This window comes from Mercenaria mercenaria, chromosome 11, assembly GCF_021730395.1.
Source record: "Mercenaria mercenaria strain notata chromosome 11, MADL_Memer_1, whole genome shotgun sequence".
Classification (NCBI taxonomy): Eukaryota; Metazoa; Mollusca; class Bivalvia; order Venerida; family Veneridae; genus Mercenaria; species Mercenaria mercenaria.
This window is the reverse complement of record NC_069371.1, coordinates 50,702,794-50,774,882: the sequence shown is the minus strand read 5'-3', so window position 1 is coordinate 50,774,882 and position 72,089 is coordinate 50,702,794. Positions and strand designations below refer to the sequence as shown.

Here is a 72,089-nt window from a genome sequence, read left to right as displayed (position 1 = left end):
AATGATTGTACGACACAAAAGGGGAAAACATTCAATCCTAGGGCACTGGCCCTTTTTGTACGCAAGAAATGCTTTTTCAAACCCTTTGCGTTGTGGAGTAAAACGTGGACGTTTGATTTTTTTAAAAGCCGCTGAATTTAAAGACTTTTTTCTTGGTTCAAAAATATTAAATATTGCATCCTTTAAAATTGTGTAGGGACTAAACGGAAAAAAACTGGGGGTGCTATTTAATTTTTGGGGAAAAAAACCCAGCAAAATCCTTTTAAAAAGTTGGAGTAAAAACAAAAGCCAAATTTTGTTTCATTTTTATATTGCAAAAGTAAGTTTTTCTTGGTTTAAAAAAGTTGTTTTTTTGGGGGTTAACTGGATTCCTAAAAAAAGCCTAAAATTTTTAAAGAAAATTTTTCCATTACTAACGTTACTTTTGGACAGTGTGTTTGTTTTTTGGCTTCACAAGGGCCCCAAAAACGGTAATTTAAAAATTTTTACTTCGATACTTACTATAAATGTAATTTAAAAGGGGTTAATTTTTATGACGAGATATGTATGCTTATCAGATTAAAAATGCAAAAGTCCTTTTTGGTAAGAAATTCTGATTTTTTTAAATTTTAGTTACTGAATATTCGTTAAAACTGGAACTAAAAAACTTTCCCTAAAATTTTTAACCCTGTTTGCAGGGGTGAATTTGCCTTTGCGATGTGCGGGCCAAGAAAAACCTGACATCTGCACATCCGTGAGGTATCATGGTCTGCACTGTTCGCTTTTCAGTCAGTGATTTTCTGTAAACACCCTTTGAAAAATTTTATAAGGGTTCCCCAAATTTTTTTTGATGGCCCGTTTTTTTGGAAAATTTTTGCGGGTTAACGGTAATTAAAAAGATTTTAAAATTTTTTTTGTAGTGTGGGGCGGGTTTCTGTAAAATAATGAATTTTTTTGTTTGTATGGTTTTCGGGGGAAAGTAAAAATTAAAGCTAGAACAAAAAAATTAGTCGAAAATCAAAATGGTGGCCCCGGTGGTTGTGGTAACCTTTTTGGGTGCAAATCCAAAGATCCGGGTTCGAACCCTGGTCCAGACACTGGCAATTTCTGAGTTATTCTTGGTGTCTCCCACCTAATTAAAATGCCTGTAGTGGTTTTTCCCGGGGAAAGCGGTTTCCGTGTATCGGTGCTATACACCGGGCATTTTTTAAAGAACCGGTCTTTCGAAAAAAGCTAGGCTGTTAGCCGGACAAGCTTATCTAAAAAGGTTTCTCTCTTTTCCTTCTGGGGGCTTTATTCACTCTGTCCTCTGATAAAAACCCCGGTTGTCTAATAGGGGATAAATTTTCGGCCTGTGTGGCGGGTTTTGCTTTTGTAAAATAGGAAAAGTGGAAATTCAAAGGCCCCTTTGAGTTTTTATCATGAAAAGGGCGTTATATAAATCTGGTAAAAATAATAAAAATTAATATTAAAAATTATTATAATAAAATAACAAAAGAATAAACGTCATTTCACTTAACAATTGTTTATCAAAAAAAAAACAATAAAAGTTTACATATTGATACGAAATTCCTTTTATAAAATGTTTGCTGTGTAAGTATATTGGGGAATTTAATCTGGGCGATTCTCTTATCTTTCCTTAATTATGGAAAATCGCTTTGTTTCAACTTTGGCTAAAAATATCTTACAAAAAAACCCAAAAAGGCAATTCTCCTGATAAAAAAAATAATATTGATTCCCCTTTGAAAACCCAAATTTTTTGTTTTTTTTTTAGTAAGCCTGTTCATTTTAGACAACCCCGTGTTTTTATTCTGTTAAAAGTGCATTTGAATTTGGGGAAAGCCCAAGATCGTCCGCTGCAAGGTTTGTAATTTCTGTTGTTTTGATTGATAACAATTTTGTTTCGGCCGTCAGACAATACACTGTCGTGTGAAGTGCTTTTAAAAAGTTAAAAACCCGTTTAGGAACGCGTTGGGGACAAAAAAAAGGTTTTTGAATGGAAATATTTAAAGTGGGCATTTTTTTTTAGAAATGATGGGGCAAAATCCAGAAAATTTTATATCATGCAAATCCCCCCCAAAAGTACCCCCGACATGTTTTTATAAAAATTTTTATAGAATTTTCCCCATAAAAAACTTTAAATTCTTTTAATTTTTTTTCATTGTTTCCCGGTAAATGCTCATTTAGATAAAAAAAAATAGAAAAACGACAAATCCAAAAATCGTAGTAAGGTTTGGGTGTGAAAAAAATTAGATAAAAATAGTCCCAAAAATGACATGGCTTTAAATTTGTTTTGTTTGTGAAATAAATAATTTGCTCGATAGAATAATTTTTGGAATGTTACAAAAATACACATTTTGTCAATAAAATCATTTTTCTTTTTTTTATAAAAGTTTAATGTTTCAAACGTTTTAAAGGGTTTTTAAAGTCTCTAAATTTTCGGAAATATGTTGTATTGTTGATTTAAAAATTTATTTTGACAAAATTCTGTTTCTAAACAATGTATCAAAAAAAATTATTAAAATGGTAACGTAAATGAGAGTTTGTTTAAAATGATTCCTAATTTGTTTAAAATTTTAATGTTAACTTTTTTTTTTTGTTCAATAAATATTTTAAAACAAATTACATTTTGTTTGCTATCTGAAAAAGCTGTTTAAAAAGCATGCAAGCTTATTTGTGGGCTTGTTTCTTGCAATTCTAGTGGGCGGTTACTATTAAATGTTAAGTACAAAACCAGAAGTGCATTTAAAAATTTTTCCATTATTAATCGCTCCTTTTCTTTAAATATAAATTCTACTTTTCCTTTTACCCCTTTAATATAACAGCTGTCAAACGCGAATTCTACCAAAAATCTTTTTGCTGTTTTAAAAGAATAAAATTGTAAAAAAACTTGGGATTGGGGTAACTTCTAATGGCTTTGCACTACCTCTTTTGTCCCTTGTTAAGCTAATTAATCATTAATTCTTGAAAAAAAACTTCGGATTTATTTTGATTTTCCCGTGGGGGTAATAATCAAAGGGAAGCTAATACACTATTGGAAGCCATTATTTTATACAAGATTAATTTTAAACATGGGATATTGAAAAAATACTATTTTATCCTTTTGGCAGAAAAAAATCTCTGAAACCTTATTTATGTTAAAGGGTTAAGTAAACAAGAAAATTTTGAAATTTTCAATTTTTCCTTTTGGGTTATTTTTTTGTAATTTTTGCTTTTTATGCTTTTACATTCTGTGTGTCGCGTCGGTTGGTCGCCAGGGGGTTTTCCTGAACCGGAACCAGCAAGAGTGGTTTCCCTTGGCGGGGAGCACGAAAAAGCGTTGCTGGGGTTGTGAAATATTTTTGGCAGTCCCAAAACAGCATAAAGTACAGATGATTACCTGGTAAATTTTCCCCCGTTACAAAAAATTCTAGAAATCGATATTAAAAAAAACCCCTCATTGCTAAAGGCAATAATTTTAATGCCTTTTGGGGTTTTTAAATTTGTCAAAAACACAAAAATTTAAATAAAATCTTTGTGCTCTGCAGAACCTTGTAACAAATTTTTTCAGTATAACTTTGTAACATGTACATGTGTTTTTTGTGCTGTTTATTTTTTTGTAGGGGGAAACAAACAAAGATTTATTTTGTGGCGAAAAAAATTCAGTATAAAAAGGGTTTTAAATTTTAATATACCAAATTCGCATACCTATAAATGCTCGAGTTTAAATATACCAAAATTCCGTTACGGTAAATACTAACGTAAGTACAAAGTTAGTAAATTATCTTTGATTATTTGAGGGAGGGGGTTTTGGGATGGAAGTTCATTTTTACTCAACCCATTCTAGGTCATATGGCGCTTTTAGCTTTTGTGGCGGAAAAAAGGCCAAGGGGCCCCCCGGTGGGTTTCTGTTTAGAAAACCGTGACATTGCCATTTTTTTAAGAATGTTTGGATATTCCCTTTACTTGGATAGATATTTAATAGCGTTCCATTGCAATTTTTCTGGAAAAGTTTCAATTTGCCTTTGGTTTTGGGGATGACTTGTATTTTTTTCGAAATGTTTTTTATTTTGTCCGATTTGAGATGGTATTTTATAGGTGACAAAAAATTTTTCTGGAAAAGCTTCGATATGCCTTGTTTTAAAATAAATAAATTCTTTTCGCAACTTTTCCCTTTTCCCACGAAAAGTTTGGATTGCTCTTGTTCCCGTAAAAATTTTATTTGGTGAATATGTCATGGATTTGAGATGTATCTTTATAGCGTGACATTGCCATTTTCTAAGAAATTTTAGGGTTTTTCCTTGTTTGAGATAATTGCCATCGCAATCTCTTAAGTGAGTCTCACTAAGCAGAATGCTTAATTTTAAACTGTAGGATTTGATACGTTATCTACCCGCTAAATAAGTCAGACCGTTTAAATAAAAAAAAAGTATATTTTTTTTTCCTTTCAAAAAAAAGACGATTTTAGTCCAGTTTACATTTCAAGAGAAAGAATTATCACAAAACCTACTTTTTTAAAGTAAGAAATAAAAAAAACTAAAATATTCAAAAACTCAATAGTTATCGCCAAATTCAGAAATCAGAAATTTTGAAATTTGGATTTCTCAAATGTTTCTTTGATTTTTTTTTACAAAGAAAAACAGTTTTTATAATAGTTTGGAATGAAATGCAAAAATTTTAAAAAGCAATGCAGAAATCTGTTGGTACTTTTTTTTTGGGAAACTTTTTTTTAAAAAAAGAAAATTTTGTGTTTCAGTAGCGGGCGCAGAAAGGGGAATCGAAAGTAAGAAAATAAAAAACAAATTTAAATTTAAAATAAATTTTTAAAATTTTAAAGTAAAACTATTCGATTTTAAAACAGTTATAAAATGTTTTGCTCGTGTGTTACCAGGTAATCAGGTTTGGGGTAATCTCGGTTATTTCTTGACATATCTGTTTCGGCCTACCGGGCCCCGCGATATGTGCGAGAAAAAAAAATACCCCCGTGTACCCCAGCTTGATTTATCCCGGTACACACTCTACAATACTATCTATTTCATATTCAAAAATTTATTTAGTCAGTTCCCAAATTGCAAAAATTTATTACAAATAATTTCACCCTTTATGTTTCAACATTAGTATTTGTTCTTTGATTTTGGCGGAACAGCAAAATGAAAAAAATTTTTTTTGCTGGCTTAAATTTGTATGAATCTGATGTAAAGATTTATTTAAAATATAAAAAACAATTTTTAACATTAGGTAGCTTAATCTTCGTTTAAAAAAATTGGATTTTTACTAGAGCACTTTAAAAAACTTTGAATTACCACATTGTTTATAAAAAAGGTTGATTTTTTTGTGATGTATAGCAAACATTATAAAACTGAAATAATTTCCAAAAAAAAGTTACCCTTTTAATAGGTTATCACTTTTTTTTGGGTTTAAAATCATTAAGTTTTTTAAATTTTCAATGGGTTTGTATTATTTTTTTTTTCTAAGCACTTTGCGTTTTAAAACTATTGCAAAGGAAATTTAGTCTGTCCTTTCGGCTTTACTTAATAAAAGTGTGTGTTTTGATTTAGTGGTGGTGTCTTCTTTCATCATTGTTATTTTAAAAAGGCTTGGGTCAAAAAATTAGTGGCAGAAAAAGGAATACAGGTAAATTTTACGTTCAAGTTATTTTCCCTAATGATATAAGAATTAAAAATAGGGAAAAATTGAAAAGTCCTCAATTATAAAATTTTTACCGAACGTATAACAATTTTTCAGGTTTAATTTTATACCAGGGGTACATTTTTGATTTACACCTACAGGCATATTTTGTACAGAAGTGGAATTTTTTTTATTTTATACTCTTGGTGTTTTTTTACGTTTAACCCCAAAGGGGACGCCAAAAGTTAAAAGTTCAAAAAGATTCTTTCCTAAAAGTCTTTTGAAAAAATTCCATTAAACGAGGTGTTTGTTTTTTAATTTCATGAATTTATTTTTATCTTTAAGCGATTTTAAATAACCAAAGGTAAATGTTTTTTTTAAAAAACCGATGTATGCTTTGGCCCCCCTATTGTCCGCCAAAAAATTGATTTAAAAAAATTTGAATTGCACCATTAAATACAATCACTCACTCGATAAATAAAATTTTGCAAACACTTCCAAAACCAAAAGGGAAACGATTTAATAAGAAGAAGAATTTTAACAAAGCATAATGAATACGTTTTCTTTCGCATAAATATTTCTATTTATTTTTTTGCTAAAGTGCAATACTGAAATATCGGGGAAAAATTTTCCCTTTTTATTTACTGTGCCGGGGTTCTTTTGTTCAGAAAAGTATCTCCTTTTTTCCCTTTAAAAAAAAAGTTCTTTTTAAAAACCCCCTTTGAAAACCGTTAAAAGTATATAAAGCGGGATAAACTTTCCGAGTAAAAAGGAAAAAATATTTACAAAATTGAGGATTTTTTTCCCAGAAGTTATTTTTCAGAAAACAGCGGCATGAACATGGTAACAGATGGCTTCTTAAAATTTGGAGACATGAGTCAACTACAGCCAGGCAAAATTGTGTAGAAGGTATAAAAGTTTTGTCTAGAAAGGTTCCTTGACGTTTGAAAGTTTACATGTGTGAACGGAATCAAATTGTTTTACAATATTCAGTTGTTGGTTTTGCTTTTAATTTGGGGAAAGGGGGGGTCTGTGGCGGTGGTATAACTTGCCCCCCACCGATGTGTGTTCAAACCTCGTCGGGGCGTTGAATTTTCATTTGAGGAAGCAATCGCTGGCTTATGGAAAGGGCGGTGTTTACCCCGGAGCCCCCCCCGTGAGACTTAAAGCAAGGAGGGGGACCTGGGGTCTTCGCCCCAAATTTTAAAACTGGAAAATTACCATATGACCCATAATTGTGTGGTGGTTAATCCCAACAAAAAAAAACTTAATGTCGAAAGCACATTTAGTTGAAGCCCTCTTGTTCATATTCCAAGACAACGACCCAAAAATTGTGTACTTTTCCCGGGTTGGTCTGTTGTCCATTTTTTTAAACAGGGTTTTTTTCCCAGTTTTTTTTTCCGTTGTTTCTATCCCGTTTTTGCGACTTTTGTGTTTGGTTTTGTTCTATTCTCTAAGTATTTAAAGGGGCGTCTTTGCCTAAACTTCGCCATATGAACACTATTATGTGGTTTGATTTGGAAGGCTATGTTCTTGGAAAAGCTTTCTATACCTTTTGGTTTCTTGGCTTTTTGTTTCTTCGGAAAAAAGGTATTTTTTTTATTTCAACGTCAAACCAACAAAAATAATGGTTGTGGCGCTTTCCAGTTTTTGTGGCGGGGAAGATCTCTTTTTCCCCTCCAAGCATTGTTTCAGGGTGGGGGCCCTTTGGAATGGGTACAACCACCGAACTCCCCGGTTGTTTTTTTTCAGTGAAAGAATTTTTTCACCCCAAGTGAAAAAATTGCAGCCCGCGACCTTAAAATTGACCCGGAGGCCCTTCGTTAAATAAAATATTGGTTTTTTTATCGAAAGCATACAATATATCTAGAAACATTTATATAATTGTTTAATTTTGATTATTTCATTATTTCCTTAAAAACATACGTTGCATGGTTCTAAAGTATGCTGAATACAATGTTGACCTTTTTATTATTCCTAACCAGATGAAAAGCTCCACAATTAAGAACAGTGTCCATTCGGTCGAAGGTGCTGATGGAATATCTGGCTTGAGGGTAACTGTTGAGGTGGTAACGAGTCTCGGCACAGTTATCCGAGAACCAGATATTTTCATCTGCATCTTCAGCTAATGCTATATTCGTTTTCTTGTATAATAGGAAAAATATATCTTTTAAGCACTTTATTATTATGGTAGTGTATGAGCTTACGCATTCATTAATAAACTACAGTACGTGAGTCATCTTAATCCCGGGGTGTTACAAGAAGAATTATACCATAACTGGCAAAAACGCGGGAAATTCTTGTCTGGCATGCAGCAACATACGAAATTAATTTCATAAAACGGATTTTCTCAAGGTATTGAAACACATACTTCTTAGAATAATATACCGTTTAGAGCTAACTTGTAGTTTTATGAAGAATCAACAACTTAAAATTATTTCGTATCCATATTTTTAATCGACCTTTGATTCTATTTATTATATAATTATCACGTCGGAAACTAATGTCTGCTTATTCTTTACATATAAATGTACATAATGTTGAGAACCATCTTGCTACTTGATTTTTACGAAATGTAATGTTTACAGTAATATGAGAAAAACATGTAAGACTATGGGTAATCGTTTCGTTGACTTATAAATTGTAAAAAAAAAAAAAAATTAAATTAAGTTGCATCTTACTGTTATTCTTTTTTATTTTGAAATACGCTTTCTCAAACACGTCTGCACACTTATGCCGACACGCAAACACAGGTATGGTGTAGTACATCTTTAGGTAAGGGTACCCTTTAATTATCTAATTTATTAGCAAACAGATACCTTAATAATAAATTATATATAAAAGAAAGAGATATCTATGCAGTGCATTTCCTAACTTATACTAGACCTTAAAGTTTATGTGAAGGAAAAAGCAAATATTTTATCTTAAAAGGTAACCGAAACTCTTTATTTTTTTACTCTGCATCAAACCATAAAAAGATTTTACTTACGATGCTGAAAATACAATGCCGGAGTACCAGCTTAAAATTTGGTTTGTTGTAAAACAGAAGTTCCTTAAAGTCTGTAAATGGACCCAGCCAGTGTTTCTGGCTTAAGCAAAAAGACATTTTACGGCAAGTACGCAACTTCGCAGCATGAATAAGCTGAGGATAGGTGGCGGTGGTGCGGCGGATGATGATATCATTACTGTGCATCATCTTGAAGCATTTATGATAAATATTCTTTATATACGTTCATGGAAACAAGACTATAACTTACTTTCTGTATTGTTATCTTATTATCCACTTTAAAATATGTTTATTAATGTTAGAATGTTATATGAATATACATCTAAAGGAACACAAACAAAATCTGCTTATCTAATGACATGACGTATTTTGGCGGGAAAATAGAGCGTGTGTTCCAAGTGGTGGTAAAATACCATTTTCAAAGAAAACAAACCGTTTACGACAACCGGTCAGACTAAAATTTATAAAAGACACCATCTTTATATTTGCAAAATGCTATAGAAATATTGAGTTGCGAAAAATTCGACAATAATTTTGTGTCTTCAATATACAAGATTTCCAGTTTTTTAGTGTAAGGTCACGTATGAAAAATATAAACTATTATTTATGAATCTAATGTTAACATACTTGATCAATTGATCCCGATGAGTTTCTTTTCTATGTGAAAACTCAACATTCTATTATGTGAATTTTTCCTATGATACTATAGTGAGCTACGAGAAAGATCATTTCTCATATTTTGCGACATCCCAAAATCACTATTTTTTTTCTTTTTTCAAACGTGATCATGGTTTGACATCTGAGTTGGCATAAAGTCCAGTACTCTCGCTGACAATTTCTTAGAAAACTTGATAAGAAAATCCGTCCCGCCACCCCATGCCCCAATCCCTCGGACACAAATCGAACAAACTCGATTATCCACAGGAAAATGTAATATGACTGTCTAAAATTATTTACTTGACATTATTCGGTCAGTCTGGGGTGAAATGATGACGGTTGTGATAACGCTGATAAAACTTTCTGTGTTTTAAACTTTTATCGCTGAATTTACTCAAAACTAAACAACAGCTACCATCTATGAATCACATGTTTAGTAATGATGTCACGGTAAAACAGTTCCTCATCCGGGGATCAAACCTGTGACCTGTAATTTGAATGTGTTGTGCTTTATCAAGAGAGCTAACGTGGACGATCTCAACACTTCTGCAGAAATATTGATCGAAATGCAAGTAAACTTGGGCATTTCACACTTAAAAGTCTGCTTGTTAATTCGTAACACTATTAAAACGTATTAAAATATTTTTTAACTTAGAGGAAAGACTGTAAGTTATCCACTAGATGGCAAAACTTCAAAGCACTGAAGTTTGTTAGCAGTTTTCCTTAAAAATAGTTCTTTCAAATAAGTTATATTTTTATAAGCAACCAAAACACTGCTTCCGCATCTGATATTCTTCGGTCGCATACTTACTTACTTGAATAACGTTTCACGTAACGTCAAAATGATGCATAAAGGTATATTTTCGTTTGGATAGTCGGGTTAAATATCGGCGTTTAAAAGGAGCAATTTTTAAGATTTTGTAATATTTTTTAAGATTTATCATTTAAAGTCCCATTATTTCTCAAAATCAGAGATTTTTTAGTGCATAAAATTAATGTCCGGTCGTGTGTACATGATGGTTTTAGAAGTCCTGTTCAACTACGCAACAATATGTTGACTACCTACTATCTAAACATTCTGGTAGTTTCATACAGACTTGTGTTTATTTTTATTTTCGCAGAGCCGATCTCGTCAAGTACCGATTGCCTCCGTGACGCGGACGTTAATTCATGCAAATGAAAACTGCGTACCCAATATTGATGACGTAGTAAACACTCGTAAACAGAAGAAAATGTCTTCAGTAAGTTTATTGCGAATTTGTTGTGTTTTTACGAAAAACTAATGGTATTTAAGATATATTTACTGTTCAATGGCTATTTACCATTCTTGCATCATGAGTGTTAACAACATGCCGCATAAGGGTTTGACTTATCGGACAGAGCAAACATTTGGTGCTCGATCCAATCTTTTAAACAAATATGCAGACGATATCATCAGTGGTTATAATAAAAATACTCACTCTAAAAGTCAACTGCCGCGGTGGCCGCTAGTTCAGAAAACTCTGTTTTGCTCTTTCAGGGCTGCGGGTTCGCTCCCAGCTGTAGACAATTTTTTTTTTAATTTTTGAATTATTTTCATATTCTTTTAAAAATATAATATCTGTAATACAAAATCATTAAAAAAAAAAAAAAAAAAAAAAAAAAATAAGTAAAGAAAAGAAAAAGATTGTCCACAGCGCGGCCCTGAAAAAAACAGAGATTTCTGAACCTGCGCCTTAGCTGCGGCAGTTGTCTTTTAGAGTGAGTATCTTTATTATAAACACTGATGATATCGTCTGTGTCCCGGCTCTGTTGGTAAATTTCTGTGCGCAACATCAAGCTCGGATCTATTCTCGTATTCCTTGGACAAGCAATTTGTGTTGAAACGCTCGGAGTAAGTTGTTTTTCGTTTTTTTTTAGTGTGTGCAGAGCTTCCATCTTGAATTTTTGTGCGAATGACGTCATTCAATTTTGCGTCCTTCGGAGTTATTACGAACTGTCAACGGAAAGACCCGCTGATTAAATATGTAAACACTGGCAGTATTTTGTCATCCATACAAAATACTAAACTACGGTGCCCCTAAAGTGACATGTTACACACTTTTTTCCACTTAGGTAATATGAGACTTTTTTTATTTCATTTAAACGAAATGATTTCGTTTTAACGAAATAGTTATTTCGTTCAAACGAAATGATTTCATTTAAACTTATTTCGTTAAAACGAAATGATTTCGTTTTAACGAAATAGTTATTTCGTTTTAACGAAATGATTTCGTTTAAACGCAATAGTTATTTCGTTAAAATGAAATGATTTCGTTTAAACGAAATGATTTCGTTTAAACGAAATAAAAAAAAGTCTCACATTACCTAAGTGGAAAAAAAGTGTGTAACATGTCACTTTAGGGGCACCGTAATAAACGGCGTTTTGCGGCGATTATTTTTCGAAGGATAAAGTGTCAACATAGACTAAATATATGCTGTTTCTTACCATTTAGGGAGCTCTACAATCTGACAATGTTTCTTGGTCTTCTTTCTAAGGAAAATAATGATATTTCAGAGAAATAATGGGACTTTGATACTTTTGCCATTTTGATTTAAGCAATTTGCACGAAAGGCCATTTTTCAATTTTATAAACCGTACTGAGCCCTTTCTTCCTTTGTTGAATTTAAAAAAATGATATTCAGTCTGTAGTTATTGGTAATCAACTTAATTTCATTTTCTTCCCTTTTTAACTAGTTTGCAAATTGCAGACAGTTTCTGTTTATTTTTGTGACTTGTCAAAAGTTGATCGAAATCGTTAAATGAATGAATTCATCTGACAACGTTCTTTGATTTTGTTGAAAAATCGAACATTTTATTTCGCGTTGGCGTGCGCGCCATGAACAGAGATTTCGTTTTGGCATGTTTGCGCGCGCACCAAGGCGGAATATACTGCTTCATCATGTCGCGTTGGCGTGCGCGCGGCATATTTTGTGGTGTCGTCCTGGCATGCGCGCAAATATTTCATCTCATCATGGCGCGTGGACCAACAAGCAAAACCAAATCTAAGTTAATGTCGCGCACGCTATCACGAAACAACGGTACATTTCATTTCGTCAACACGAAACTTTTGTTGATAGCGCCCACGCCAGCACAAAATAAACATTTCGGTATATTGCTTTTATGTGTGCGACAGGGCGACAAAACGAAATGTGCTACATAAACCGCGCGCCCGCAAACGCGACATAACGAAATGTCCTAAATCAGCCACAATACAGGACAAATAAATTTAATAAAGGAAGGTAATTCAAAAAGTAAGCATGATGGAGTTCTTGTACACAACACTTTCTGTCCACTTACCTTGTCATTATGTTTGAAAGTTTAACAAATCCCTTTGATAGTTTTGGAGTTATTCAAGGACAAAAATATCATATATACATGATTGTATTAAATAAACGCAGGTAATTAAAAAGAAAACAATCTTAAGATATGGTTCTTGTACACAACAATCTCTCTTAGTGTCCTCTAATTTTATACGCAATTCGAATAAATACCCTTCAACACTCTTAGAGTTATAGCCAGCAAAACTCAATTAAATAAAGGGAGATGATTCGAAAAGTGTGCAAGGTAGTGGTACGGTTCTTGTACACAGCAATTTCCCTTTATGTCGCTTATCTTTGTCTTTATACTACAGCACTTTTACACAGAATGCCACTAAGGAGAGAATCACAAATGAAAATAAACGTTTTAGAAATAATGAATCGTATTGATTCATATTGGTTCAGTACAGTTTAAATTGTGAAAAGTATGGCACTATTTTGTAAAACAAACACTAAAAAATATCATACTTTACTGACTATTTAACTGAATAACATTGATAATTATATCTACTAGTTTTCTCTAATGTGCATAAAGTCTTAATTCATGTATTAGCGTATTCATTAAATAAACAACATCAGACACAATCAGCAGGAATATGCAATTTCTTCTCCTTAAAAATAAATGAAATGGCGATTATGTTACAGTTTTTGTCTGTACCTTTTATGACAAGAAAGTTGGAAAACATATGTCCAGAAATACAAATAACACTTTGCAGCTATTTCATGTTTATTATACGACAAAAAATATTTGATATGTGTGATTTTTACAGCAACAACCACGTTACATAATCACTAAAATATATATCTGCATGGTAACATATGTTTTTAAATGAACGTCGGGGAATATTTCAACACTTCTATCATAAGCAAATATAGGTCTATTAGGTTTTCTATGAGAGCCGTTGTCGGCTGTATGTATTGTAGACTCTAAAAGCATGTACATGTACTATTTCACTCATGATTACATGCAATACAGTTGTAAATTATTTTTGAATCAAAATAATTTATTCATTTTCGAGAAATCAATGTAATTGGTTGCTAAACAAAACGACAATTGTTAAAATAAACCGGTCCCCAAGCTTTTCGTTAACATCAAGGTACCGGCGTCGTTTTAAACCGGGTTCAAGCTAATCCGCATGCTCAGGTAGTTCTTAATCCGTGTTGTTCGCTCACTTAAAGAGAAAACATACCCGCCTGTCATACCCCATTGCTTGAAATCTTATTTGTCAGTTTAATACTGTGATCAACCATAATTCAATTACTTTCTTTGACTATGCGTACACGGCACAATATGTTTACCTTGATACTGTAATAACTTAGACAAATTGACTGTTTTTCTGTAATAGTTATGTTTACAGGAAGCTTCTTAGAAACTTTGGCAAAACAGCCTTATAGAAGAAAGCACAGCTTACAAATACAAGACAGTATACACAGAAACATCATATCAGAACAATAGTTTCGGGCGAGAATGGATAACCTGCTATATTCTAGGACATTCATATAAGTGGAAATTGTGCGATAAACATTGGACCCGCTAGGAGATCACTTTTTCAGTATGTGTATTACAGTTTTCTGGATATTCTTGTTTTAATTATAATTGAGCCGTGCCATGGGAAAACCAACATAGTGGGTGTGCGACCAGCATGGATCCAGACCAGCCTGCGCATCCGCGGAGTCTGGTCAGGATCCATGCTGTTCGCTAATGGTTTCTCTAATTGTAATAGGCTTTGAAAGCGAACAGCATGGATCCTGACCAGACTGCGCGGATGCGCAGGCTGGTCTGGATCCTTGCTGGTCGCATACCCACTATGTTGGTTTTCTCATGGCACGGCTCATATATTTTGTGCATTCATATTTGAAATGCGATGTGTTATTAAGATGTGAAACAGACAGTCACTGATTGTCTAATACAAGTGGATCAATGTGACTGTAAATATTTATACCGAGAAATATTTGGAGGACAGTTTATGTTAACATGTATTTGAACTATATTCTTTTCTTGTGTCGGCTTACACCAGTTTACAATAAACTGATACTTCTATTGAAAATAAACATTATTGCATAAACAATACATCTATTATCCGGCGAGCAATTACAAAGCACTGTATTTTCGGCGTGTGTTACTCTTGTGTGGTTATGTGGCTGGGGTTGAATAGGTTTTGCCCATAGTACCTGGCGAAATCTAGTTTTGTATTACGTATTGCTTTGTATTGCGTTATCAACCCTCAACCCTCCCTCTAGCATGTAACTTACTGCTTTCCTTCACGCAGTGGTTTTTGTATGTTGTGACACGTCATTCCCGGATACCTGGTTCATGTATGCTGACTATCATACTGAGTTATTGGCTCCGAAGTTGCCGTGCATTGCCACGTTATGTTTAAGTAAGTCAGTATTGCTACCACGTTAGGAGAGTGTAAACTGTATGTGACAGTGCAGAGTTACACAGTGTAAATAGTTTGCAGATATTAGCAAGACATCCCTGGTCTCCTTTCAGTTACTTTATTCGTGTACTTGGCGCGATACCTCGTCAAGTGTATTTCTTTTGAGCGGCCAATGCGATTCCCAACATTTTAGCCCTTAAATGTTTTATTTGTTTGATTAGTAACATCTTTAATATCAACATTTTAATGTGAAAATAATTAATAGGTATAAAGCGCGGTTTAGTTGTAAGCTTTTCGAGTATTAAAATAATCAGCATTGTCAAATAATTCATATAATAATTTCGGAAGTACGTATTAACTGCATTCCTATATAAAACTCATCTAGATTATATAACGTAACAATTGCTTGAAATTGCGTCGTATTCTAATTATTAAGTATCTTATGTTCCAGTTAGATGCATCTAGGAAAAGGATACATTTTACAACAGTTTTTATAAAGAATTATTTCAACGTCATTAACGTTAGAAAGGCTTGTTAACTAGGCACTGAAAATTTACGATCATTGTATAAATATAAATGTTTTTGTCAATCTTAAGTGCTATAATGTAACGTGGGTATTGGTGAAGTAAATGATAAACTTAACAAAGCATGGTATACTCAATGGTAGACATTTCAGCAGCATTTCTGTTCTCTTTTTTGTGGACTGTTTATCCTTTGAATACCATTACTATAACTTATTGGGCAATATTAAGTTCTTGACTTTTGCATGACTTCGTTGCTTAAGAAAATAAAGTTTACGTCACATTGACGTTTTCTACATATTTTGTATCTGACTTGCAAATAGAGTACAGATCGGTCATGCATGGTGAATTGTTTTTTTCTTCTCCCTAATGGGTAGCTGTATCGAATCATGGCGGATGGCGATCGGTTTATTCTATGACGGCACACAGGGTATTAAGAAGATGTATATTTTCCATAGTTATCCGCTCACATGTTTGTGTAGGAAGATTATATTATTTCTACTACATGTACTATTTTTTATTACTACTCTCAAGTGTTAATAACGTCTGCTTTTCTACTGTTGTTGTCACTTGCGTAGCAAATAATATCTTTGATTCCTATAGTACGGTAATTGCATCAAATCTCGATGTTTTATTTTTTAATCTGGAGACATTATACATTTTTGAGTTAATACTATTGTTAAGCGGAGATATTGAGAAAAATCCAGGTCCAAGCGATACAGATGAAATCTGTTTATCTATTTATAGTCAAAATATTAGAAGTATAAGATTAATTATATAAAATATAACTGGACTATCTCTCCGAAAGAAAACAGTCTGTGTTTGTAGGTTCTCAATTATCTGAAATACTTGAAATCTCTGCCGTGTTCCCCAAGGCTCCGCCCTTGGACCTCTTCTATTTCTCGTCTATGTAAATGACATTGTCGAAATCTTCTAAGTGTAACGCGCCTCTTTGCTGACGACAGTTCTTTGGCTATTTCATCTAGCGACACACATTATATCGAAATGACTTTAAACCGTGATCTTAAAGTCATTGATGAATGATCTAAACAATGGCTAGTAAATCTAAATCCTAGCAAAACTGAAGTCATGTTTTTCTCAACAAATATAAATAATAAGTCAATACTTCTATTTAATGATACCCATCTTGATTTTGTAGATCATCATAAGCATTTAGGCTGAACATTATCTACAGATTTAAAATGGCACGAGCACATTGAAAATATAACCTTATCAGTCTGAAAAGTGCCAAGTACAATGCGTGCATTAAAATTTAAACTAAAACGATGAACTCTAAATAATATCTACATTTCATACATGCGTCCCATTTTAGAGTACGCTTCGGTTGTGTGGGACGGGTGCACATTATATGAAAAACAATCTTTAGCACAACTACAGTACGAAGCCGCCCGCGTAGTGACAGGTTTAACGAGATCGGTTTCAATCAACTCTCTGATCAAAGAAGTATGTTGGGTTTCTCTTTCAAACAGGCGAAAAATTCAGAAGTTGGTTACGGTCTACAAAGCAAAAAATGGTCTGCTTCCACAATACGTAGAAAATATTTTCCCTTCGTTTGTATCAGAAACGACAAATTATTCACTAAGAAATAGCAACAATTATACAACAGTAAATCGACGTACAGAGACATACAATAAATCATTTTTTACCTTCTTCTACCGAATTATGGAATACACTTGATATTACTGTTCGCGATTAAAATTCATTAAATATATTTAAATAAAAAATGAAAGAGATGTTTAAAGCGCCACAAGTACCTAAGTGCTTTTTGTTCGGAAACACACTTTTTTTCGGTTCTACATGCGCGCATAAGAAATAATTGTAGTAATTTGCATGGCGATCTGTTCAGGAACTATTTAATGGAAACTTCGACATGTAATTGTGGATACTTATTTGAAGATGCTGAATATTTTTTTACCTATTTCACTGTCCCATATTTAAACCTCAAAGAATAATACTCTTTGAAGAAACTAGTATCCTTCATCCGCTTAATGTTAATCTATTACTTTTCGGTAGAGATTTGTTAGACATTGAAAATAATCAAAAAGTATTTACAGCTGTTCAAAAATTTATTAAAACTACGAAACGTTTTCACAACACTTGACATTATTTACTATGTGTATACGCTCTGCTGCCACTACTTCGCAAATGTATATGTGGACAGAAACCAGTCCATTGATCATGGGATGGGGACACTTCCTGGCTGGTTCCTAAAGCCTTATTAATAGTTATTTTTATATTTATATAAGAACTTTGGCCCAACCCTTTTGCTTTTCAATGTTTCGTAAAGGTTTTTGTTTCTGTTTATACATACATGTATATAATAAGCAATAAAGTATGATTAAACTAAGAGTAGAGATGGAACCTAAAAGTTTAAATCATGAAAAAACTTTAATTTCCATGTAGCCGCTCTTGCAGATAGTCCTACCTATCAAGTCATTGATCAATAATTAAACCACAATTATACCTGGATTGCGGGAAGAATTTATCTCAATGCAAGAAAATTGTCAAATACATGATAATTGTATGACATGCGAAATGTTTTAAGTCTAATAAAATAATTCAGATCCACTATTTAAGCTGAAATTTGTGTATGATGCTATTTGTACCATGATATTACACATCATATATAAAAACAAGAAATAAACTCTTCAGTAATTACCATAAAAATTAACATTACTATGAAATGTAAGTGTTTTTACAATACACTTACTTCATTGTTCCTATTAGCTTGTGTCAAACAAGTTTGCAGGTAAATGCAGGGTAGGATTAATATTTGTGTCATTGATTGATCTCTAGTACTGTGTCTAAACAGAGTCTGTCTCATTATTATAAATTTTCTGTTCGTATTTCTCTATATGTCAGATGTATATTTAATTTTATTTTATTTTAGGAGTGTCAGGATTCTAGAACTTTAAATGCTTTTAAGGACACAACGGTGCTAAATTTTACATTGGCAAATTAGATAAAATGGGTTAATTTGATTTAAAAAAATATCGGGAGTTATTATTTTCTTTTCTACTGTGTTCATAATATTCCATTATGCAATCAACGTTTAGTAAATTGTTGTTTGCATTTTGTTCATCAAAATTGTGTGGAGTAAAAATGACCTGTAATAATAACTGACTAATATGTAAAGAAATTGAATTACACCTGTGCCATGTAGTACATTTTTCTTGTCAATTATAAAAGCAGCTAACGTAAGTATCGGTACCTACATTACCGAGGAAGCATGCTGAAACAAAAAAAAAAAAAAAAGGAACCCAATTCCTATGTATATGTATACCAATGCGCTTAAAATTTCTGTGTTACAATATCTACAAAGTATGCAGACAAAAGGAATATGAAATTATCAAAAGTCATTTGTTATATTGGACATGACATATATTGATGATAACGTTTGTGTCAAGGAAATGAGGTCAAACGTTTGATGTGTGCTTAAATAAGTAAATAACACAGTCATTATTAAGCCGTCTGTTTGTTTCTCTTCTGATCATCTGCTTAAATGTTTTCTAATTAATTTAACAATCCCTTAAGCAAGTAGATTTCCCGACACAGGCTTTATCAACAGGTGACAGTAACGTAAGTAGTATTTAGACGACGACTGAATAAAAAGTAATAGCCAAGATAAAATGTTTTAGGAGTATGTCCCTTGCCAGTTTAGTCCCTTTCTACTCTTGTTTAAATGGAACGGATATTTTGCTCATATGCAAAAAAGGTGAACCAAATAACCCCCGTTTGTGCCTCATTAGTGACATACAGTGATTAACATTATGACTCAGACATCTCAGTTTTATAAAGGGAGACACTTTGAAAAAATAAACAAGGGAGACTCTTTGTTTTTAAACAGTGTGCTTTCTTTTGAAATCCTTTGCCATTTTATTAAATTTCAACAGAATCGATGGAATTTTTGGAGTTTTCCTTTTGAAAATAAATGTTATATGTAAGTTTAATAAAGGGAGATTATTAAAACAAGTAAGCTTGGTAAAGTAATTTTATTTGTACAAAGCTCTTTTTCCTTAATGTCTTTTACCTTTGTATGAAATATGAATACATTTAATGTATTACTTTTAAATGCGTATCAATAGTATTTAATAGATCGACATTATCTCAACGTAGATAAGTACATGACCTTTGATCCTAATTTCAGACATTTATTCATTCGTAAGTTCTATTTTACTTTAGCTTAATTCTAAATGATTAAAATATTTTCAGAATACATTCGGGGAACAATTTTGATGAAAAGGCGTGAGTACATTGAAATAAAAGCTACAGAGAAAGCTCTATAAAACAACAGAATTTCATAGCACGGCCTTTTGACCCTTCTAATTTACATAAAACATTGTCATAATTTTTGATATAGCTACATGTATCAAAGTAACCGTGAAGGTTCAATCTTCAACATACATATCCTCTCCGGTAATTAACATGCCGGTCCTCATTTGTGTCATTATAGACTATTAAGACCACCTGACAAAAATCCAAAACTACGTGATTGATCTTAAGAAATGTTTTTATAATATCATGTAATTTCATCACCCAGTGAAAGTCTGTTTTTGTATTCAAAAGATTAAATTACCAAGGCTATAGTGACATTTAATGACACGCCAAACGAACACTGATTAAAGTTGTTTTGCATTGATTTCAAGAAAAGCTGTCCTTCGACGAATTAAACTTTCATCTTGTTTTGCTTTTACAAAATTATTGTAAATGTCCTTGATTTAGAATGGTGCAAATGATATGATCTCGCTAACTAACAATTTTCTTTCAGTTTCGTGCTTAACTAGTCGTATCCAGTGCATAAAGTTGATCGACTGGATTTGTCTGAAATAAAAGATTGCTATTTTGAAGGGAAAGGCTTCAATTATTTGCATGAAATACCATTTCAATTTATAGACGGAAATATTTTATGAAATATCTTTGTAACACATACTAATATCATATTTTGACGAATGAATTTCGCACCCTAGAACAGATACTGTGTCGCAACAGGATCTCAAAATGTTAATAACGTAACTTTTTTTCATCGATAAAAAGGTCTTTAAATACATCAATCCAAAAAGAAGGGCGATTATATTGTTTTTGGTTATTCTGCGTCCCCAACTGTAATTTAGTGTAATAGGAGAGGCTGGGAAACAAAATGCAAACAAGGAGGAAAATATTAGGACTCCATCGATTGGTCAACGCTACCTGTTTTGGTCTAATAGACGCTTTGCTTTGAACAAGACAATTTATAAGGACATCCCTATTATACGGCTTTGCGGTCAATCTGCGGTCAAAACTGTGGGGCATTTATGATAAGAGGAAATTTGAATTTATGATTAAGATCTAATCACCTATTTTTTATACTTGGGAAATAGATTTTAGTTTTGCGTCCTTTGTTGGCAAATAAAACACGGTTTTGAGTTCAGATGCGTAGTAATGTGATCACGAAGGCCGAAGGTCGGAGTGATTAATTACGACGCATCTGAACGAAAATGCATGTTTAATTTGCCAACAAAGCACGCAAAACTAAAATCTATTTCAATTCTAACACGTTTTAATTACACCAGGAAGGGACACTAATCTGGAATCGTTTTTAAGCGGAGTAGCCAAAAGTAGATCATTTTGCGAAACGTGTTTTAATTGACAAGAACATACACGGTAAAATCCTTCTTTGTTTATATAAAATAAAATCTTAACTGTGTTAGAATGCTTGACAAAACTTGTATCGTTTAGATGATAGTATTACGTGAAACTGTTTCTTGTTTGATGAGGACAGGTTACCGATATATCTTTTTTATAGTGTAAAATATTAAATCTTTGTCTTATTCCTTGTGACAGACTTGAAAGAAAAATTACTAAAAACGTTTAGACTCATAATTTTTGTTGATTTTGCAATTAAAGCGATTGAATACAAATATTGTAATTATGTTTCTCTTAAATAAAATGCGTTGTTCTTTAATGATATACGTTTCTGTTTGTTTGCGATGATGATCTATTACTTTGATACAATGTATAATTTGGTTAAACATCAGTTCTGGTCGGTTGCTTGGACAGTTACATCATGACTCGTAAATAAAATTTTATGGAGAATATAATGACAATAATAGGTAAGTAATTTACATGTACTAAATCTTTAACGACAGTAACGGTTATTTCATTTTTACTGTGCTTACATAATTATTTATGTCAATAATAGAAAGCATCAATGAAAATTTGTACTGATTGTACTTAGTTTTCTCCTGGCGGTAGATTACTACGGTGTTCCGTTAGGGCCAGCGCATGCTCCCTGTGAACGCGAAGCGCGAAGGTACGACGGTACGATGGCGAAGCGCGTCAGTACGATGGTGATAACACGACAGTACGATGGCAAAGCGCGACAGTACGATGGTGACAATCCGCTTCACCATTGTAGTGTCGCTCTTCGCCATCGCACTGTCGCGCATCACCATCGTAGTGTCACCATCGTACTGTTGCGCTTCACCATCGTACTGTCGCGCTTCGCCATCGCACTGTCGCGCTTCACCATCGTAGTGTCACCATCGTACTGTCGCGCTTCGCCATCGTACTGTCGCGCTTCACCATCGTACTGTCGCGCTTCGCCATCGCACCTTCGCGCTTCACCATCGTAGTGTCGCCATCGTACTGTCGCGCTTCGCCATCGTACTATCGCGCTTCATCATCTTTTCTCTGTTTACTTAAGGACCGACTTTAATTAAACTCTGTATTGTATAGTATTGTCAACTCTGTCCAATGATCAAATATTTGGAACTCTTTTCGGCACGGGTATTATTGAAATGAATATTACCAGACCTGATGTTATTTAACCCTTACCCTGCTATATTTCTATAATGGACTGGTCCACCTTTCAATTTGGACAGTACCACTTATTATTCAAAGGGGTTTTCACTGAAAATTTACTGACTGAATAGCGAACAGTGCAGACCATGATCAGACTACACGGATGTGCAGGCTGATCTTGGTCTGCACCGGCAAAGGCAGAATCATCTGCCACCAGCAGGCTAAGGGTTAAATGTATATGAACAAAATATCATTGTATTCAAAATTAACCTCTCTGTGGAAAAATAAGTGGTAATGTATTTACACGTAATTAATTGTTTTGTGAGAAAATGTTGTTTAATCAGCTCTTATATTTCAAGCCATGAAACGTTAAAGTATATATTGTCAGCTAAAAATAATATTAGAAATACACTTTTGTATAAATTTTGCTTAATTGTGTCTTTCATTCTTATATTTTTCTACTTATCTTGTTCAAACTATGATGTATGTATTTAATTTGTACATCTATTACTGGGAATAAAATATGTTTAAACTAAACTAAATTTTGCTAATTAGGTCTAGAATACAATTGTTTGTTTCCGCTTACCCGACCGACCCTATCTTATTACAAATGACCCTAAAGTTTTTTCTTTAAAGAAACATATTGGAACAAAATGTAGATTTATGTTAAACAAGATTATTAGTAAGTAAATCCAAGGCACGTCCCTCCGTCTGACGTTATGCAGACTAAGTGAATTCTTTTGCGCATGCTTGACAGGAAGGCGACAGTACTATGGTGAAGCACGAAGGTGTGATGGCAAAGCGCGACTGTACGATGGTGAAGCGTGACAGTACGATGGCGAAGCGCGACAGTACGATAGTGCCGGTACGATGTTGAAGCGTGACAGTGCGATGGCGAAGCGCGACAGTACAATGGCAAAGCGCAACAGTACGATGGCGAAGCACGAAGGTGTGATGGCAAAGCGCGACAGTACAATGGCGAAGCGCGGCAGTACGATAGTGCCAGTACGATGGTGAAGCGTGGCAGTGCGATGGCTAAGCGCGACAGTACGATGGCAAAGCGCGGCAGTACGATGGTGACACTACGATGGTGAAGCGCGACAGTGCGATGGCGAAGCGCGACAGTACGACGGACTGTCACCATCGTACTGCCGCGCTTCGCCATCGTACTGTCGTGTTATCACCATCGTACTGTCGCGCTTCGCCATCGTACCGTCGTACCTTCGCGCTTTGCGTTCACAGGGTGCAGGCGCTGGCCCTAACGGAACACCGTACATTGCTGTGCTTCTCAAATTGTGGCCAATCCAATAAGTGTGTAAAGGGATAGTGCTGATTAACAAGAAATCTTTATACTGCTCGAGTATATAGGTAAAAATGTGTATTTTCAGGATATCGTGTATAGATATATACTACATTTTCAAGTACTGGACACTAACTAGCCTAAAACAATTACATCAACTTACCAAGCTATTTATTTTTAGAAGGACATTCTATTATGGACTTATTTCTTCAGTCATTAAATAAATAAAAAAAAGACAATTGGAGAAAAAAATGACTGCATAAAAAGTCAGCCCTTCTGATTTAATAGAAATTCAGTTTAAGATACTTTTAATTTAATATTAGTTACTTGCACAAAGAACGGACGCAAGGAAATGTTCCCCCCAGTTGACAATTCATCATTGAATTGATAATCAAAGTACTGAGAGGACTGATGGGGGCAAGTCTTTGCAGTTTCAAGACTTGATGTAACCCATTCAAGTCAGGGAAACAAGCAGGCATTGTGTAATGTATTTGTGTGTGGCAAGAAATGGAGTGGTCACAACTTTAACAGAGCACAGCAATAAAATTTATTAACTTTGTGTTCAATACACTTCTATATTTTGATAAAAATCTAGTCTTGTTCAATAGCAGTTATTCATCGACAAACAAAAAGCTTTCATTGCCAGATTTGATAAAATGAAAAAGATAAAGCTATACAATGTATTTCAATTTCTTCAATACTTCTGTTTGCACTCTATGTCCTGACATCATGTGTTCTTGACAGTCTGACAGAAACAGGAAAACTTTGTAACACTTTATGAAAGTTTGGAAAGAAAGTCAAAATATTCCAATATGTGAAAGTTTAAAGGAACAGGATTTCCTTGAACTGACATTGAAAAAATCTAGGCTATGTTTTCTATTGTGTACAATACTTATCAATTAAAAAAGTCAGGAATGTTATTTTGTTACAAATAAGCATCATTTTAATAAGGAGTGGTCATTAGTTAACACACAAACACCTGTAAAAATAATTTTATAGATCTACTTTTTTCCATTCCAACTATTGCTAAAATCGTAATGTTTTCTAAAACATAATTTATAATGATATTATTTTCATATTGTTGTTGTTTGTTGATCAAATAATATGCCTGTTTATTTGTATTAATTACACTGTATTCAAACATCAATATCATAATAAGAATACATAAATCTGAAAACCGTGATTCATCATATCAATTACCGAAGGGTATAGTTGTTTCGAGTAAATGGATACGAAGCGTGGACAAAGAACAATTCCTGGTGTTCTGCCTTCGTATATCACATCATGAAACCATTTGCAACCTACAGATAGATGAAATACATTAAAACTGTAAACATAAAGTACATCTGCAATAATTACCATACGAATGGGCGTAATAAGAGGTCTCGGAGTTATAATGAATGGTGGATACAAATCTCGTCTGAAAAAGAAAAATTATATGTGGTTCTGCTCGTATATCACCATCAAAACCACTTTGCACCTTAAAGATAATTTCTTAAACTGGTAACATAATTGTACATCTGCAGGGATAATTACACACACTATGAATTTTTTCTTCGGTCCTTTTTCAAGGATTTCTCGAACATTATATGTTAAACATGTCATGTACATAATGTTCTGATCTTTAGACTAAAGAATCGGGTACATGTTCAGTTTGGGAAATGCAGTACTTTCCCAGAATAAGCGCGTTTCTATTGGCTCTACAGTGAGGTCGGATTTCAGGAAAAAGTAAAAAAAATATTTCCCCTGATTTGCCGTGTCGTGGTGGTTGCTATTGAAATTACTGCATGCCCGCAAGATTCTGATGTCATAACTTTTGACAACATCTCCATGGATTCAACTCGTCTTCCCTAGATGTCATGTATATTCAGGATGCTCTCTCCAATTCACAGTACATATCCACTCCCTGCTATATCGGCGGTTTCTTTGCGTCGGCACCGGCTATTCTTTGCTATAAACAGTGCCAAGGTTGGTATGGGAGGCGAAAAGTCGAGCTGCCATCCACGATCAAAGGTATGCTGCTTAAAAATAAGTAGAGCACGGAACATAAGATTGTCTTTTCAATGTTTTATAGTGTTTACTTTTTAACTATCAGCGATTTTGCTCGCAACTCGATGAAATTTGTTGATGGTGTACTGACATGGAACATTGGCCCGACTTTTTCCACTTTTTCCCGTCTTTAACCAGTTTTTGCTTTGATATCATACATATCAAGCGCACTATATGTATTCATTTATCAATATTCTTCCAAATAATAAAGATAAATAGGCCGAAATGTAAATTGATTTTTTCAAAACCACTTACTTTCGGTTTTGTCGTGGCACCGGCGGTCTCTGTGCATACCAGTTTTTTGTGTTTTTTTTTTTTTTTTGCACAGACATGCCTTCTGCATTACACACAGAAAGGCTCTAGGCTAATAACTATCTGGAAACATTATAGCTTAATTAATTTGGTGTGTTTATCTTACTTATTATAACTGCCAACCTGTTTATAGCAAAAAATAGCATGTTCTTAATAGTTTGTGTAAATTTAAACAGAAGTAATCTGTTCATAGTTGACTTTACGAATTCGAACAATAAGAGAAAAAATCTACTGACGATTATTAGATTAGACATGCGAAAAGTATTTCATTTCAGCACTGTATTTTCTGAAATAATATTTTAGAAATAACACCAGCACAGAGAAGATATCGGGATCATAGGATGTCGCCGCATATTTATTGATTCGCTTACTGATAAACGGTACTGATCGCCGCAAATTGATAAAGTTTCTACATTAAGGTAATACACATCCACAACAGTGTCGGGCACTGCATGAAAAAAAACAATAATCTATCGCTATCAGTGCTTGCAATTCCTAAGTTAATATTTTCAGCAAATCTGAACACATTTTTAGGTATTGAAACTGGTTATTGGATTTCAGAATTTGACACGTGATCAAATCAAGCGTCTTATTATTCTTACGCTTAGAAGATCTATAATAATTTATCTATAATGCAGTTTATTTCTTCACAACTGTTGTTAATATAAAGTGTAGATCTATTTAATCCCTACTGGATCAAAAATATAATTGCAAAATGCAATATGAAAGTTATGTTGGTAAATACTTTGGAACTTGTTTTTGTTGTCAGGTTGGTCATAAGCTCGACAAGAAAATTGAAAGACGGTTTGTTAAATCTGGGGGCATTGCCCCCAAAAATGACTTGAGATTCTGTTTTAGCTAATAGCATACACTTTTCTTGTTGAAAGTTGTCACTCAGGTTTAAACCTGCTTGCAGATATTCCTGAATTACACACTGCCTTCTAGTAACATGTCTATCATTACTCATTTTACATTATATGAACTTAGGTGCTACCTAGAAGGCAGAGCTCCCTTAAAAAATCACCAGTCACGCCCATTGAAAACTAAAGGAGTGCTGCTGGAAAGATCTGGAATTATGGATCCGTTTTAGAAAGTTTATGTTCTTTAAGATCTATTAACATTTTCATGAATAAATGATTTATGATTTCTGAATGAATGTCTTAGAATGCATTAAGATTAAATCTTGACATGCGAAAACTCTACAAATATGCTATATACGAACTAAAGAAAGTTACAGTTCTTTTTAGAAAGAAGAATGTGTCCAACTTTAAAGCAAAATACTGATATGATAGACCTCTGGTATGGGAGAATGAAAATCATTTACATGTAAAAAGCTTGTTTAAAAACCAAAAGACTAGCCATCTTTAAAAGTTAATGATGAGAATTTTACCCAGAGAAAATCCCCTTTTTGCCGAAATTCTCGACAATTTCTGTTTTATTTACTGAACTGCGAAGTTAACAGTCAATGACATTTTTATGGTAAATGTTTTAGCACAACTGGTATAGAATAGGAATGGTTGTTACTAAAGACTTTAGTAGAAGCCTTTTTGATGTTTATTGATAATTCATAGTCAGTAAATTTTTTCCTAGTAATAAACTCTGGTCAGTGATTTTTAAGCTTGTGGATGAAATATATGTTAACAGGGAGAAGAGAATTTTGTGCTTTTCACAGTTCCATGCCATGTAAATTTTGATCCAAAAACCTTTTTTTTAAAAAAAAGTTTCATCTACTGACTACTGTACAGACAGTACTATGTACATTGGAACCTGACATCACTAACAAAACACTTGTTAAATTTCACATGAATGACCTTATTTTTTACAATACTTTCAAAACCCATAAAATAAAAAAAAGAAAACAACTGAAATAAAAAAGATATTAAAAAAAGACTCTTCTGGTGAGGATCGAACTCCCGACCTTTGGACTTCAATACCACCTCGCTAACCACTGCACCAATGTGGAAGTATGACGTCATCTACACAAATATAAGTATATATAATAAATTTCAGTTTTGGCAGCGTGACGAAAATCGTTTCACATTGAAAATATTGTATTTTACCTTTCTTTCTTCGTAGAAAATGTATTTAGCACTAAATTCTTATTATCAGGCGCTCATTAACATTTTTATTCAACGTTCAAAGCAGAAAGCGAAACGCTTTTGTCAACCGTAAACAGCAAGCGTCTATTGATGTCTAACTGATTAATTACTATGAGCATTGCGTACTGGAAGAAACCCGAACAACACCGATTCCAAAAACTTACCACGAATTTTCAACTCGATAGTAATTCAATACACAGTTTTATTCATTTTCTTTTTCACACGTCTAACCGTAATGCGACGCTGTCGGCGCCGCTGTCGGCGCCGGTAGCTCTGCTACTAACATAAACTTGAAAAAAATGTGAACGGCACGTCATATATATATCATGCTTTGAATTATATATACACACAACGGTAATGCAAATGAGCAGAAAAGTGTTGGGACATGTTACTTTTGGTAAAGTAAACCCAAATCCTCGTTTACAACTACATACGATGGTGTGACACTATTCCAAATGTGGACACCCGATTACAGTGAGAGTTCACGTTATCCAATTTAGGATTGTTTTGTAATTGTTGGAGCTCAAAGAAATGACAACACGGATCAGAAAGGTCTTATATAGTCACATAGTAAAAACGATACATTTCATCTATGTTAGCATGAGCCTTCTAAACCTACTGCATCGACAGGATGCTCGGAATAATCTTCGTTTTGCCAGAAGAGAATTATAATAAACATGAAAATCATGTAAAATAATTATTACAAGCTATCAACGAAGCTAAAGTTAATAATAGAATTATTATGAATGCGACAATACTGTAAATGAAACAAAGAATTACAGAGAGTTTAAAATGCTGTAAATGACACATTCAAGATAAATGTGTAAACATATCATCCAAATAAACAGAAGTTAATACTTTCAAATTTGTTGACATGACAGTGGGAAATGGCAATACACATGTATGTTTATTTCATTCCTCGAACTTATCGTTAATTCTAGCATTCTATAAACGATTTCATTTTCATGTAATGCAGTGTTGTACGTTATTCTCGTAGAACTTCTGTTAATTTGTTAACTTCTCTTAGTATTTCATAAAAAAATTTCGTAACCGATTTGTACGTTGGTTATTTCCTGGCTGGTTAGGTGGTCTTACTACGGATGATCTTGTCATACTTTCCGCCACTTTGGTCTTTATAGCATGAATCTGTGGACATAAGAAATTTGAAAAGTCAAGCGGGTAAAAATGTATTTATTAATCATTTGCATTTATACTTGCTTCGTGTTTTGCACAGAATGCCTGGATAAAATTACACATAAATAATTACTTTCAAAGATATCTTTTTAAACGGCACTTAGACACAAAGAGGACTTTGATTGTTTAATTTTAAGATCAGAATATGTTCCATCGATAGTGGTTTTAAATGCTTTTAACTCAATGTAATCAACTTTCATATTTCCTTACCAGTGGCAAATATTAATTGTAACACGACCAGCAAATATCCTACATACATGTAGGTCAAACTCTATCTCGGGATTTTCTGCAATAAACCACTCGCGTGCAATGAAGTGATCAGATCCAGGTGCGTAGCACGGTCGTAAAAAGTAGTTACCAGTTTTTCTAACACTGTTGATACTAGGATGTCGTGTTAGAATCGAAATAATAAGTTCCCAAGTGTGATTTATCGTAGAATAACCGGAGTTTTTTCATTCTTATGCGAAACAATATATCACTCAGGCCTACGGCCTTCGTGATATATTTTTACGCATAAGAACTCAAAACTCGGGTTATTCTACGATAAACCACGTTTGGGAACTTAATTTTTCTTAAATATATTATTCACAATGAAATAAAGGATATATTTCACTGTTGTAGTTCAGTAATTGACTGAAAAAGTTTGTGCTTAAGAAACATGAACACATTTAATTTAGAAATTATTAGCATAAATTGCACGTTAAGTTTAAGCAACAACTGGGCATTTTCGGCCCTTAGTCGCTCATCTGGCCTTGACCATTTGACTTTTAATATACGTCAAAAGACGTTATGAGATAATATCAATCAGTCCATAAGAAGAAGGTGTATTAACCGTATTCTATTCTAGCGTCGACGGCCACTACAAAGTGTCAAGCAGAACTAGCTTGACCGAGTACCCTGCGGGAATGCTTCATACTTACTTTGGTGACCATCTAACAGGTGGCTCATGAGAAAAATATGTTACCTAGTTAGGTATGTGTTTCATTTTTGGCTTGGAGGCCCCTAAATTGTACTTAGTACAATCATTTGAATGGACTTGAGAAAGAACTTTAAATAATGCTGAAGGCCAAGTTTAGTGGAGATAAATCAAGTCGTTTAAACGTTTTTTTTTGTTTTTGTTTTCTTATTTTGAGCTCTGACAGTCTAGAAGGAGTCAAGCAAAGTAATTAATAAATTGTGCGATATTTTCTTGCAAGGATGTTTCAGAGTGGCGAAGAAATCTTGTTATTTTAGGAAGCAGTGGTTTAAATGACTATTCTATATTAAACTATAAATAATTTTCTTCTGTAGTGTAACATAATGATCTCATAACTGTCAATGATGTATAAACAACTTTGTACTATAAATATATACAATATGTAATAACACAACGTCTGGATTAAAATCTGATAACATTCCATTTTGAAATTGGTGGGAAAATATGAGAAAAAATGTAAGAAATCATCATACGAAAGGGAATTAATTCTGAACAAAATACACCGACAATTTTTCAAATAAGGCCCATTTGACACATAAGCTAATATCAAAATATTTGACAGATTGGACAGGAAAATATCAATGTTGACATTTGACCTTTAATTATGACCTTGAATCTTTAAGCTAAGACTCTGAGTATTGTACATGACACATTGTCTCATTACTGGCATCATAACAGATTTATGAACGAGAGAGGAAGAAAAACCCTATTGACATTTAACCTCCGACTATGACATTGATCCTTGAGTTAGGGATAAGGGTGTTGCTTAAGACACGTTGTCTCATTATGGGAAACATTTGTGCAAAGTAATATTAAATCTTTAATGGATGACAGACTTATTAACCTTACAGGGAAAAAACACCATTGACATTTGACCTCAAAGTGTTATCTTAACCTTTGAGCTAGGGGTCTGGGAGTTGCGCAAGACATATCGTTTAATTATGGGGTAAATTTATGTAATATTAAAAACCCTGTAAATTAGGTTGAGTTACAGACCGGACAGTAAAAAAAACACAGTTGGTCTTTGACCTTTAAGTTTGACATTTACATTTGAGCTAAGGGTCCAAGTGGTCTCATCCAAGTACATATTTGTGCCAACTAATGTTTAAATCACTTGCATTACAAATTTATGGACCGGACAGGAAAATAAACTTTGATCCCCAAGTGTGACCTTGACCAGTGAGCTAGGGCTTTGGGTGTTGCGCATGGCACGGAAAACATTTAGTCCAGGCAACAGAGTACTAATCCCTTCATGGATGACAGAGGTCTGGACCGGACACGAAACAGACCCTGCTAATTCCATGTTATATTTGATTGCCATGTGTCACCTTGACCTTTAAGCTAGGGGTCTGAAAGTTATATATGACACACTGTCTTACTACAGGGTGCATGTGTGCCAAGTAATATTTAATTCCTTTCATGGATTGTTGAGTTACAGACCGGGCAGGAAAAAAGCCTTGTTGACATCCAAGTGTGACCTAGACATTTGAGTCAGTTGTCCGGTTTTGCGCATTACACGTTGGCTTATTATTGGGAACATTTGTGCCAAGTAATATTGAAATCCCTTGATAAATGACATAGTTATGGATCGGACATGAAATTGAAGACGGACGGACGGACTGAATGACGGACGGACAGACGGACGGACAGAAAAGCGAAACCCTTTAGTCCCCGAAACTGGGTTTTAACCAGTAGGGGACTAATAATCTTAAACAAGAATCTCACAGGAATGTTACAGATCATGTTTCGTAAAAATCCACCAGGCAGTGAGTGGTGAAAATGCATGTTACCGTCCACGCCCGCTATCCCCGGGTTGAGCAGAACTCAATATTTGTACATGTTTCAAGTACAAAAAATACAATCTAGAGACATCGGTATATGTGGGCATACAAAAGTGTATGTATATATGTATAAATGACACACCCAATGAACGATGAAACAGTTGATTTTATCAGTTGTTGACATCATACTAGCAAATCTTGGATCCAGAGACAATAGTTTATTATAAAAGAACTAATTGGCTGAAATGCAATATTTACCTTAGGTACGAAAATGACAATCTCTATAAAAGTTGTTCCAATCTGAATACAACCGGATGTAATAACGTACACCAAGGCATCTTTGTCCTCCATCAGTAACGTCATGATCAGGCCCACTGCACTTAAAATAACCACGTTGTAGATACAAAGTCCAATCTCGTGTGTGTCATTTAGTACTTCTATTTTTACCTGTTGATGTAAAAGAAGGCAATACTGTTGCCACACTTTCTTCAGATTCCATCAGATTTAGTTTAAGATTTTTTAAACACTTTAAGGAGCATTCATCCATAGCTACATCACTATGACAAACAATTTAATGCTTGATCCGACTTTTCTGAAACAAGAATTTACTTAATCTTTCTTTTAATATACCACTCGAAGGGTAGTGTTTAAACTTTGTTTTTAAATTTTAAAATTATCTTTATCATTTTATCGTCAAAACAATTTCTGAAAGATAATTTCTGCAATTTTGGACACTATAGTTGTTTAAACATCAATTTTGGCTTTATTTAATGATGAATGTTGGTTCTTTTAGTTAGTATCAATGGCAGCACAATCTAAATGATTAGAATGTAAGAATAAAAACTAACACACCTTTCTGGTTTCCCATGCTAGAAATGCTCCGAACGTAAGAAGAGCACCTTGTGTAATGTACAAAGCCCATTCAAAATATTGAGAGTATTTGGACTCGCACACACGGACAAATGGGCGTACTTCTACACCATTTTTCATCATGTAAACCTAGAAATTATACAATTACATTATGCAATACCTAATTGATATAAGGTAATCATAGTGACTAGATCCCTCTAACATTACAACATTTCGACACATTAACTGAAAACAATTGATAATACCTTTAAAACAGCATATCTGGAAGAATGAATATAAGCATACATGAGGTAATCGTGATCAGTAATCGTTATCAAATGTAAACAATCACATTTTGACATGTCATATAAGGTAAACAAATTCTTTTGGACTTTTCTTATATGTAGTCGTAATTGTAATTTGAAAGTATTCAATGTAATCGTAATCAAGCGATTACCTTCCATTATATATATTAATGTTCTAAATTTTATTGCACTTATTAATCATTCAAGCTTGATCTTGAATGTTATTATTCTGTGATTTGATTTTGGGTTTAGGGAATATGGAGTGATCTAATAAATATTCGGTATAGTTTCTTTATTTTGAAACAAGTTATTAGCAAACCAGAAAATCTGTCTGTTTGATAATTTGTGCTTATTGCCTTTATCGTTATGTAGAGAGATTACTGGTATTAACAGTTACATTAATATAATTATGCTATTTTTGTTGAGAAAATAACTTTAAAAATGTCCAGTGGTATAACACTTGCCATACACGAGGATATTACAATGGAGTTATCAAAAATTTATCTTTAGGTTTTAAACGTATCAGTCTACTTAAAACAGCGGTACCAGACAAGTGAAAATAACATTCACCTTCTAAAGCAAAAGAAACAAAAAAACATATTAGAAGAACTCTTGAATGGTATAACAGCTGAAACAAACATCAGATGACATAATGGTTAAATGAAGAGTGTTTGCTTGCATGTTTCTTCAAGTTCTTTGAAGTCATTAAAAGTGTATAAAATATGGATGTTTATAAAAGTAATTGTATCGTTATAATCGCATGAGAAGTTGCAAGTTATTGATGATTTTGATAAATCTAATTACATGTAAACGTAGACGTTATGAAACAAACTGTAATAGTTATCGAATGTAATAGATAACATTTGAAAGTCATTGGCTTCATGTCTGATTATAAGAAACCAAAGTTTATAAAGATAACATATGACAGAAAAGTATTTGACCAACGTCCTACCAAACTTTATTTGTCCTGAAGTGAATACTGAGGTTAACAGAAAAGATTTATAAAAATGAACATAGCGTTTCGTATTAGAGATATGTTTCCATTATCTGTCCTTCTCACTTGATACGATAACGTTTTTTGACTTGCAGACCATCATGGGATCGCCATTTGGCGCACGATGCCAGTTACTGTACAACACCATGAACGTAAATCAATTTGGTTATAATATTTTGAACAAGTAAGAACGATATAATCAAGGCCTCTTTGTGGTTTATCGTATTTCCATTACTGTGCATTTCAACTGTGGTATATCCTACAACAAACCACGCAAAAGTTTTGATTAGATCCGAAATACTGTGAGAATACAGATGAAGTTAATTTAACGATTGAATACATAACAATCAACATAGGAATTAAGATTTATTACTAGATTCGATTTTTTTTGTTCATTTCTAAACTTGAAAAATAAATAACCAACTACGTATGTGTCTGAAACAAAATCTAATACAAAATCTGGTCTTAGTTTCATAAGTAAGCGAGTTTTATAAATAGGAACAATATCATAAAATTGATAAGGAAAATTAAAACAAGATAATTTTCCTGCCATATCTAGGAACACTGTATGGTAACTACACAGGTAGCCGTCTACTTGGAGCTGACCAATATAGCCTAATCCCGAATAAGTACACAAAACTATCACGTTATTTTTGCTGAATTCTACCATTTAACACATATTTTTTAATAAAAAATTGTACCGTTTTCACTCATCGTTCTAAGGTTCAAACTCTTACATATCAAATGATTAAAGCATTCCAGTCTAAATTATAAAAAGATAAAAAACGTGCAGATTTTTGCATTCAGGAAGCGAAAACAAAACTTATAAATGATGTTATCAAACTTCTTGCAGTTGTATCATCCGAAAAACGGTTAAGAAGAAAGACAAAGCTCTTTTGCATATGTAGTTATTTGTCTCTCAACTGAAAATCTTGTTTTTTTTGCGACAAAATACAATCTGAAGTCAACAGCAATATTATCAAGTGTGTAACGCTTTGGATACGAGTAATCAAAGACAGTTTGAATTCTGTATATATAAGGGTTTGGATGTTAAATAAATTTACATGATCGGTATTAAGGTTGATAAAACCAGATACAATTATAGTTTCACTAATTTCAGGGATACCAGAGTGACCTTGAATATGGCTAGCATAAAATTGAGTTGGATTTTAAGGCGAATCGACACAAAAGATCATGTATCGCCGAGAATAAAATCTAGGGAAAGAAGTAACCTGAACGACATAAAACTAAATATCTAAGCTGAAAGGAAAACCTGTGTATAAACAATTTCGAGAATTAACAGTGTAACTAATTATTTTTGTTATTGATGCACAAGAACATGTTACGTATAACAAAGGATTTTTTTCCGGGAACATTTCTAAAAGATTTTAGTATAGGTGGATGGTCCGGCGTCCGTCGTCAATCGTCCGTCGTCCACATTTTCACTTAAATATCTTCTTCTCTGAAACTACTGATCAGAATTTCACCAAATTTGGTCTGTAGCATCCTGGCGAGGTCCTCTAGTAAGTTTGTTCAAAAGATGGCATTTGGTCCCTTTTAGGGGACGCTAGATATGAAAATAGAAAACAACAACATTTAAACAAGTTCTTTCCATGAATCGCTAGATAAATCTTCATCAAACTTGGCCTGTAGCATCATTATAAGGTGCTCACCCAAATTTGTTCAAATGGGGACACTTGGTCCCTTTTAGGGGCCGCTAGAGCTAAAAATAGAAATACATTTAAACAACTTCTTATCATGAACCGCTTAACTTGGTCTGTAGCATCATTATATGGTCGTCTCCCAAGTTTGTTCAAATGGAGGAACTTGGCTCCTTTTAGGGACCGCTAGAGCTAAAACTAGAAATACTTTTAAAAGTTTTCTTCTTATGAATCGCTTACTGGATCTGCATTAAACTTTGTCTGAAGCATAATTATATGGTTCTCTCCCAAACTGGTTCAAATGGGGGCACTTGGCTCTTTTAGGGGCCGCTAGAGCTAAAGATAGAAACAAACTAGAAAACTGTAATAATGCATAAACTGCTTAACAGTGTACTGTTCTACTGAGTAAGAATTAATTCCTATACGAAAAACTTTAAAAATCTTCTTGTCTGAAACCGTAATGTCCTGGGCTTAGATATTTGGCACGTAGCATTATGTAGTAGCCCTTTACCTAGCGTTTTCAAATCATAAATTATTTATTTTTTAATTTAATGTTTTTTATTGTTAAATTTCTATTTTTTTTTCTATTTTTTTATTTAATATTTTTTATTTTTGAATAATATATATATTTTTTGATTTTAATTTTTTTTTTCACTTTCTTTGTTTTACTTTTCTTCCCTTAAATTTCAAATTAAAACAAAAGAAATTTCACATGTATTAAGAGGGCCAGCAGAGCTAAAAAATAGCTAAAAAAAAAACGTATGCTACTTTTCAAGGATAATGGACTGTTCCCCTGTCCTATAGACAAATCCATACTGTTTCCAATTACTACAAATTTTCCTTTTTCCAAGTACTCTGGTCTTATGGATTAACCTTCCATCTGGAATTGTTCTCCTGCCTACGCTAAAAATTATTGTAAAAATCTTTCTCTTGCACTGACTGCGCATCTGCTAATAATACCCGGAAGGAGAGTTAAGCAGTATACGAAGATTTTTTTGTACTTTTTTATTATTGGCCGTAGGGCAAAAACCAATACCACTTTTCTGTGGTACAACATGGATATTACTATCACATTTTAGGTGTAATTTTACTTATCTCTACCTGGTTATGATTTTTTGTGGACTTCTTTTTTTCTTCTTACATACTTTTTATCTCAGGACTAAGAATGGCACAGGCCATCATGGAAGGCATATGTATTTTACAAACAGTTCTTAGTTCAGAATATTTCTGGTAAAACATGGATATATTTAGAGTTGGCTTCCCAACTCTGATACCACTCGTATGCCAGTGCCAATAATAAACAGTAAAAATCAATAACAATTATAGTTGCCCATTTTCAACGAGACAGATGTAAAATGATTTTCAGATTTAAAACAGATATCAGCATATAAATAAACAAGAAAGTGAATAATTATGTCTTAAGCAAGTTCTACATTGTACCTACTTGCCTTTGAAATGCAGGATCGGGAGACAGGAAAGGGCTTTAAATGGGGCACTATCATTTGGTAAACTAGCCGCCATGCAAACTTAACAATATTATGTATTCTTGCACCCTATCATACGGTAAAGTAATAGGCTTGTGCGTTTGAATTTCCAACTATGATGAATGGTGTTTAACATTGTTTTTCTTGGTCGTTCCTCTCTCACTGATGTTTTAGATGGGAAAATGTCACTGCTACACTTAAAAAATGAAAATTATAACAAGAGAAAATATAGGGAAAACCCACGTTCTAAGTACGCAGTCCCTTCCAACCGAAAACCTTACAACACTATATGCATGGATGTGTTCACACAAAAATGCATATCCAAAAGTTAACCTATAAATAACCTAGAGGAAACAATGCAAACAAACAGTTTAGTACCACCCTGAAACTGTCATTAGCAAATTCACCACTGGGGAATATAAGCCTTATGGTACACATAGAAATGTGACAAGGTACACTAGTCGTCTGTTAGCACTGTATTGCAACCACTAAATATTCAACCTATCGCTAAACGAATTTCTGGCAGACTCTACAGATATTGTTCAACGAGGGTGTTTCTTAGGCAAGTGCTTACTCAAATATTACGTCTGAGGTGAATGCCAATGTGTACAAACCTAAATCTAGCCCTCATAGAACTTTAGCACAACAACGCTGTCAAATTTAATATTCTTTTTAAGGTAATCTGGTATCAATTTCAAACCATCTTGAAAAGACTGTCTTCCAAATTGGCAGTATTAGCATCGGTTTGATTCGATACATATCTAACATAAGCATTTCATATTGATCAACAAATGAATATACATCCCTATTTTATAAGCATATACTTTCATATAAACCTAACAACAAGTGATTGATGACCATGCTTCGCTTGTCGGACGATATATTTGAACATGTGCCACTAACCGATTATGTTTGCAATGCAAAATATGAAAATGTTACTTAGAAATAAACATGATTAGCTTAAAATTCGCAGTGATAAAAAAAATCCAAACCGCAAACATCCAAAGAGACCAAGTTTTCCAAACCGGTGTACACATGATATCCAAACCGTAACATTCAAGTTTCTCTTTTAAATATTTAGGTGATTTGTACATAACACAGTTTATGCATATACAAACTAGAGTTATCATCAAATATAGTCACACCTGTGAAGCCGAAATAGTTCGGCTAACAATGAAAGCGGAATTTTAGAACATCTGACACGAAATTTAATAATTTCTATGAGTTTAGAAGATATATTTATTAAATACATTCCTGAAGATCGCAATGCCAGGGTGGCGATTACTTCTTTAGACATTAAAATGGATTACTGAAAAGAGTTTGGTAAAAAAATGAAAAAGACGTAGGGAATATCTTCAAGAACGTACATGATTATCCTTTGTTTTTTTGTGTTTCTTTTGAGCGAACATATTGGACAGATCCACACAGCTACCGTTGTAGTTACCATACAGTAAGGAAGGGGAATTATTTCGTTTCTGCTATCTGGACATTTATTAGTCGGTATCTAAACTCCTGTTTACTTATAATTTCCAAATGTATCACGCGTATCTTTATGACATTTAGAAAATATTCCGAGGTCGTAAAATGAAGATATTGACGTAAATGCAATTTAATTTTGTTGACATTTTAATAGTTTACTGATAGAATATCATGTTCAATAATAATGTTTTTAAACAGTACGATTAATTATTGACATAAAATCAAATGCTGTGTTAAAAGAGCATGCTTACCTCGTTCGCTAGAAATTTTGTATTTAGCTGGTGAGGACTAATTGTTTCCCATAGAATGACAACAACCATTTGTACAGTTACCAAACATCCAATTACAATCAAGAGCTGATAATCTTTGACAGACTGAAATTTTATACGACTTTTCACTTTGGAATAATTTCTACTCATTTAGCAACATGTCGTTTCATTGGCCTAAACATGTCACGTGACATATGAATAAACATATCATTGGATAAGCCTCATTCATAACAAATTTGAAATGACGACACTGAAAGAAAACTTTAAAGATCAATCAGAACTTAATTTCCCTAGAACTTAAGAGACTTGCTTTTAATGTCTTTGATAATAGAGAAAATAAATCTAATGTTAAATTTAACAGTAATTGATTAAAAGGTGGTAATTATTGGTGGCCCTCTGATGTCAAAAGGGTACATCGGTATCTTTTTTCCAATATTGCAAGTGGAGAGTCGCCATATGAACTGCGATTACCGTTTGAAGTGAAACCAGAGCAAAAATTGAAACATTCTACTGTTAGACAATTATAAGACCATCAACGAATAGTGTTATTACCCTATTACGAAGATTCTGGTTGGTAAAAATTCTGTATACTCTCCATGTCTTGGAAAACAAGGCGCCGAATGTTATAGTGAATCCAAGACTGAAACAAAATATGCGGACCTGAAAGTAAATTTAAATAATCATGTTACACTCGAATGTGCTACAATTAAGTTTTTTGCTGAAAATATTTATGTTACAGCAATCCCTAAATAATATTTCTCAAACTGTCGTTGTAATACGATGGAGTGAAAAATAATTATGAAGTTCATATATATCTAGCATTTTTGAAAAAATTAATCTCATATTATAGAAAAATAAAATAATATCTGTTATTCATATTTCGTTATCAATTTAAAGTGTCTATTGACAATACTTTGGGGCCAAGCGTAGTGTTTAGTCCATACGTAAATTTGTTTTGGGAGTTATAACCAAGCCTGAATGGCCGAGTGGTTAAAGTCACTGATTTCAAATCATTTGGCCTTCACTGATGTGGGTTCGACAATGCGCTTGGGATGTAGAATTCTGTCATGTGCGGATGTGATCCATCTGGCTTATGGAAGGTCTTTAGCCACCAAGCTGCCCGCATCAGTCGTAAATAATGCCGGAATGCCGGGAAGACACTCCCTCCATCAAGTGCAGACAACTCTCTGATGGAGCTGTTATTGTGTCGTTTTGACGTTAAAAACCAAGTTAAAAGCTATAACTGCACCCCCGCCCCACCCCACAATCCAATATACAAGTCAAAGCTTATCTGCAGCTTATACGTGAATGTTCAGTACTTGTTTATCGTAAGTTTATAAGTAAAACTCGACGTTTCCAACAGACACTGGAGATATGAAAGGTTTCTTCCATATTATTAAGGTTAAAATGTGTGTAACCTATACCCAACTTTCTTACTCGATGTTGAATATAATAAAATGGTGATATTCGTCCAGCGAACAACAACAACAAGAACAACAACAATAACAATAATAATAATAATATTTAATTATTATAATAATTACATTTATATATGTAGCAAGATAGGTTATGACTTTGGTGCTTCAATACTGGAAAATGTTGCGTAATTGCATAAAAATGTCAAACGGTATTTAAATTGATCATACAAATGATCACATGCAAACAAATGTTGCTACGTTTTAAATACGCTGAACATAGTAAAAAACAAGAATTAACAGAAGAGAATTAAAATGCTCATTGTAAAATTTGCAGTATATATCTAAAGTTGTTTGTAACTTACTAAATATGAAGTAACAATTTTTAAACTTCTGAAATCAAAACAAAATGATAAAACTCCCAAAATTATAAAATACGTTTTACTAACGAAAAATTATCGTTCACTTCCTAATATCCTTATTATCTTCCTGAAGTTGTTTTATAGATAAAATATATTTTGATAAAAGTATTATGCCAAACTAATCAACTTTTTAAGATGAGAGTGTTTCACATATAAAAAGTTTGAAAATGTCTCTTCTGTCAAAATTGCAATGCTAATGCAACTTCATGGCTGATTGCCTTCCAAATTAATATATGACGTTGTATACTGGAACCATACTGTGAAAGTGTCCGACCCCTGCTGCTACAAAGAAGTCGCAATTCCCTTAGCCCACTACCAAGATCTAGGCCTTCATACGCAACAAAAGAAAAGAAGAAAAATATGCATGCATATGTTGAAGGGTTATTCAAATGAAATACATACATGCACATACCATATATCATCTGTATAGCGAATCTTATCATCCTATATACTGAACCAATCAAAAAAGCCATCAAAACATTTTCTTACATTTTGCGTATCATTATTTTGAACGATACACTTTCAGGGGAGCGGTGGTCTAGTGGTTAAGGTTTCGGCCGCTCAAACCGAGGGTAGTGGGTTCGAACCCCACTGGGGTCACGACCACGCCTTCTCATATGACACGAGTACTGGTTTTTTCCAGAAGCGGACTCGAGAGTGGTTCAAATAAGCTTGAAGCTTTCATCACAACTGAGCTAAAATAAATTAGTATAAACCAAACAAACACTTTGAGTAGTCAACATTTGTATTACACGGTTATCAAAAGGAAGCTTATCATTAATGTGGACTGACCTTACATATCGCAGCTTTATACGACTCTGATGTTTTAAAAAAGACTGTACAATAACACAAGACACAGCCGAGTAACAGAACATTGTTGATATTTGGTGAAGACATCTTCACGAACCTGTTTCATGACGAAAGAACAACAATTAAATTACCTAATGTTTGATTAGCCTATTCCGTAACAAAGCTTTTTGGAAAAAATATCAAACCATGCTGAAAGTAAGTAAATCATAATTTGTGAAATAATTTTGGACGTATATTATTTTAAACAATAGCTTTGCAATGCGTGCAATATACGTCCAAAGTTTTAGCTAAAAGGAGGAGGAAGTATTATTTAAAGAATATTACATGTTTGGCGTGAGTGTTGGAGGGTGAAGCGAGGTTATGCTTTGGGGAATGGAACAGATGGGGAATTAATGCGGTAGCCTGCCAAGTCCGAAGACAATACCTTAAAACATTTTTGTTAAATTAAGCCCCGGAAAAAAGATGATCGACAGGCAAACAGAAGTTCGAACGAACAGACGAAAGACATACTCGCCTTATGTCTCATTTTTCAAAACGGGCGTTAACAAATCATTGAACAGAATTATTACTTGGATAAAAGAAATTAATCTAAAGCAGCTTAATACCATCTTTGTATAGCTTTTTTCAGGTGTTTTGATTTTACAGACATTATGACGATTATAAATACACATTGTGTGCTGTCTAAAACTTACTGCACCATTTTGTTTCTTCATTTATTTACCATTTTCAACAATTTAAATTTCAAAAACTTGACATAAATGTGGAGATAAGACCGTTTAAAGTAAACCTTATTCAGCTTACCTGTTATCTCTATAAACTACGTTAAAAACAAAAAAGACCACACTTAAGAAAATGCCGAGCCCAGAAAATGATGACATCACTGCTAATAGGTACGGTGGTATATCTTTTTCTTTTTCTAAGATGAGTGTAGAGTCTCTTGGTATAATGCCATCTAGGAATACATAAATATATTTGATGATTTCAACCAATTCGATTCATTTAATGGATTTGGAATATATGATGATGCTACAGAATGTGTCATTATTTCTTATGATATTTACACTTTCAATTCAAATCGGTCTTTTCTTTGAGAACTCGTCCTTTAAAAATGTAATTTCATTATCTTTAATTATTTATTGTTTTATTTCTAAGACTCCTTTGGTTTACGGATGAATTTATGCTGTATGACATTTCTGTTAACAAAATGCAAGCTGTCTGATGAAAATCATGTGGAAAAGTTGCAATAGTTACCAAGACCAATTGTATGTGAAATCAAACTGCTTTAAAACGTCATATTATTGACGTTTGCGTTAACGAAATGCAAGCAATGTGAAAATTTGCAGTATTTACCAAGACCTATTTACACGAACTGTATGTGAAATCAAACTCTTTATGAGGTGTCATATTTACCTCTTATGAAAATAAAATATAAGTCATGTAAATCTCTAAGTATCAAACACAGTATTGCTAGTCAGAAAGTGGAATATAAGAATGAAACAAACCATAAACATACCTTTCCACAAAATAGCACCCTCTATCCAGTCGAAATATGATGGATCCATGTCTTGTCTATACATTCCAACAAAATGCCGCTTCCCACCTAAAACATTGTCGTTAACATTACTTGGCTACTTGCATAACACGTAATTAAGAAAATGTGTAGGGTAATGTTCTGATTAACTGTACGTACAATTTTTCAACAATATTTTTATTAAATACAAAATAAACTTTAATACAGATTTAAATGTTCGTATTTTTTACCACAAGATGTAGAAAAAATAAAGCATTTCATATTACAATATATAAAACAATCTCATACAAACATTATGACTTAATGACGTTGAGTGGATGTAATTTGTATTTGCTTTTTAAAGCCATTTTAGAAGTAAATCAAAAAGAAATTATGTTTCTTTTACATATAAGATTAAAATATCTGGTGTGTAATAACTTATACACAGCCAGTGTAAAACACAATGTCTAACAAAAGCATGTATGCAAACAAGCCAACTGTTAACTAAGAGGATCACTGATATATAATCCGAATAAACTACAATCATTAAGAAAATATAATGTTTTACTATTTAATATAAACTGTCTGCTGAATTCTATCAGAAATTGTTATTTTATATCTTACCTAGGGAAATCACGTGCGATACACCAATGCAAAAATGGCTCACCTTGTATACGCTCTATTTTCAAAATTCTATCAGGATCAACTTCTGTGGAGAGAACAATTCTTCCTGACACGCCTGTTATGTTTGTCTTTGACATACAGTCGAAAATAATATCGTTGATATCGGAATCCTGGTATGTAAACATATCAAGCGTTTTTGGATATTCTGAAAATTGAAAATATGTTCATATTCTAACATGCCTTAGATATTTACGAGCAAATACATACACCCATCAGATACAATAATTATTTTCGAGTAAGTAATAGAACCACTGTTTTGTTAGATCAACTTTTCCGTACTAAGATTTTTCTTGATTTTTCTTGAACTGTTAGACAAAATTAGTCGCATTATGAATCATTCTAAAGAACTCCGATGGTGGTAATAGGTTTTCCAATTTTGAAAATGTCTTGAATAATTTTGAATTGATCATCAAAACAAGTTCTGATATGCATTTCCACTGCAAATTGCATCCATTTTAAACATACGGAAAATTAATTTTAAGAATTGTAGTTTTATTTGTTTATAGACTGTTATTAACGTTACAGTTACCCTAGTGTAAAAGCAATGTTTCTTTGTAAGACATTTGTAAAATAAAGAACCATGGGCCACAATTTTACACAGGGAAAACAAATATTGGACATAAAATCGATATTAAATATTCAAAGATATCGTGCTACCACCTCTGGAGATCTTTAGAATCTAATATCCGGATCTTGCAAAAGAAAGCCGCAGATTTACCGATGTTATGGATCGATTAGTAGATATATTGTAATATGTAAACAATGTATAGGTCTGACTTTTAAGTGTCGTTAGCACAATCAACCAGTCTACCTATCTGTTTGGTCAAACTTGATTGTTATTTAAGTGACACGTATATACGTACATTTTTGTTTTATATAATTATACACTTGGTACATGCATCCACTTACACAACCATGTGTAAATTAAAAGAAAGAATATTCTACTTTGTCTACCTATTTGTTTAAGTCTCGCATCGGAACAGTTTAAAGCGAGGGCCGCTATCCAAATATGGTCATAGCACTGATGGGCAACAATGTCAGTGTCTTTGTATAGCGCATTGTATGTGGGGTGGCTATAATACCGCTCTTCAAATTCCTTAGCTGAAATAAACCGACAAGTGTCAATACTATTCGTAGTCTTTAGCATGTAGTAATAGGTTAAATATAGAAATTGTTAAATAGTCATTTATTATTGCTAATTCACAGCGTTGAAAAATTAGACAGATTTAATACAAATTTTAAGCTAATGTCACCTCCCATACCTATTCCCTTTCTTCAACTAGGTTTGTTAAACATTAATGCTGTTTGCAAACACAACCTATAAAGTATGTTTATCTCTATTACAATGAATTATACACCGGTCGAGTGAGTTACACGCATGCAACACACCTATTTATTTATATTATTAAGTTTTATTGCTACATTCATTTTTACACATTTTATATACATTTATACTTTCCAACGCTGGTCCAACAAGTAATGGACATTTAGCGAAACCTTTCAGTCAAAATAATTAAAAGTTATTCGCCAACTTTGATAAACATTGGTCAACCTGTTATATTTGATAATCACCTTTCTTCTATTGGGATCCGATCAGGTCAGGAATAAATCTTCTGGATGAACATACCTGTCATATTGCTAGTCTTCTCTCTTGTACTGGGCTTTTGAATACTGGTCCAGTGCAGAATAAACTCTGGATAAACTACCTGTCAGATTTGCTATTCCCCTCTATTCTTTTGCAGTGATTTGGCTAGTGAATGCAGCCCCTGGAAAACCTACCAGTCAGATTTACTATTCCCCTCTATTGTTCAGGGTTTTTGCTTTTGTAGTGATCCTGTAGGGTACGTACCCTACCCTGTAGAAACCTACATATCAGATTTGTTTTTCCCCTGTCTGGATTTTGAAAACTAGTCCGGTTGAAATGCACCTTCTAGATCAACCTACCTGTAAGATCTGCTACTCCTCTCTCTTCTATCGGGTTTTTGAATACTGGTCCAGTAAAGAATGCACCCTCTCCTGCTTCTTCCATCTCCTCTTTGGTACAATCCACTTCGTCCAGATTCTCGCGCCAGAAATTAGTGGAATACCATCCGGCAAAAACCCAGACTATCTTTGGACCATAGAGACCGACCTTGAATGCCTTTTTTTAATACCACTTATTATACATGGTTCTATCGATTAAATTTCCATTATAAACTTATAAGAAAATAACCACTATATCATTTTTCGATATACTAAGCTTTTACATTTCATCTCTTATGATTGTAAGACAGGGATTCTACCTTTAACTTATTATATGCCCTTTATATACAAAATATACAAGTGCTAAACATATAAACATGGTATAATAAAATATAGAACAAAGGATAAAACGTCGTCTTTGACTCAAACGGGGAGTCAAATAAGTTTTGAACTCTGTGAATTTCCTAACAAGAGCCTTGGCTAAAATACGATTCAGCAATCACTTTATGAAATATACTCAAGTTAAGATCATATCACTTGGTCAAATAACAGATCCTCTGTATTCTTTGGATCTGCTTAGTGTATTTCACAAACCATTGCAACCTGTTAAATTACTAGTTTATAAATATACCTCAAAAATCCCGTTGTGCAATGCTTTCCAACCAGGATGTACATTGTAGCAGCATATAGACCAAATGTTGATATGAAATTCAACAGTAAGTGCGAAATATTTGCATGGTTTAGATACCGTACCAGAGCTCTTCACATACATCGATTTTTCAAAAAATAGTGGTTTTTACAAATGCACCGGTTACGATTAAAAATGTAAACAACGGACTCTTGTCTATGAATCATCGGAATGAATGAATGACCGTCGATCTGAGTTATAATACTAATTTACAGTGAATCCTTATGACTTTGTGTGTTGCAGAAAGGTATTTAGTTTGTAACTGTAATTTCCTATCAACTGAAATCCTCTCGAAACTGGTAAAATGATTGCTTAAATTTGGACAAAGCTCATTGTCTTTTCCGTTCGCCTGCTGCTAAAAGGTCAAATATAAAAGATTCAGTGATACTACCAGTTAGTAAGTTCATACTCTAAGAAATACGTCAGAGAAATTTGGGCAGTTTTGACCGATTAAAATGTTGGCAAAATTATATTATATTTTTTCTTTACACGAAAATTGCCGTGTTAGGTAATAAAGCGAATACGCCGATAATCCTGAGTACACCGAACATGTTATTGTCACAAAATTGTTCCAGTTCACGTAATGTAGTCGGGAAGAGAATAAGGGTGCACTTAAACTGGCTAGCTATAGGTACTGCTGTTACAGGGAAGTGATAGAGTGTCTGCCTTAGGTGTGAGAGGTCCTGAGTTCGAGACCCGATCAGAACTTAAATATTTGCATTCTGCTACAACATGTTTTTGCTGGTATCAGACTGCTCCAGATGTTCTACATTTTTAGCGAACAGTATCATGTATCATTATTTAGCAATCCTGATCACAGCTGAATGTTAAATCAAATGCACCCAAATAGAAAATATTCAATATATTATGTCCCTTTGATGTTTCTGCTCTCCATGTTCAAGAAGAGTTACATTTTCCTTTTCCTTGATCACAAAATTTTCTTTTACATTTGTATATGAAATATTAAATGCTCATAACTCTACGCTTCTGGTTTAAAAATATTGTCAATATATCTATTTGTGAGAAATATATGGACATTTGCCTTCATTTCAAAGCTCTTTAATTTCATACCTATGATTTGAAAAAATTAGGTGCTATCTCTACATGGTTAGAATCGAAATAATAAATGTCTTCCTATATTTTACCATCGGATAAAATACAATAGGTCGATCGAATGAGAATTATTAAATCACTCGTGCTGCGCACTCGTGCTTTAATTTTCATGCATCGTACATCCTCCTGCCCTTTATGTTATCTATCGTTAAAATATAGGTGTATATTTATTATCTTCATTATCAACATTTTGTTCAAATCAACATTTTGTTCTGATATATGTTTCTGTATTTGATCCTTAAAATATAACAATAGGCAAACGCAAATAATTAAAGTTGTTTGGTTGATTCTCTAGAGATACATCCAGTTCTGAAGAAGGAGGTAAAATACCGCACTTTAATTTAAGAAACAAACGTTTAAAAAACAGTTAGGATACAGACATTCCAATAAACAAAAATAAATCAGAAACCACACTTTTTATCAAAAAGAGGAACTTCTGGTACTGCATGCTGCATCTTAATAATTCAGCAGACTTTCACAAAGCTTTCAATATTTATTTGTCCACGTTAAATGCAAAATTTTATAAACTTACCGCACACAAAATTTCCTTCGCTCTCTCTTCATAAAGACTGGTCATTATTATTCTAGCATCACGCATCTAGATAATATTTTAAGGGAGATATTTTTAGATTGTGAGCTTAAAAATTAGAAAAATATAACACCTAAATCAATACTGACTGTCAAATTAAGAACATGAAGAAATTTAAAGTAACTCTACGACCGGAACATCATGACGTCACAACATTTATGTTGAAAAAAGTTAAATATTATTCATTTTGAAATTTATAGTCTATAAGATTCATTTGATCTGCGATTTTTAGATAAGCATTTCTGATTATTTTTAATTCAAATTCATCCACGTCCAGTTAATTTAAAAGAACTTATATTTTATAATATCACAAGAACAAAAAAGTATAAAATACACAGAATGGCAACATGAGGTAATCTCGCGTAAGCTCGTGTCACCGCGTTATCTTACTGAAGCGTTTGCTGACTTGATCACTCGTGATCAAATCAACAGACGCTTATTAAAGTATTAGACTGGCGATAAGGCTGGCACGTAATAAACGGAATCGGGTCCAATCGGGTCCAATGTTCAAACGACAACTGTTGATTTCTCAGACTTCCAATCATAAATTCATTCCTTCCCCGTGTAGAAAATCCAAATAACATTTAAAAAACACCATTATCATTATAAACAAACGATCTGATAGAAAGCTTTTCATGACACAAATTTTTATCCTTCTGCTGTCTGTTTCATATACCGGTAAAACAAGATCTCATTCAGTTGCCACGTGATATTGGCGAGATTTGCTCTATATGCCTTTCAAGTTGCCGATCTATTTATTTTTATAGCTCTTTGAGTAGAATTATCAAATACAATTTACCGTTATATTTCAAGTACCCGATGAAAAAAATGAAATAAATCCAACATATATCATTTAATATTGTTCTGCACGTTTGATAAACCAGTAGTAATGGCGTAACGTAATTATGCCGGATAACGTAAAATAAAGCCTGGATTTGGCGTACGGAAATGAAAACCATTTTATAAATAAATGGCAACTCGTGAGTTAATTTATTACAACAGCACATAACTATCTTTCTAAGGTTGAAATATGATATAAAAACATTTGACACGTTGAATAATTCCAAATGATGTATTAAAATCAGTCTGAAAAGTGTGGATCTTTTTAATCATGGGCAAAAATCTAAAAAACAAGCACACGGACATACACATTTTATTTCATTATATTAAAGGTCACATGTTTATTGACGACTTTCGTAGTTTCCTAAAAATCTACATTGTAGCAAACTTTCTATTCGCGAAAATGTTATCGAAATTGTGATTTTCCTATAGACTCCCATTATGAAAATTCTTCAGTTTCTTTATAGTCGAAACAAATGCATGATTGTTATGCGAGCCAAATAAAGTTCTTATGAGACAAAATATAATGGAAATAGAATGAAAAACCCATTTTGTTTCTTACCTTTAAGTTATGAATTCTGTTTTTAGGGTCGTTGATTAATATTTCTTGGGACAGAATTGTAATGTCTGTATTCTGTATGTGCTGAACAAAGTCATCAATGACCTAAAAGTGAATAGATAAATTGAACGTAAGCAACATTAAAATACTGAAAGAATGCATTAAGCCAGTGGAAAGGTTTTAATTTAAAAAACGGAAATTCATATATTTGAGGGACCTTGATAAAGTTTTTATATTAACTTTCTTCCCAGAACATTAGTATGAATTTGTTTGAACTGAATATTCATACTTGTTTTTCTCCTTTCTCCTTCACGCACCTTTCTTTAGCAAATTCTTATTTTTTCATCATTCATTGAATCAAAATATACTTGTTGATGGATATTTGAAGCAACGCATATCACAGCAGTCTATTCGCGGCGGGGGTACTTGGCGATGTGTTGCTCCGACGGCAGTGTTTGTTTTACTCCATGCTTCCAGGAAATCTACCCTTAACATTCAACTTTTGCATAAATGTGATGAACACATGTGTGTATATATACAATAAAATATTAACAAAATAGTACATTATAATCCGTATCAGACAATAGAAGTCTACGATATATAATAAATATAACTGCGTAGTTGGTTATGACTACGCTTTTAGTAGGTAAACTGCAAACATGGACTGTCTCTATTTCTACTGGATCTCTTTCCTTGTTTCCATCTAAATACAATTTATCTTAATTAAGAAATAATTTATAGCAAAACCGTGTTTTAACACTATTTATACACGATGGATGGTTATACGTCGGGCGTAATAATTGCTCCCTCGTGAAATTATTACGCCCGACGTATAACCAGCCATCGTGTATAAATAGTGTTTAAACACTCGGTTTTGCTAAAAACTAGTTCGATATCGATTCTAATATGTCTTTTATTGTAAAATTTGAACCAAATAGTATGGAATTGTTGTCTTTTTTTTCGTGCAAGTTTAGCGCCAAATGGTGGGTTGTCATGCTTCTTTGTTTATATACGCCAGGACCAGAAATGGTAATACGTCTTACGGAAGAGTTCCATTAGGGCACAAATGATGGCGAATTATTCTGAAAAGCGAATTACCAACTCAGTGCATGTGTAAATTAATGAAGGCAGTTGTGCTATGTGACATTTCGTTTCAAACATGCTATTAATTAAAAATTCAAAATATACTTGATCAAATTTGAAAGCGCTATTTCTAGATGCATACATGGCGCTAAATATCACGTCGACGTGACGTCAACATAATATCGTTGTGTTGATTTAAGCATTGCTAGGTATATTAGAATGAATAATAAGTACTGAATTTGATACGATATAAATATTAATGAAGTTCCAGACGGCGCAATACATTTACATTCATAAAATTATTACGAGAAAGTCATACCACGGAGAAGAATTCTAACGCTTGGTGTATTGTTGCCACTTTCTTCCAGTCAAATTCTCTCATCAACGCTATTCTTGCAAGATTCATCTTCTGGTCTGGTGTTCCTATTCGAAAAAAGTAAGGAAACCGGTTTCTGTCCGACAGGATTGGCGACGGCGAACTATAGGAAAACTGCAATTAGAAAATGCAGTTATAGGGAAATTGGATAATACGAAAGAATTATGAAACTGACAAGAACTTTAGGAGAAAATGTAAACTTTTACACCGATTTAAAAGTTATTTATCAGAGTTAACAGTCGTCGGATACGATACATATAATTGGGCTTGAAAACATTGCACGAATTGTGTGCATAATTCCAGACAGTTCTTGTAAAGCTTGAGACAGGCAGAAAAGCTATGCCATATTGTGTATATATTACATCGTGTAAAATAAATTAGCTTTACATTCTATAAGATAATCTAAGTTATTTTTTTTTAAATCTGTTAATCTTGGGCATTTTCCTGACATTTATTCTTCTACTGAGCTGTCAAAAATTAAATACACTATTCAGATCGTTCTATTGTAATTATGTCGTTTCTCGTGTTTAGTTAAAGGTTTTAGAAAAACAAATCATTTAACAAACCTGTGTTAGGTTCCAGAGATGTGAAACTTGAGCAGTAGCCTCTGATCCGACCGAACATCCATCTCCTAGCAAGATGACATAAGGTGGATCATTACAAAATGCTTCAAACATTCGATTTACTGGAGTTCCGAAGTTACACTAAAATGAAAACATAATATGACGTAGTGGAAGTGCTAGAATAAAATTACGTGATGGAAAGTATATGAACAATTTTATGATACATTTTTTTTTATTACGGACTGTAATTTAGCCAACGATTTTGGTCTTTCATTAGGCATATTTTGTGGCTATCCTCTTCGATATGTTTGTCTTTTTTCAAAAGTATACATCTATATTGTCTATTTCTAAAAGCATACATCTACCGGTCTCTGCATTAATTTAACATGTCCAATATGTATCAGAAGGAGCCGTATATTGCATTTCATAATAGTAAATCATTGGGGTTTACTGTTGACTTTTCATTAGAAGCTAAATGTACACACAAATGGAAAAAAACTACTTTTCTGACTTTTAACGTAAAAACAGTTTGAATAAAAAATCCAAAATACCTTACAAAGCTAGTAGTATGCTTCACTAACCACATGTTTACCAAACAATCTTGAGAATTTGTTTTGTTTTCACTTAATTAAAAGTCATTAAACATTATTTATTGATACAATTGAGGTACTTTTAATTCATGCGAAAATTATGTCAGTGTCTATAGCCAGACAGGGTGACACGTTGGTTTACTTACTGTAATCACATGTTCTTATTCTAATACAATAACAATGAGAAGCTTCAAAAACGAACGTATTATTAAAGGAATGCAAAACTAAAGGAAAGCATTATCAAAGGAACTCAGTTTTGAAATATTAAAGGAACGTAAAGAATGTCGTTTTTATTTGCTACGTCGGTATTTGACACATTTATCTGATATTTATACGACTTTAAAACACGGAAACTGTCTTTGTTGGATCTACTAACATGTTTTAAAATAAGAATTTATCAATTGCCTGTCATTATTATTTATTTGTAAATATGAGTAAATTGATTGCATTTCGTTTAGCAAAATCGAATTGGCCTTGGCAAATCAGTTGTTTAATGTGGCAAAACGCTTTACCTATTTTTAATTTGCCATAGCATAATTGCCATGCCAATATTGTTTTTTTTTTTCTGTGCAAATGAGTTCTTTAATTGTAATTTGTGTTTCATTTATTGCCGGCCGATTTTTAAGTAATTCTAACTCAGTATGTACAAATTGTTTTATAAAAGTATCTTGTTACATTTCAACTTACTTTGCTATCAGTCCATTTATACGTCAGATGATAATCTGCAAGTATATCTTCCCGTACATTAATATCGTTAACCGCCATCTGTACAGCTGGAAGGCATGATCTTCCAGTGGTCGAACCGTTCCCAGACATAGGTAAGAGTCCCAGCAACCGCAACTCACGTTGCTCCGCCTCAACTAAACACAGCGTTATCACCAGTAAAGTCGAAATCGCTTTGACTAATTTCATAATGTCTATACCTGTTTCTTTTTCTAAATTATAGAAAAATAATTACTGAAAACTGGACAAAGTCAGCTGGTTTAAATATCTCGCTTCAATTCATAAAGTCACTTTAATTCACATCTGTGATTCAACAAATTATCATGCACTTTTCAATTTTGACATCAACTTTAAGCAACAGTTTTCAAATTTCAAAGTTTACAAATCTTATAACGTAATATCGGCAGTAGTTTGTGTTTCGTCGCAATTCATTGAATAAAACAATCGGACACGCTGTGGCGCTTTATATAAATAACAGTTTCAACATAGTCAGAGGTTGGAACTGATTGATTGAAAAATGTATAGGGAAACCTGGATGATTCAATGAGACGTAAGCTGATTGGATGAAAATGGTATGGTTTCAATCATACAATTTGTGTCAAAATCAAGCAATACAATGCTTTCTGTGAAACTTGGAATATTTTACAAGTATCTGGCTGAATGCTCGACTTTTCAGTTCTATTTTTAGCATAGTAGGTGTCAGTGGGCATTTTGCCTCTAAATGCAACAAAGGGTGTAGGTTTGTCTGAAGGAAAATTGTGAGAAAATGGATTGGATAAGCCTATACAACAAGATGTATATAATTGCTATTTTTATGTGCCTGAAATGCTGCCTTACGGGAAGAATCACAATCTAATGGTCATTTCTCAATTTTGGGGTATGTGACAGGGTCATTTCTTATAATGGAAGTCTATGGAAAAAACAATAGCAGTTACTTAGACAGAGTCATAAATACTTGCCGAGCGTTTTAATATCACGATTGCTTAATTTGTCAGTCAAGGGATTGAAATCTCTTTCATACTTCCAGTGTCAAAAGTTAAGATGATAAAACTAATCAAATAAAAACGTTAAAGTATAATTAGAAAGGAATCAGTTTACAGTATCAGTACAGCCAATGAACGTTACAAAATGCTTTGCGTGATAAAGCCTCCTGGGTTGGACAGTTTACCTGAGCAAAAGCATAAATTAATTGTAACTTATCAACGATGAATAAATGAATACGCATACTTTTTGTAATTTTGTGTTTCTTTTTAAATGTCTTATATGTGTATTCAACGCCTTTTATTCTGTGTAATGATTTTTTTAACTCTTTTTAACTCTTTTTGCAATTATGTAATTTGAAGAGCAATCGTTTAACAGAAAACATGCCTGGGATGCTCCGGATTATAAAATCATTATTCAAAATAGCATAGGGCTTAAAAGATTTTAGAATGAAAATATATTTGACTTTAAATACATTTAGATTTTGTTCTACATATTATTTAAAAATGAGCCATTTCTGCTGAATATTCATGCCACCTTTACGGTATTCGTTAGCTACGGTCATGTGATGTCTTTCCGAATACAATCAAAAAGCAAAACGGACGAACACCATCTGGTAATGAATCAGTACATTTTTAATTCACTGCATCCGTTCAAAAATGGTAATGAAAACTAACCTTATGCAATGAAGCATAATTATGAGTGTATCATCAATAAAAATAATTGTGCATATGACACAAATATTCTATATAGCATAAAGTATTATTAAAACCTCTAAATAAAGTGAATTCACCAGTGTTTACGTACACAGGTTGGATTTTGGTGGTGTTTACAGTCACAATGACTCAATTCAGGTTATATTGCGTCTTTTTCAGTTTTTGGTGGTGGACGAAGACCCAATGTGCCCCTCCAGCCATTGTTTAGACATAGCCGGCACCTAGGTAGAACCACTGCCCTTGAATAAGCAAACTCGGTGGCCTCTTTTACACCGCAGCGAGTTTTTAAATCCACACGGATTTAGGGCAAGTGATTGGAATTCAGCGACCATAACCGATCGGATGCGAAATTTCACATAGCACAACTGTCTTGATTAATTTACACATACACTGAGTTGATCATTTGCTTTGCAGAATAATTCGCCATCATTTGCACCCTATTGGAACTCTTCCGCAATACGTATTACCATTTCCGGTCCTGCCGTGAATAAACAAAGAAGCATGACGACCCACAATTTTGCGCCATACTTGCACGAAAAAAGAAACAATATTGGCAGCTCATTTCTTGTCAAAAGGTCAAACTATGACTGCTAGATACTATCTAGTAATTTTGAAAATAAAAACATTTAAAGAAAAACTGGAAAAGTTGCTTCCTAGGCAACCACAGAAAAATGGCCTTCTATTGTACGACAATGCCCGTCTCATACTTCTTCATCTACAGTAGAACTTTTCAACTCCTTCAAGTGTCAATTGTTGTCCCACCCTCCGTAGAGCCCAGACCTTGCACCCTTCGACTTTCATTTGTTTCCAAAAAGCTTGCTGGAAGCTAATATGAGACCATGGCGGTTTTGATTTCCGCCGTAAATCGGTACCTCAGCAGTAGGTCTACTTCATGGTTTGCAGAGGGAATACAAAAGCTCCCAAGAAGATGGCAAAAGTATATAGACCCTCGTAAACTTATAGAGGTACACACGTATTACAGTCGAATACACTGTGAATGTCAAAAATGCGTTCAACAGTTTTCCGCTTACACGGCTTTTAACGTTTGTGATAACGATGATTATCAGTACATGTACAAAATCAGATTAATGTGTCAGATAAAATATCAAATTATTTACTTGTTTCTGCGAGTTCGACGTATTTCACTTAAAATTGATAAACTCTCAGATTTGGATCATTTAAAACCAAAATTTTAAAATATATTTTTATAGCCCTGGGCCTGTTAAATTTTGATTCAAAATACTAGTCTTGGAGGGAAACACTAGTATGATGTTTTAATTTTACTGTTAAGACGTTTTAGTGTTCATAATCCATAAGCCATACATTTGTTTTTCTACGTTTTCTAATGTGTCGAAATATTACTCGACTATTAGCTTAATCAACTGTTAAAGTTCCGAACAATTGGCTCCTGGCCCTAGTTTCACGAAACACTTAAGTAATTGCTTAGCTAAATACATTGTATGTTATTTCAAATGTTTGTTTTGCCCTTTATGCTTCTTCAATGTTGACTTTTTCATCTATATCAGAACCGTTTATGACTATTTCATAGATCAAACAATTCTGAATTTTACAAGTTCGTTATATCATGCTTCAATAGAAATATCATATTTGCGTGACTGAAATAAGTACTTCAGATAAATACTATTAACCATAGTATAACATATCTATAAGTACATTGTTATAGAAAAAAATCAACATTGAATAACAATAACTTAAGCAAAAGCACGATTTTAAAATAACAGACTTAACTAAGTAATTACTTAATTTTTTCGTAAAATTGTGGCCTGAACTATAAGAATCAATATTTACTGTTGAAAGTTTGTAATTAATTTAGTTTAGCGTAGACCAACATGGAAGATTTTAATGCAGTAGTTTTGAAATTGACGTTATATCAATTTAATGTGTTGCGATGACGTCATAAAAATTAATTTAAAAGTTAACATTACAATATTCTAACTAATACTTTGGATAAATCATCATCTGATTGCAGTGCATGTAGATTCTCAAAAAAATATATAAGATATGAAACTACAGTAACGGTTTTTATAAACCCACATATGTGATTGACATAGTTGTACCAGGATAAAGAGGTTAATGCATTAGACAGTTCCACGTTTGTACCTTTATAAATGTGTGCATACCTGGATTTGATGTCCTTTTAAAGGTCATTGCAAAGGTGGTTAATCAGATTTTAGTCAAGTAATGGATTTGCTCGAACTTTAAAAAATAATTACTTACACTTGACATATTCACGTGGTGCTTAATACATGTTACAGTTTATATTACCTCCATTACCAGTATATTGTTGGCGCAACCAACTGGAACGGATTGGAATAAATAATTTTGGAAGCTGCACATTGTTTTAAAACTTGTCGTTTGGTTCAGATGATTGAAATATCTAAATATCTCTCAACAGCTAATGTAAAATTAGAAACTGTACTGAAATCAAATAAAATAGCCCGCCGCATTTTAAATACTTTCATATTATAGTGTGTAGGGAATAATGATCTAATTTCATAAAAATGATAAAACATTCATTTCTAATAAGGACCATATGTAATTGATCTTTTATTCCTTAAATAAATCCCTTATAACAGGTACAATTTTTTAAATGTCATGCAATGTTGCTTAAATGTGATTGACAATCTTTAAAGGTTCACAACAGACCGTTCCTTTCGTTTATCTTGTACATGATTCTGATCAGTTATTAAAGTAATTATGAGGCCAGTATTATAATCATCAGGTTAAACATCCTATAATATAGTTAAATGTCTTTTATGATAGCTTATTGATGTATTGTCGTGTACGACAGGTAAAAGTCAGGTAAAACTCAAACATACAGACTGCACATCTTTGACATATTTACTAAATCTTTCCCATGCTTTTACCTTTGACCGTTATGATTTGTGCGTATTAAATACACAAGTTGGCCCTGCCGCTTAGCTCATTAGGGAGAGCGTGGATCACGCGGTCGTGAGTTCGATCCTAGGCTGAGGCGTATAGTCTCAATGACAAATTGATTAAATACATTGTGTCTGAAGTCATTTCCTCCCCATCCTCTGATTTACATGTAGAAGGCGACAGTTACTTGCAAATAATAGATTAGTACTAGTACAGAATCCAGGAACACTAGTTTGGTTAACTGTCCGCCGTTACATAGCTGAACGATAGTTGAATAAACGAGGCAAAAACATACAAGTTTGTAGTAAATTCTCTTCTTAAATCCTTAAATGCAGCCGAAAAAAAGTTCATCTTTGTAGAGATAATAAAATTGAATGACAAACGCAAATTATGAACGCCTTCCAATAGGGTTAAGTAGATTGTATCCTTTCCAACTAATTAAACATTTCTGATTTTAATTAGACATGTTGATTTCTTTGTATTAAGTATAATTGCATAGAGCCTCCAGCTTTTCCCATTTGATGTCATCATTCACATTTGCTTTTAGATACAATATACTTCCTTTGAAATATACGAGTATTGTCGGCACAAAGATAATTTTTACGAGTAGGCGATTCTAAATATTGTCTAGATATCGAAAACAAATGACATCAATTTTGAAAATGTGTCCCTTAACGATAATTTGTTTCACATTAAAGGTTCAATCAGATTGATTAACATAACATGATGAATAAGGTTATTATAGAATACAATCAACCTCAACATGGACAAAAATAAAAACTAATCAGTAAAACATAAAAAGTATTCACATTATGAAACTAATTGGATTACGTACTTCGTTTTAGACTAATTAGCCAAATCTTATACCACAAGGCCTTAGATCTATTAAATGTAAGAAAAAAAAAACCCACTGAGATTCTACTATTCCTAACCACAGGCATGTGCCATTCGGATATGTACTGTTTTAGGACATAACATTTTCAACTCTTTTTAGACATCCGATGCTTTTGTAACAAATCTAGTTCTAGCAATTAACAATTTAGACATGAGTTCAAATTTTAACATTTCACGTCTGTTAAGGACGTTCAGATTTGTTAAATGCCTTGTGCGCATGGCTATTAAACAGTTGACAAGTACTAGCAGCATACAATTGATCAATGGCGTTTATAATGTGTACATGTACCTGTATTTAGGGATTGTGGGGAGGGTGGTGAGGAGGGTTGGTAATCTATAATTAGAAAATCTCAGATTTGGACAAATGGTGGCACAAAACCTGTTTACGCTTCTCATACTGATTACTGTTGTTACCATTTATGATTCAGTGTGTCATGCATATATTCAAGGTCAAATGGTAAATTTCACATGAGCGATTTAGGACTTCTATGGTCCTATTGTATTCTAAAAACTATAAGAGCTTTATATATTTATTTGCCATGATATGGTGAGCAAGTGGACCAAGAATCATGACTCTCACATGCATTTTGTTTTATAAATGGTCTTTATGGAATCTATTGGTTAGGTCCATTTGCTTAATACTATAAGGGCTATAACCTCTCAAAAACTACATGTTCAAAAACTTTAAAACTTCATTAAGATGAATAGATTGATAGTTTATTTTTAAAAGGTTACGAATCAATGAGTTAACATATAGTATATAATCATATAACATTTGAATAGTAATGTCAATGGCGGTGTAAATAAATAAATGATTTTACATATGCACATAATAAACTCAGATGTATAACTATGCTATTTGACATATTTATAAACAATAATCTTGACCAGAAACAGTTCTGTCAGTTAACATTTTACTCACTAAACATACCTACTATATACTAAACACGTTATTAAATGGGAAACTACATAAACATGTAATAATCTGGATAAAATGCCAGAGGGGAGAAAAGTTTTATGGGTAATAAATTGTTCTACGAATTTCAAAAGCCCTGTATACAAAGGTGGATTGTTTTTTCAAGGTCGAAATGTTTTCATTTGATAACAGTTTTGTAAATTTTGGTATGTTTGTTTTTTTTCCAGTAATGTGAGTGCATATACTTCTCTCTAAGTTCTTTATATAATACACATTTTAATAAAAAGTGAAATTCGTCCTCTTGTATATTACATATAACACATTTCCTATTATTTCTTGTAATTTTGTTCGGCTTGTGCCGTCTACCTGTCTCTATCAATAATTTATGCGCTAACAATCTCAGTCTTGTTAATGTTATTCTAAATTTCGTGCCATAAACATTATCTAAATAGGATTTAGAACCGAAAGTTGAAAACTGTTTATAAGAAGAAGCTCTTGAAGAATTCTCAAAAGATTCATTCCAGTGTCGCATGAAATTATCATTAATTCTTTGTTTGAAGCTGAGTAAAAATAAAGTTTCGTTTCCTACTCCTTGACTGAACCAAACATAATGAAATCCTAATTGCTTTGGCTGATTTTGCTCAACAAATATTATTTGGTTTAAGTTCAATCTCATATTTATCATCATGTCATAAACGTTTCAAATACATCTGTTTTTTTCAGACTTCAATATTTTAAACCAAAATTTTATTATCTGACACAGCCTATGGTTCCTTTCCTAACTCTCCATATATGAACGAATATATGTCTTTGACATCTTAAGGTGACTTCACAAGATAAGCTATGTAACTCTAGCTTTTAGTTTTCATAATTAAGCTATTTTATAACATAGAAATTTAAGCAGATTCCTCCAAAACTATTACGCTAAGTGCTTTAACACTCCAAACAAGTCTTTAACATCATTAGATACATTTACAGGGCAAGAGATATAGATATTACTTATATTTCACTCAAACAAGGACCATTTTTAACTGGAGAAAGCCTGTTAAACGTTTGTATGTAAACAAGTTTCACTGAATCTACTAAGCCAAATGCTTTCAATCTCCACACAAGACTTTGTCTTCATAAGATGACCTTACATGATATGCTTTTAACTCTTAGAAATCTTATGAAAGTTTTTTATGTAAGACTACTTGACCGAACTTATCGCAAGTCTTTTGCATCATGGGATGACCTCATTCGAGGATGGGATCAAAACTTATGCTACTGGCTATTGATAACCGCTATTTTTAGCGCTAGTACAAAACTCACGCCTGGCAATTGTTTCCCGTTGTAATAGCTTTCAATCGACGTATAAACTATACATGTAGACACAATATCTCGCTCACAATTCACATTTGCACAAACCCTACTCGTAGGCGGTTAGGCAAAATGGTTGGTAAAAGTGTAAAAAATGCGAACGAAATTAGGTCTTACATTAAGACTTGCACTTCACTCGGAAGAGGTTCAGAGGACATTTATGCTGACATATGTGCTGTTTATGGTAGTAATGAAATGTCCTTTTCCACGGTTTGCAGATGGGTTAGGAAATTTTGTGCAGCCGTGGAGTCTGTCAAAAATACCCCTAAAACTGGTTGACCTAAGTCTGCAAGTAGTCCAAGGATTGTTGAAAAAATCAAACAAATAGTACTTTCTGACGTAAGATATACTTCTCATCAGATTGCGGACATGGTTGGCATTTCAAAAGCATCTGTGTTGCGCATTCTGTGAAATATTTTGAAATTGATGAGGAAAAGTGTTAGGTGGGTCCCGCATTTGCTTACTAATGAGCAAAAACGCACGCGCGTTAAGATGGCGCACAAGCCCTCCTCTTTTTATTGAACAATATTTGTTTTATGTTGGGAAAGCAGTTCTTCAGCAGGCATTTGGTATCCTCATGAGAATATATTGTGCATTGTTACACTTTTATAAGCATCAGAAGTACATGTATGCATATACGTATTGCAGACAGTTGAGAGTATGTCATTAGTTCAAGCATGTTTTATGAAAAATATAATGTCATTGCCAAGAATAGGTAAGTAATTAACATGTACTAAATCTTTAAAGCAAGTAACGATTATTTCAATTTTACAGTGCTTACATAATTATTTATATCCGAAAGCATCAATTGAAATTTGTACTGATTGTATTTAACTTTAACTGAAGAAATGTAGCCTGCTAAGTAGGTAGAGCGTTTTTTTTTCGGCCAATATCTTTTCTTCTGATATTGTGGCTGACCCGATTAGTGTTTAGAGGGGTGCCTATTAACAAAAACTTTATACTGCTTGTGTACATACTTTGATAAAAATGTGTATTTTCTAGATATTGCGTATATATATATATATACTACAATTTCAAGTACTGGACACTAACTAGCCTATAACAATTGCCTTCTTTGTACTATATTTCGTCAACTAACCAAGCTTTTCATTTTTAGGACATTTTGTTACAGACTTATTCATACAGTCATTTAATAAATTAAAACAAAGACAATTGGAGAAAAAAAAATGACCGCATAAAATGTCAGCCCTTCTGATTCAATAGAAATTCAGTTTAAGATACTTCTAATTAAATATTAGTTACTTGCCCAAAGAACGGAGGCTAAGAAAATGTTTTCCACCAGTTGACAATTCATCACTGAAGTGATAAAAACGACTTGAGAGTCTGTTTTAGCTAGTTTCGTACTCTTTTCGGCATTAACGATTATTGTTTAAGATTCGTTTAATTAAATATTAGTTACTTGCACAAAGGACGGAGGCAAGGAAAATGTTTTACTCCAGTTGACAATTCATCATTGAAGTGATAAAAACGACTTGAAATCCTGTTTTAGCTAATATCATACAATTTTCTTGATGAAAGTTGTCATACAGGTTTAAACCTGCCTGCATATATTCCTGAACTACACAATGCCTTCTAGTAACACGTCTATCATTACTCATTTTACTTTTTAACATTAACTTCAAAAACATGTTAACGGCGAGTCATATATATATATCATGCTTTAAAATATATATACACTCAACGGTAATGCAAATGGACAGAAAAGTGTAAGGACATGATTACTATTGGTAAAGTAAACCCAAATCCTCGTTTACAACTACATACGATGATGTGTCACTATAATTCCAGTTACGGTCGGGTTTGACTTATGATAACGTGAACTCTCGATTACAGTGAGAGTCCATGTTTTCTATGTTGGCTTTAGCCTTCTGAACCTACTGCATCAACAGGGAGCTCGAATCAAAAAATCTTCATTTTTGTCAGAAGGGAATTACAATAAATATGAAAATCATGTAACTAATTATTGCAAGCTATCAACGAATTATAATGAATGCGACAATACTGTAAATGAAACAAAGAATTACAAAGAGTTTAAAAATGCTATAAATGACAAATTTAATATAGCTGTGTAAACATATTATCCAAATAAACAAAATATAATACATTGTACTTTCAAAATTATTATCTCAATGTTATGCAGTGTTGTACGTTATTCACGCAGAGCTTCTGTTAGTTTGTTTAGTCTTTCATAAAAAAATTTCGTATCCGAATTGTACGTTGGTTATTTCCTGGCTGGTTAGGTGGTCTTTCTATAGATGATCTTGTCATACTTTCCGCTACTTTCGTCTTTATAGCATGAATCTGTGGACATAAGAAATTTGAAAAGTCAAGCGGTTAAAAATGTATTTTTAATCATTTGCATTTATACTTGCTTCGTGTTTCGCACAGAATGCCTGCATAAAATTGCACATAAATAATTACTTTCAAAGATATCTTTAAAAAACCAATACTGCACTTAGACACAAAGAGGACTTTGATTGTTTCATTTTAAGATCAGAATTTGTTCCATCGTTAGTGGATTTAAAAGGTTTTAACTCAATGTAATCAATTTTCATATTTCCTTACCAGTGGCAAATATTAAATTTATTATTCACTGTTGTAGTTCAATTATTAACTGAATATGGCCTTGACCATTTGACTATACATCAAAAGACGTTATGAGATAACATCAATCAGTCCATAAAAAGTAGGTGTTTTAAGCTTATTTTATAATTCTAGCGTCGATGGCCACTACAAAGGATCAAGTAGAACTAACTTGACGGAGTGCCCTGAGGGAATGCTTCATACTTACTTTGGTGACCATCTAACAGGTGGCTCATGAGAAACATATGTTACCTAATTAGGTATTTGTTTCATTTTTGGCTTGTTGGGCCCTAACATGGACTGAGTACAATCATTTCAATAGACTTGAGAAAGAACTTAAAATGATGCTGCAGGCAAAATTTGGTGGAGATGTGGAGATAAATCAAGTGGTTTAAACGATTTGTTTTATTTTAAGCTTTGGCAGTCTAAAAGGAGTCAAGCAAAGTCATTTATAAATTGTGAGATAGGACCTTGCAAGGATGTTACAGACTGGCGAATAAATCTTGTTATTCCTAGGAACAAGTGGTTTAAATAACTATTCTATATTAAACTCTCGCAACACCTTAAAGTGGCAAGGCAAAACTATTTAAACAAGTGAATGAAGTAGGCAACTAATTTTCTCTTCTACATTATAACATAATGATATGATATCTGTCAATGATGTATAAACAATTTTGTTCTATATATATATATATATATAATATGTAATAACACAACGTCTAATTTAATTTGCATATACCAAACTCTACAGTTATTGATTGTTTATAACATCTATAAATATAAAATAGTGTTTATTTTCAATTTTGATAACATTCCATTTTGAATTGGTGGGAAAATATGAGAAAACATGTAAGAAATATCAAAGTAAAGTAATTCTGAAGAAAGTACACCGACAAAGTTTTCAGTTGGGTCTATTTGACACATAAGCTTTTATTAAAATATTTTACAGATTGGACAGGAAAAGATCAATGTCGACATTTGACCTTCAGTTGTGACCTTGAACTTTTGAGCTAAAGGTCTGAGTATTGTACATGACACATTGTCTCATTACTGGCAACATAACAGATTTATGGACCAGAAAGGAAGAAAAACCCTTTTGACATTTAACCTCCGACTATGACCTTGCCGTTTTGTGTCACGTTGTCTCATAATGGGAAATATTTGTGCCAAGTAATATTAAATCTTTAATGGATGACAGACTTATTGACCTTACAGGAAATAAAACAACACTATTGACCTTTAAACCTCCAAGTGTAACCTTAACCTTTGAGTTTAGCGTCTGGGTGTTTCGTAAGCCATATCGTCTTATTATGGGACTTATTTGTACCAAGTAATATTAAAAGCCCTGTAAAGAACATGTAGGTTGAGTTACAGACCGGACATAAAAAAACTCTGTTGGTCTTAGACCTTTACGTTTGAAATTGACACTTGAGCTAAGGGTCCAAGTTTTGCACATGATGCATGGTCTCATCCAGGTAAATATTTGTGCCAACTAAAGTTTAAATTCTGTTTTGCATTACAAATTTATGGACCGGGCAGGATAAAAACCCTACTGTCATTTGATCTCTAAGTGTGACCATGGCCAGTGAGCTAGGGTTCTTGGTGTTGCGCATGCCACGGGAAATAGTTTGTCACGGTAATAGTGTAATCCTTTATAGACAGATTTACTTGCATATAAACATCATATTTTATCACAACATTTCAAACATATCACATAAAATATCACAATAAATATGTATCACAGAATTACTTGAGCACATTTACTAGCACATAACGTTACTATCTGTAATAACCATTTGATGAATCATAGTTAGCTTACAGATACCTATACCTACATAAAACCTAGCCCATTTTAGTCAGACTTGAAAAGAAGAAAAAAGTGTACTGTGAAAGATGTATTTATGCAGGATAGCCAATAAAAGACAAACATTTTTTCGCATGAGGTCATTAGACTTATTTCTAATGGAGTCCCTTCATGGATGACAGAGGTCTAAACCGGACACCCTGACCTTTAAGCTAGGGGTCTGAATGTTATACATGACACACTGTCTTACTACGGGGCGCATGTGTGCCAAGTAATATTAAATTTCTTTCATGGATTGTTGAGCTACAGACTGGACAGGAAAAAAGCCTTGTTGACATCCAAGTGTGGCCATGATATTTGTGTTTGGTGTCTTGCGCATCACACGTCCCCTTTTTATGGGGAACTTTTGTGCCAAGTAATATTAAAATCCCTTGATAAATGACAAAGTTATGGACCGGACACGAAATTGCTGACGGACGGACGGACTGAATGACGGATGGACAGACGGACGGAAGGAAGAAACGAAACTCTTAAGTCCCCAAAACTGGTTTTCAACCAGTAGGGGATTAATAACCATAAACGAGAATCTTACAAAAATGTTACAGACCATGTTTCGTTAAAATCCATCAGGCAGTGGTGAAAATGCATGTTACCGCCCACGCCCTCTATCCCCGGGTTGAGCAGAACTCAGTATTTGTACAAGTTTCAAGTACGAAAACACAATTCAGAGACATCCGTAGATGTGGCCGTACAAAATGTATGTATAGATGTATAAATGACACACCCAATGAACGATCAAACAATTGACTTTATCAGTTGTTAGTTATCATACTTAGCAAATCTTATTCACCTTAGGTATGAAAAGGACAACCTCAATCAAAGTTGTTCCAATTTGAATACAACCGGATGTAATAACATAAACCAAGACATCTTTGTCCTCTAGCAGTAACGTCATGATCAGGCCTACTGCACTTAAAACAATCACGTTGTAGATACAAAGTCCAATCTCGTGTGAGTCATTTAGTGCTTCTATTTTTACCTGTTGATGTAAAAGAAGTCAATACTGTTGCCACATTTTCTGAGTTTATCAGATTTAGTTTCAGTTTTTTTAAACACTTTAAGGGGCTTTCATCCATAGCTACATCACTATGACAAATAATTTAATGCTTGATCCGGCTTTTCCTGAGACAAGGATTTACTTAATCTTTCTTTTAATATACCACTCGGAGGGTAGTGTTTAAACTTTTTTAATTTTTAAAATTATCTTTATCAGTTTTGCAATTTATCGTCAAACAATTTCTCCGAAAAATATTTTCTGCAATTTTGGACACTATAGTTGTTTAAACATCAATTTTGGCTTTATTTAATGATGAATGTTGGTTATTTTAGTTAGTATCAATGTCAGCATAATCTAAATGATTAGAATATAAGAATAAAAACTAACACACCTTTCTGGTTTCCCATGCTAGAAATGCTCCGAACGTAAGAAGAGCACCTTGTGTAATGTACAAAGCCCATTCAAAATATTGAGAGTATTTGGACTCACACACACGGACAAATGGGCGTACTTCTGCACCATTTTTCATCACATAAACCTAGAAATGATACAATTACATTATGCAATAACTTATTGATATAAGTTAATCATAGTGACTAGATGCATGATCTGGAAGAATGAATATAAGCTTACATGAGGTAATCGTGATCAGTAATCGCTTTCAAATGTAATTAATCACATTTTGACATGTCATTTAAGGTAAACAAATTCTTTTGGAAGTTTCTTGCGTGTAGTCGTAATTGTAATTTTAAAAGTATTTAATGTAATCGTAATCAAGCGATTACTTTCTATTATATATATTAATGTTCTAATTTTTATTGCACTTATTAATCATTCAAGGTTTTTGGGAATATGGAGTGATCTAATATATATTCAATATAGTTTCTTTATTTTGAAACAAAAATTATTAGCAAACCAGAAAATCTATCTCTTTGATAATTTGTGCTAATTAACTAAATAGTTCTGTAGACAGATTACTCATATAAACAGTTATATTGAACATTTAATAGGTATCTAATTATACTATTTTTGTTGAGAAATAACTTTGAAAATGTCCAGTTGTATAACACTTGCCATACACGAGGATATTACAATTAGGCAAGTCATTCTATCAAAAATATAGGCCCTACCTTAAACAAATTCCAACAGAAACTTTCTTCATTTCCTTACAATCTTTAGACATTGTAGTATTGTAGAAAAAAAGTCCTCAAAAAAAATCCTGTCGGAAACTCAGAAAATGCATCATGTTTAATGGCATCCTTTATTCCTTGAACGATTCTCATAAATTCTTAGTTGTACTGTCAAAATAATAAGCATACAAGAAAAACAAACATTTTTGTGTGATTTATTATTTTTATATAATACTTATGCTATTCTGATATTTCTATAACATATTTTTCAACAAGAAATACATTTATCTCCAGTAAGTTTTATACCAGTGGGGTCAAAATACCCCACCCACTTGCATTTACATTGCAACTCAAAGAGCACTAAATAATTTGCCCAGTAAAACTAGCACATCAGTAACAGTTTCAGGTTGCTGTATTATAGACTAAACAAAAAGTATGCATGTGTACTTAAATAGATAACAAATCACTATAAGATGAACCACATCATAGCAAAAGGGGCCATATGATATGATATTTCCTTAACAATGGGAAGTGTTAAAAATAGTTATTTTCGCATCATCTTTATCATGTTACAATAGCAACCGGTGTTCAAATAACATTATTATAATCATAAAGGAAACCCCTTAGTATATTCACTGTTCTTTACTATGCGCTTTTAAATGTATTATGCACAGTGTATCATTGTGACGAAAACACAAGAGCAGCCCAACAATCTAACCTGCTTAGCCTGTATTATAGAATAATTAGATAAAATATGTATAAAATTTCTTATCTGAACATTCCATTGTCAAAAAAATATATTTATTCCTACATATGTATTAACTTTTATGAATTATATATAAATTACAATGCATTTAAATAGTGATGCTGCCTGTCATATCAGGCTCACGTAAGAGTATGTCGGAATATTATCCACGTTCAATTCAATCTCAAAGTTAAAATACTCCTAGATCTACATTTAGTTCTCGTTTTCTTTTGATTACAACAGTTGGCAAATAACGTTCACTTAGGTAAATACAACTGTATCAGCTAATAATTTTCAAACAGTTAAGCGTACTTAAACAACACCAACATGCTCGAATTCTTCACTGTCAACCTTCATACTGTTTGAACAACAGATGCCTCTACATCCTCCACATCCTACAGAACAGGAAAGTCCATGTTTCCTGCAAGAACATCTTTTTGTATCACAATTGATTTTACAATTACATTTAATGATGTTAAGCAACCTTTCTGGTGCAGCGGACAAATGTGTTTTAAATGGAACAAGTTTATCACCGGTTGAACACCAGCCCCATTCCAGGGTTTATTGTATTGCCAATCCACGTTTGAACTTGATGGTACACTCTATAGCTATGGTACTTCGCGGCTGCTTCTGTCGGGGGTAATGTCTGTACCTGAACTACACATGTGCTTGTAGCTGCTTTAGTTATAAATTTTCTGTACCTTAAACTGTACAGTGGTGTTTCAATTAATCCATTGTACAAACACTTAAATGAATTTTCTCCGGCTTTCGCTACCTGTTCATGGGATGAACCATTATTTACAAAAACATGTGCCTGTTGTCTAAAATAAGCATCTGTTGCTATCTTCTTAAAACCGCACCTTTACCAATGCCATATATTCGTGATGTTGTATCACACCCGCTGAAAGCATGAACAAATGGTAATAATCTGCACGTTTCTGAACCTAATGCACATTTTGTCTCTTTTAATCCCATATTCTCTTCTTTTTCATACAATTCTTCGAGTCGGATGTGAAGTACAAGCTGTTGTCTGATTCGTTTGCATGATAAAGAAGTAAAACGAGTAGATCGGTGTCCTCACCAACAACAACAGTTGGAAAATCCTTCGCTAATTTTACTCCTGTTTCAGCTATCAGAACATCAGCATCACCACCAGCGTTTAAAACACAAATTTCCCGGTCTTGCATATGCTTTGTTAGAAGATTGATAAATCTTTGTTTGTTTTCTTTGTTTGACAGAACTGACTCCTTTTTTGTTTTAAATGGTGTTTTCCCATCAAATTTTACTTCTGTTCCAACGACCCCCCTTGTTCTTCGCTCATGAGTTACGTCTTTTGTTGACTGACCGTTGCAGTAGCCATCAAACACTACATGTGCTTTACCATAGCTCCTCTCGACGTAATCTGTATATCTTGAACAAATTGAATCAAACAATGATCCACATGACCAAGGAATTCTTTGAATTAACGAGCCACCATCTAAGACATAATGAACAGTTTCATCTGATATAATGTCTGTACCACATTTGCTATGATCCCATATAGCCTTGGCCAATAATGGTTTTTGAGGTTCGCGCAAAAGTCCAGCAGAATCAAACAGAGATGATGGGTTGCCACAAAGTTCATACTGGAAAATATCTTCCTTCTCATCTAATGTTATGTCAGCAACAGCAATAAGACGTTGGAATAGAAGTTGTGAATCAACATGTATTTCCGCTCCGTCAACTTTCACACTGTTCTTTTTTCCTAACGTTAAGCTTCATTCTTCCTTTTAAATGTATACTCGATAACTTTTTGATCTGTCATCCCCTTTATAATACCCTCACCAACTTCTTTTGCTGTATCCGCATTTACAATTTTTATCTGCAATAACTCCTGTTTCAATGTTTCTTAACTCTACTTCTTCTGCGAATGGATTTCTTTCTTTTAAAAAGTCTATAAATGTATTTCTGTCCAGTTCGTCTCTTTTAATTCTTGATTCTGTACTTTCCTTATGCTGCTCACTTGTTATTAATCTATGCTCTGTAAATTCCTGCATTGCATTATTTATCTCAGCCATTGCAGGGACAGAAAGTAACCAATGTGCTCTTTGTGCTTCTGTCATCCCTCTTCCTCTAGTAAGACCACCGACCGACTTAACACTTCGCATTAAGACCTGCTCTATCGCCAAATCCGTTGAAAGACCTCCCCAGTAGCGATCGCTTCTGCGTACAACATGAAACCCATTGCAAAATGCGTTATGAAGTTGTGGGTTGCTATCAGGAAGACTTATCATCTGTTGCAGATACAGATAAGCTGATTTCAGGTACAAGTTGTGACCGGCTGCTGCAAAGAATGGCAGCATTTTCTGCATGGATTTCAGATGTAGACACCAGTTTCCAGTTCGCTCTGCTTTGATAAATGATTTTAGTATATCTATCATTTCCATATATTGCAGCCAAAGCCTAGCAGTTTTATATTTCAAAAGGTCCAACTTCATTTGTTCATAGCTTTCCATCAATTCAAGTATTGTCTTGTTATTTTGCAGAGATTCCGGGGCTCGTCTCTTATTCAATATATCATGAAGGATGTCTTCTACTTTAGGAATGTCACTGTGTTCTGTGCTTTTTTCTTTGTTAATGTCACAAATCTAGACAAATTTAGATTTGTCCCCTTTCTTCTACCTTGCGAATGTCATTTTGTTCTGTGTGTTCCACTTCCTGGATGTCACATTGTTCTGTGTCTTCTTCTTTGAGAATGTCACTTCCAGTTTCTGGTTCAATGTTATCATTTGTGTCGTCTTTAGTTTGGATAGAATTGTTGTTACTATCCGAAGATTGATCTTTCTGTGCCAGCATCTTTTCAAGCAGCAGAACATTTAATGCGTCATCTACAAGAAAATGTCCTCTGATTGCCCTGTTTATAGCTTTACCATCAAGCATATGTCCAACTGTATTTTCAGCATAAGCAGTCGCAAGAAGTTCTTTTCAGGCCAGTATTTCCATTAATCTGCCAATGCACCCTAAAAAGCTCATCTCGGTATGAAATCACCCAACCGTACCACGACTGATTTAATCTTGCTTCACTTGGTTCATTTTCTATAATATTGAGTGCCTTCCAGTACAGAGGCTGATCGAAGGTAAGAACCGGGGTTTGTATTCGAATGGTTAGATTGTGAAACTACAAAGTGCAGCGTTGAAAAGATACAAGACAGGTCACTTGCACTCATATCAATCATAGGCATGAACACCAAGGATGACTCTCCGGGATACTTTCCATGATGTACCATCTGCATAAATCCGGACCAACCTGGTGACTGTACTCCCAACGCGTCGTGCAATTTTAATCAGGAAGTCAAGTTCTCTCAGTGGTTCTTCAATGTCTGCTAAATCAATTAAATGTTTAAATATCATCTCTTCCATTTTGTTACTCTTTTGTTTGTAGAAATGAATGTCAATTTTTGCAATATCAGTTACCTCTTCATTTGCTACATGTACACGTGGGATAATTTGATTCGTTTTAAGTCTAGGAGTAACAGCTGCAATTATGCCCATCCCATGAAATGTGTTCAGTCCATCCAATGTACAAATGTTATGATCGACATTGTCGGCTATGTATTGCACAAATTCATTATTAGTTGTGTGAATAGTTGTTCCCTGTGTAACTGCAGCACAAGATTCATATTTCAGAACTTCTTGATAAGAGGAACAGAAACCAAGACTATGTAAAGATTCAAGTAGCATTTTAGAGCCAACTAGATGATGGACTTGCACACCTAAACCTATCTGTAGTGGTGCGATAACACTCCTTGGGCAAGCAGCTTGCACAATTGCTTGACCTATAGATGCAATCTTCTTTTCTCCTTGTTTGTTATCAATTATCTTATTTAGGAATATTTGGAGACTTTCAGGGACATACTTAAGGTTAGATTCAAGTGACATAATTTCGGATGCTGTTGGATAAATTTCTTTTGAATACTCGCCAGACTTTATATCACTGATAATAAGTTTTGCTGCTGTTAGTATGATAGCTTT

The 72,089-nt window shown here is 33.4% G+C and overlaps 3 protein-coding genes across 4 annotated transcripts in view; all 3 read right to left on the bottom strand.

Annotated features, from left to right (window-relative positions):
• Nucleotides 1-24,869: 24,869 nt before the first annotated feature.
• Nucleotides 24,870-53,160, bottom strand: LOC128546777 (gamma-aminobutyric acid type B receptor subunit 1-like). The gene is made up of 11 exons (XM_053518094.1): nucleotides 52,936-53,160; nucleotides 51,662-51,799; nucleotides 51,039-51,209; nucleotides 45,830-46,025; nucleotides 44,840-44,986; nucleotides 43,869-44,030; nucleotides 43,205-43,291; nucleotides 42,531-42,643; nucleotides 32,856-33,002; nucleotides 32,262-32,450; nucleotides 24,870-24,893 (listed from the first exon to the last, which is right to left on the bottom strand). Exons 1-11 carry the CDS (start codon nucleotides 53,158-53,160, stop codon nucleotides 24,870-24,872), a joined length of 1,599 nt encoding a protein of 532 aa, XP_053374069.1.
• A 9,668-nt stretch (nucleotides 53,161-62,828) lies between these two features.
• On the bottom strand, nucleotides 62,829-67,261 carry LOC128546896 (gamma-aminobutyric acid type B receptor subunit 2-like). The gene is made up of 3 exons (XM_053518299.1): nucleotides 66,595-67,261; nucleotides 65,997-66,185; nucleotides 62,829-63,060 (listed from the first exon to the last, which is right to left on the bottom strand). Exons 1-3 carry the CDS (start codon nucleotides 66,730-66,732, stop codon nucleotides 62,938-62,940), a joined length of 450 nt encoding a protein of 149 aa, XP_053374274.1. The 5' UTR covers nucleotides 66,733-67,261; the 3' UTR covers nucleotides 62,829-62,937.
• Nucleotides 67,262-71,392: 4,131 nt separating this feature from the next.
• LOC128546895 (uncharacterized) overlaps nucleotides 71,393-72,089 on the bottom strand; it is a 3,059-nt gene continuing 2,362 nt past the window's right edge. For both annotated transcript variants that reach the window (XM_053518297.1, XM_053518298.1), the window contains one exon: nucleotides 71,393-72,089. This exon is cut by the window's right edge and continues 739 nt beyond it. The gene's annotated coding sequence lies outside the window, so the exon portion shown is untranslated.

What these genes read in the sequence shown, in the direction of transcription:
- LOC128546777 (XM_053518094.1), bottom strand. Translation starts at nt 53,160, where the DNA reads ATGAAATTAGTCAAAGCGATTTCGACTTTACTGGTGATAACGCTGTGT. An exon ending in AGGAGTAGCAGATCTTACAG is followed by an intron (nt 44,987 to 45,829) that starts GTAGGTTGATCT and finishes GGTTTATTTCAG; the next exon opens with CTAAGGAATTTGAAGAGCGG. An exon ending in TAGCATGGGAAACCAGAAAG is followed by an intron (nt 32,451 to 32,855) that starts GTGTGTTAGTTT and finishes TTACATCAACAG; the next exon opens with GTAAAAATAGAAGTACTAAA.
- LOC128546896 (XM_053518299.1), bottom strand. Translation starts at nt 66,732, where the DNA reads ATGAAAAATGGTGCAGAAGTACGCCCATTTGTCCGTGTGTGTGAGTCC. An exon ending in TAGCATGGGAAACCAGAAAG is followed by an intron (nt 66,186 to 66,594) that starts GTGTGTTAGTTT and finishes TTACATCAACAG; the next exon opens with GTAAAAATAGAAGCACTAAA. An exon ending in TTGTCCTTTTCATACCTAAG is followed by an intron (nt 63,061 to 65,996) that starts GTGAATAAGATT and finishes TTATGTCCACAG; the next exon opens with ATTCATGCTATAAAGACGAA.